The sequence below is a fragment of the Ochotona princeps genome, chromosome 14 (assembly GCF_030435755.1).
Source record: "Ochotona princeps isolate mOchPri1 chromosome 14, mOchPri1.hap1, whole genome shotgun sequence".
NCBI classification, from domain to species: Eukaryota; Metazoa; Chordata; class Mammalia; order Lagomorpha; family Ochotonidae; genus Ochotona; species Ochotona princeps.
In genome coordinates, this window is record NC_080845.1 from 10,083,053 (window position 1) to 10,135,618 (window position 52,566).

The 52,566-nt window shown below is 43.4% G+C and overlaps 1 protein-coding gene across 1 annotated transcript; it reads left to right on the top strand.

Annotated features, from left to right (window-relative positions):
* The first annotated feature begins 20,941 nt into the window (after positions 1–20,941).
* Positions 20,942–49,881, top strand: RAB14 (RAB14, member RAS oncogene family). Its single transcript, XM_004594964.2, has 8 exons — positions 20,942–21,172; positions 33,701–33,759; positions 35,405–35,458; positions 36,598–36,775; positions 43,101–43,167; positions 46,258–46,345; positions 46,678–46,708; positions 47,634–49,881. Exons 2-8 carry the CDS (start codon positions 33,708–33,710, stop codon positions 47,809–47,811), a joined length of 648 nt encoding a protein of 215 aa, XP_004595021.1. The 5' UTR covers positions 20,942–21,172; positions 33,701–33,707; the 3' UTR covers positions 47,812–49,881.
* Positions 49,882–52,566: the final 2,685 nt, after the last annotated feature.

Sequence of the window (52,566 nt, forward strand, 5' to 3'; positions counted from 1 at the left end):
GAACATGACAACTAAATGCTTTTTATAATGCTAGAAGAAAATTAAGAAACTGGAATGAGCTTTGGTGCCTGGGTTAGGATGCTACCTGGGGACTCACGTTTTGCTGTCAGAGTGCCTGCTGTTAAGTGTCAGTTGTACACTCAGTTTCAACTTCTTGCCGGCATGTGCACCAGGAGGCAGTGAGGGGTGGCTCAGGTGGTTAAGTCCCTGCTGCGCATGTGAGAGATCTGGACTGAGTCCCTGGCTTTAGCCTGGCCCAGCACTGACCACTGTGGGCATTTAGAGTAAACCAACAGGTGAAAGCAAACTCTCTCTCTCTCTCTGCTGTCCAAATAAAGAAAAAACTTTTTAAAGGAAGCTTAAGAAGCTATTCACAGAATAATTAAGCCAATGGGAGAAGCTTAAACATGGACTATTCTTAGATATTATTGTACAGATATCTTATATTTTTATGATGTTGACATCATCTTCATATAGAAAAACATCCTAGTTCTTTGGAGATACTTGAGAAAGATTTTAGACATGTGTGTGAATGTATACATATTCATGCCTGCACATGTGCATATATGTACACACTTTTATGCACACAGAAACAAATCAACTGTGGCAAGGTTAGCAAACCTGAATGAAGAACTTACAGGTGTTTGCCATAATGTTCTTTCAACTTACCTATCTGGATTTCTTCAAAACATAAATTCAATGAGAAGATGGAGAAAAATGTAATGTCACTCTCCAAAGAGTAGTATCATAACATTGCATGGGTAATGCATTCAGTACACCGAAGATGCCCAACCAAACATAACTAGTGCAGGGATCCAGTTCTTTGCAAAGCATCAGCTGCTATTCTTTCAACAAATGTGCATTGATTTGCATCTCAGGTTTTGTGCTGGGGCTGGGAGTGGAGAGGAAGGTGCCGCCTTTTTCAGGGCTGGCTCCTGAGGTCATGGAGAAAGACCCATGAGGAGGCAATTACAACATGGGCTACATGCCAGAGATGGAAAAGTGAGACTTGGCAAAAGAAACTGATGGTTTGCAACTGAGTTAAGATCAGGATTTGGGGCCGCTGTCTCTACTGGCTGTGGTGGTGAGGCAGGCAGCATGTGGCACCTGAACTTATGCCTACCCTAATGAACCCCCAGATGGACCAGGTCCTCAGCAGTGGGACCTCACCTCACAGGTCCTAGATGTCCACAGTAAAGCTGGAAGGGATTCAGGTAGGGGATGCTGACCCCAGAATTCCTGAGCTGGGGATGCTAGGTCCAAATGGAACCGCACTCCCTATTGTCCAAACATCGTTTATAATGGGATTTGTTTTATGGCAACTTGAATAAACAGAGAGATACCTATTCCCCTTTTTGCAAAGACAAAACATGGAGTCAGTGTTGTGGTACTATGGGGTATGCTGCTGCCTGATGCCAGCATCCCAAGTGGTTGCCAGTTCAAGTATTAGCTGTTCCACTTCTGATCCTTCTCACTACTAATGCACCTGGGAAAGCAGTGGAAGATGGTTCAAGTTCCTGGGCCCCTGCACTCACTTGGGAGACCTGGAGGAAGCTCATGGCTCCTGGATTTAGCCTGGCTCAGCCCTGGCCATTGTGGCCATTTGGTAAATGAGCTAGCAGATGGAAGATCTCTGTCTCTCTTTCTTTCTCTCTGTAATGCTTCGTTTTCAAATATACAAATAAAATCTTTAAAAAAAAGACTAAACAGAAAGTTTGTTCCCAGAACCAGTCATTTGGGATGGGAGGAGAAATGGCAGGGTGGTCCAATGTGAGCAGCTTTCTCATTCTGTAGGTCTCTGCCTGATGCCAGGAGACCCTCGGGAAGGAGGCCAGACCAGCTTAGCTCCCAGCGGATCTGTCTTTCCCAACACAAGGCACTCAGGCATAAAGTGATGGAACACAGCAAGGCAGTCAAGTGCTCTTGATGGTCAGGTTGAGGATAATCATGTCTGAGGTTGGGCCTCACCTCTTGTTGTAGGGCCTGGGCTACTTGCCACTGCACAGCGAGTTCACCAAAAACAAGAGCTGACGCAAAGATACAAGCACTTCTAGGCAGAAAACAGCCATATTTGCTCTCAAAGGGCTTTTCTCCATGTGCAAATTAGCAAGAGGACTTTCAAAGGAAAAGGGAGGCTGGGAGAGGTTAGTGAAGATGATGGGTTTAGTCAATTGATTAGGTAGGTTCCCAGGGCTGATTGATCATGTTGATGCCAGTTAAGTGGGTTCCTTTGGCCTAAAGTGTTTGGTTGAACGTTATTACCTAGGCAGGGGTGTCTATTAAAACCAGGCCAGACAGTCACAAATGTCTTCCTTATCTGAGTTCAGCCATTCTAGCTGTGTCCCCCTAGTCAGTCCCTAGAATGCCCAAGCAAGCATTATTCATCTGTTGAACTGAACTGACATTCTGTTAGTTCCAAAATCACCAATAAATCAAAACATGAGAAGGAAAGTAGGATATATTTATCAGGGTTAGATCCAGAGCTGTCAGCTGACCCTTATTCAGGCCACAGCCAGGCATCCCTAGAAGGCTCACCCAACCTAGTCTCTCGTTTCTGCTGAGAAGAGCCTGTAGCCTGAAGAGAGAGAGGTATGGGAAGCCACAGAGGGTACCCAGCCACTAGGCTTTCCATGATCAGAATCCTGGCTAAATGCCTTGATACCTCACTGACCTGGGTTGATCATAAGGACCTGGAGATCAGCCCAGAAGCAACAGGGCAGGTTTGACTATTACAGAATCAAGGTCAAGGCTTGCCCAGAGAGGCTGCCCTCAAGACCTGATGCTCTACCATCCCTTCAGTGAACTGAAAAGAAACAAGAAAACAAAACAAAAAAACCCAACCATGATCAGAGAACTTTTGTTAGGCAGAAGAAAACAGACATCCCCCTTGAAATGGAGAAGTTTAGAATAATAAGGCAGAAAGAAGGAATGGCTTATTACGTTAATGTGGCTTTGCTTAGACAGGAGCTGGGCTGAGAGCCTCTCTTGGGTCCCTGCCAGATTTGATATGGAAAAGATTGGAGATGGATTCTGGCATGGGCTTTAAGTCCTCTATATTACCTATAGAGTTCCCCAGCCTTCAGGGCCTGAATCTCACCCTATTTTGGTTTAGTTTTTTTGTTTGTTTGGTTGGTTGGTTTTGCCACCTCAGTAAATGAATCACATTGTGATATACTTAACACTTTCCTGCATGTCAACTCATTGATACTTTTAGAGAACCCTTAGCTGGCTGTGACAATGCTACATCAAACATTGTTCCCAGAAAAATAAATTAAGGACAACAAAACAAGATGAATGCATTCTAGGTAGATACTATTACCCATTCTTTCTTTGTTAGAGAGAGAAGTTGGCACATGATGGAGAACTCTTACAGATATATTAGAAGCAACCTGAGGTTTCCCTTGATTTTATCAGAAAGAAGATCATTGGAAATAGAGTCATTTGCTCATGGTTCAGTTACATTAACGTGTTTGTGTGGAGCAGCTAAAATTAGCCATGGCTCCATTACTGGTACCAACCCAACTTTGCAAGATGCTTTAGACCAGACCCTGCTTTCCTTTCCATTAGCTGAATGACTTTAGGAAATTTCTTTAACCTCTCTGAACTTCTGTTTTCTCTCCTGCAAAACTGGATGCAATCACAAACTCTACTCCCTAGATTCTGGGGAATGTGGCAATACAAAGCATATGATTGGAGGCAAGAAAGGTCAAGATGATAATGATGCCATCAGGAAGGATTTGGAAAATCTCTCTCTTTGCCTTTGGGGGTTGAATGTGCTTTGGGGGACCATGCCTGGAAAATAGGTACAGAGTGAGCAGGACGGAGATCAGCAAAGCTACCTGGGAAAAGGAGTTGATGCCACATGGTACAAGGGGTCAAATGCCTGAGACAGCTGGATCCCATGTTGGAGAATCTGCTTGGAGTCCTGGAACCCCAGCAAGAGGATGAATTTATGATTCCTCAGCCTTTGGAGGGAGTCAACAGCTGAGAACACCAGCTCTTTTGCCAAGATCTCAGTCAATGGTATAGCCAGGATTTCTCCAAGTGCACCTGACTCCCAAGTTTCTCAGCTTGCTCCCAGGCTGTGAAAAGACCAAGGAAACCTTGTATCCAAACCAGATCTGTGTGAGCACACAAGTGGGACGTTGGCCAAGGCCAAGCCTACTGGCCACACGGCAGGTCTGGCGTGGACCTGCTTCGCCCTCTTGTGGTGCACACAAGAAATGCTCAGCTCCACTGTGGGTTTTTTGTTTTGTTTTGTTTTTGTTTTGGATCATCTTTACAAAGTTGATTAGGGAATAAAGGGTCAAGGGCTACAGGAAAGTGGGTAAGGCCATTGTCTCCACATTATTTTTTTTTTCTAGATCTAGGGTAAGGGGAGAGATAAAGGGAGAAGCCCCACCCAGCCTCCCATCCATTCCAGGGTCCCCGACGTAGAGCATGCACCAAGGGCACTGCTCAAGTGGGTTTGATAGTTTAACAGTTCTGAATTGATGCCAATCTCACAATTCCAAGCACGATGTGATCTCTCCAGAATCCACCGGCTGACATAGTCCACCTTAGAGTCTCCGTTAGCCCAGATTTTCACTGCCAACACATGGCCGGGATAGTTGATCCATTTGTTCTGTCCTCTGACCTCTACTGGTTCCAATGGACTGCTATACCTTCCATGTGCACTTGAATTTGCTGTCTACTGTTTCATCTGAGCCTCTGAGGAGGCTCAGCTTTGACACATGCACTCCATGGTCAGACCATGGAGCCTGCACTTCTCATCCTGGTTGGGGTTCTGAGATCAGCAGTTCAGTCGGAGGGATCCTCAAAGAAACTTCATCTGAACTGATTCCGGACCTGATTCTTATGTGTGCATGCCAGTACAGGGTTTGCCACGGCCTGTTGCCCAATCTGCTTATGCATATGTTGGTGGTTGCAACTGCTGGGTCAGTTCTGTTTCCAGCCCTATTTTCCACATGAACGAATGGGTGCTGCAGTCCAGACTGATTCTGCCCACCTCATACTTGGCCCTCATGCAAACTAGGGGGAGCTGCAGCCTAGTCAGGGCAACTCCCAATAACCCCCACCAGGTCCACCCCCTGCCCTGGTTCCAGTGCTTGTCAGTATGTTCAGCAGACTAGTCCAGTCTGTTCCACATCCCGTTCAGCTCTCCTACATGTCAATGGGCATTGAAGCCTAGTTCAACCCAACCAGGCCCACTATCCAGCCGACACACATGCTGGTGGGTGCCATTCTGTCCAGCCACGTCTGCCGCAGTCCTGGTTTTCATGCTGTCCAGTGGGTGTGGTAAACCAAGAGGGATAGGATAGACAAGGGGCAGAAGAGCACGGGATGTGATTTTCCCAGCAGTTTTTGAAAAATCCTAGCAACCATCCTCAAACAGAGAGTGTGAGAATGTGTTGTGACTTCTCAGGGAAGCTCAACAGTCCTGTGTTCAATTGTTATATTTTGTTTCTAATTTCACATATTTACACTGGGTGTAAAATAGTGAATCTACCAGAAGGGGTCCCTTTCCTCCCTACTTCAGGAAGGGGCAAATTAGACGTTAAACCTATAAAACCCATAGTGAATATATAGGCACGAATAAATTTTCCCTTAGACTTGCTTTTCTCCTTAATTTTCAATCCCTGGGGGGAGGAGGGTCTTTGGCAAGACCAAATGATGAGAGAGAGAGAGAGAGAGAGAGAGAGAGAATGAATGAGAGAGATCTTCCATGCATCGGTTCTCACACTAAATGGCCTCAATGGTCGGGTCTGGGTCAGGCCAAAATCAGAAGCCAGGAGTCTCCCCTGTGGGTAGTAGGAGCCAAGTACTTGGGCCATCTTCTGTTGCCTTCCCAGGTGCATTAGCAGGGAGCTGGATGGAAAAAAATGGAGCAGTGGGAACATGAATCAGTGCAGATATGAGGTGCCATTATTACAAACACCAGCTTAACCTATTATGCCATAGCACTAGCACCATAAAGGGAGATTTTTAAACACAAAATTATGCTTATCTGCATTCAAATCTCACTTGTCATGGTATCACAGATATTGTCCTAGGACTTCTAAGATAACTGAAGTCCTCATCTGTACTATGACCATGCGCAGAATCACCCCGGAAGGCTGTGTCCTGGACCTATGGAGGGAGCTCACATCTGGCAGGCAGAGCTGAAGGTGGGAGATAAGGGGCAGGTCAGTGCTGGACCAGAGGGCAATTCTGTATAAACAGTTCTATCCCTTAAAGTAATCTAAGAAACTAGCGAATGGCAGACCAGTCTACGGCAGACCAGTCTTACAGATAAGGCAATGGAGACTTAGAAGATAAAGAGATTTGTCCAAACCTCACAGCTAATAAACTGCAGAAGGGAATCTAAACCTTGAAAAATTAAAAGGCCAAAGTCTGGGCCCAGCACAGTAGCCTAGCAGCTAAAGTCCTCACTTTGCACGCGTTAGGATCCCATATAGGCACTGGTTCTAATCCTGGCAGCCATGTTTTCCATCCACCTCCCTGCTTGTGGCCTGGGAAAGCAGTCGAGGATGGCCCAAAGCCTTGGGACCCTGCACCCTCATGGAAGACCTGTAAGAAGCTCTTGGCTCCTGATTGTCTCAGTTCTGGCTGCTGCTGCCACTTGGGGGTTGAATCATCGGACAGTAGATCTTCCTCTGTGTCTCTCCTCCTCTCTGTATATCAGACTTTCCAATAAAAATAAATAAATCTTTTTTTTTTAAAACAAGGTCAAAGTCTGGTGTTTAGTTCCAGCTTAGAAAACACTTTGCTTGGCAGTTGGGCCGGTCAGGTAGGATCTTGGCTCTGTGTTCTCTGTGTAGCAAAGGCTTAGCGCAGAGAAATGGGTGGTCTCTCTCTGGCCTGCCAGCATGGAGTCCTGGACAGAAACACAGGAAGGGTGCATGGAGGAATTTAGGTAGGCAGGAAGGGACAGGAGCCCAGGTCAAAACCCAGCACCAATCACAGAGTGAGTGTTAGTTGACAACCCAGCCACAGGCCAGATCTCTGAAGTGATCAAATCCAGAGCATTATCAAACTTGAGAGATCTCCCTTAGCCATTGTTTTCATTGTTTCAACTAAAGGCCCCAGTATGATGGCACAGTTAGCCAATCCTCCCCTTGCAAGTGCCGGAATCCCATATGGGCACCAGTTTGTGTCCTGCTGCTCCACTTCTCATCCAGTTCCCAGCTTGTGAACTGGGAAAGCAGTAGAGGACAGCCCAAGGTCTTGGGACCCTAGACCCTTGTGAGAAACACAGAGGAGGCTCCTGGCTCCTGGCTTCAGATTGGCTCAGCTCCAGCCATTGTGGCTATTTGGAGAAAGAACCAGTGAATGAAAGATCTCTCTCTCTGTATCTCTCCTTCTCTCTGTAAATCTTCCTTTCCAATAAAAATAAACAAATCTTTTTAGAAATATGTTTAAACAGAAATCCAGTCCACAGTGTCTTCTTAAATACTAGCTACTGGTGGGGAAGTAGCAGGAAGGTATCTGGGCACAGAGCCTCATCTACTTGAACCACTCCCCCCCCCCGCCCCGAAGACTCCATGACCCTTCATGGCGCCGGGCTGCTGCTCTTTGAGATCAAGAAACCTCTCCACATCACAGAAAGGGGAAATGAGGCCCAGAAAGGGGAGGACACCACCCGCCCTCACCCAGCTGGGTTCCGCTGAGTTATGGCTCAGCCTCAAATTCTGGCTCCCAGCTGTGCTTTGGATAGTTCACCCATTCCATCCCCATCCCCAGCCAGCTGGCAGCACTGACACCTGCACGTCCTCAGCAGCCATACCAGAGTGGGGACTGCAAGAAACACAGAAGCAGTGGACTCATTCAGACATGGGGTGAAAGAAAAATGAACCTCTACAGTTGCAAGCCACTGAGATTTGGGGATCACTGTTACCCAAGAAAACCTAACCTCTCCTCGCCTTTTAGTTTATATTGCCTTTATAGTCAATATCCTGTCCTGAGAAGGACTTGAGATGTCTGACTGTGTCGATCTTGTCTATTTTATGGTGTGTGGGTGTTTGGGATGGCTCAGGGTCTATGAAGAAGGCAAGGCCCGACCCAGATTGCCCTGGACGCCAACCAGCCTTCGAAAGCAGCCATGTCTATTCCCCACTCCTCTCTTCCTCCGGCTCTATCACCAGGTGTGACTATTACTCCTCAGAAATCTTTACAATCTGTTGAATTCTGTGATAGCTGGAATTTTCTTCTTTCCCTGTGGCTATGGAGAAACTGATCCAGGAGCTAATGATTAGCTTTCAGAAACAATAACAGCAGCAGAAGTTTCCCGAGTGTTTGTGCCCCACCAGGCACAATGCTGACAGCTTTTCATGCTTTGTCCTAGAAACCACCCTAGGAACTAAGCACTGCTAGTTCTTCATTTTAGAAACAAGGAAATGGAGAATTACGGACCTGAGACCTTCTGCGAGGAACTTATCCAAAGCCGCTCAGCTACCGAGAGGCGTGGCTGAGACTCCAAGCATCCTAATGAGTAATTTCCTGTCACTTCAGTTGCATTTGTAGGCTTCATCTCACTTGCTTCCTCTGCTATTTCTTTTTTTTTTTCTTATTTTTGTTTTATGATACACTTTAATAGGTACTGGAATTTCCCGTCTCCCGCCCAAAGTTCTGTCCCCTCCCCCATTGACTTCCCCTCTAGTTTTACAATAGGTGTTCTTCATGAACAGTGATAAGTCCATCATGTTGCCATTGAAGTGTTTCCCGACCATGCAGGCATGGACAATGTCAGAGAGTGTGGCATCCTACTGTTGGGACACCTTCAGCCATTTCACTGGGAGTCCACCCTTGTTCTGCTATGCATAGAGACATACTGCTCTGTCTCCACACCTGAACATATCAGTCTCTGCTACATTTCCATTATGCGTCTCCTTAAATACAAAGCCAGTGTACACAGTCCACAATGGGGAGAAAAAGAAAAGTAAACTTGAGTCAACATGAAGTTAATGAATACTCAAAATTAAGGAAAAAACAATGTGTCACTACAATGATGAAAAAGAGAATCAAAAACCTTCATGTAGGAATAGATGCCAGTGCATGACCCATGTGGTGCTAAAAAAAATTACAATAAAAACTAGAACATCATTACTCATGAGATGTAGAAAAAACAGTGTTGAAAGGAACATTAACAATCTCAGGTGTTTACAAGCAATTAGTCTCTTATGGATGATTGATTAATGAATCACATCACAAGAACTTTATTGAGAAAGATACAAAGAACTAAGAAGTGCGAAAAGGTAAAATTCACAGGAAAAACAATCAGATTGGACACCACAAAACTGCAAATTGAAATAAGAAAGCGCTGTTCCCTGAGAGGATGAGCCAAACATCCCTAGCCATGTTAGCACAGAGCATCACCAGGGCACAATCTCCTAAAAATAGAGACGAAAGAGAACCAGTTCCAATTATTTGCTCATTATGCGGGTCATTGCCATGTTTGGCATGGTCAGTAGTAGGGACTGTAGTTTTTGTCGTCTAGATATATTCAGAAATTTCATTGGGAGTCTACCTTTGTTCTGTAGTACAGAAACATTCTGATGATTTTTCTTGATTCCTGGTAGTCTGATCTTACGTGTGTGTATGTGTTTGTTCTCTTTTTTGTTGTTGTTGTGTATTTTTGATGGAAGTTATCTCCTCTGCTATTTCTAAGCACCACTCTTTGCTCACCATGGATGGTTGGGAACTGCTTTTCCCTGCCTGGTTTCAGTGAGGAAGGATCTCTCTCTGAGCACGTATGGTGGCTCCTTTCTCTGCTTTATCCACTCCTAGCAAAACAAAGGACTCATGTGTTTGGTAAACTTGAGAAGATTTGGTCATGCTCAACTTAGCCCTCTCCCTTTTCTTATTTTGCATCTTTTTAGTTTTGTTCTTCAACTTATTCAGAATTCAGGTAAAGCTATGGGATTCATTTAGACTTCCAGGGAGGCCCAAATGGGCCTCCTGAGGAAGTTATATTGGTGGAAATGAGCTCATGATCTACTGCTAACTTTGATCCTTATCTTGGTGACCTCGTGGTTTAACTTTAGCTTCTCTAGGTGTTTACTCTAATGCCTGCCCCCTTGTAAGCAAAGAGGAGTAGAGTGGCACACACGACTAGCTGTTTCTCAACACCCATACTTTTCCTCCCCCATTTGAAATAATTGTCCCTAGAATAAACACTAAATTTCCTAGCATCTCTTACAGGTAGGTGTGGCATCATGGTTCATCAGTGGAGTATGAGCAGAAGTAATGTATGCAATTTGGGGTCATGCACTTAAAATGAAGGAGCTTTGTCATCTGCTAGTTCACTCCCTGAGTGGCCCCAGTGGACACAACTGAGCCAATCCAGAGCTGCTTCTGGGTCTTCCACGCTGGTGCAGAGTCTCAAGGCTTTGGGTCATCATCTACTGCTTTCCAAGGCCACAAGCTGGGAGCTGGAAGGGAATGGAACAGCTAGAACATGAACAGGCACCCATGTGGGATCCTAGCACGTGCAAAGCAAGGATTTCAGTCTCTTAGCCCTTGCTAAGTCATGTGCAGACCCGTGATTTATTTTTTTAAGGCAAATTTACAGAGAGAAGGAGAGACAGAGAAAAAGATCCTCCATTGCTGGTTCACTTCCCAAATGGTCACAATGACCATAGCTGAGCCAATCCAAAGCCAGGAGCCTACTCTGGGTCTTTGTTGTTGTGCAGAGGAATTAGCTGTTTTGATACATGGTCCCAAAACTTTGGGCCATCCTCTGTTGCTCTCCCAGTCCACAGACAGGGAGCTGAACGGGTGCAGCAGCCAAGACACAAATCGGCACCCATATGGAACATTGACACTTGCAGGGGAGGATTAGCCAACTGAGCCCTCATGCCAGGCCCACACTAATGTGTTTACATGAACATTTCAAAGTAGCATTTCAGTCACTAGATTAAATTCCCACCCAATATAAGTTCTTGCACCCATTAGATGGAAGCAGTTTTGTTTTGTTATGTTTTTGGTGGCAGTGTACCAAACAACAAGGATCTTAATACTTGCCACTTGTGTGGTTAATATCATGGTGTCAACATGACTGCATGTGTCGTTTCAACATAACAAGAAATGCCTAGAAACCTGGAAAAGCGTGGTTTTGGGTGTGTTGATGATGTTTTCAAACAAGATTAATGTGTGAGACTGGGAGGACTAGTTGGGAAGACCCAGCCTCCATGTGGGTGGCACCATGAAATGGCTGTGAATCTGGAAAGAACAAATACATAGGACAAGTTGGTCTCTTTCTGAGAGGCCTGCTCCACTCCTCCTGCCTTGGATATTTGCTGCTGGTCTTTCAACTCCAGGACTTCCACAAGTGGCCGTCAGGCTGGTGCTTTGGCTTTTGACCTTAAACTAAGGGTTACACCCTTGGCTGCCCTGGTGCTGAAGCCACTGGACTTGGTCTGAGCTACGCTATCAGCATTCCAGCAGCTCCAACCTGCAGAGAGTCCCTGCTGGGACATCCTGGCTGCTATATTGCATCAACCAGTTCTCCTAACAAATCCTCCTTCATAGACACATATATATACACATCCTATTGATTCTGTATTTCTAGAAAATGCTCATCTAATACCTTCAAGTTGCCACATCAGCACTGGACTGACTACCTCCCTAGACTTTTCAGTGAGAGATAAAGAAATTTCTATCTTGTGAAAGCTACTATCATTTTTTGGTCTCTTAGTTAACAGGATTTCAACCCATGTATCCTAACAGACCAAGGAGGCACTCAAGAATCTGCTTTCCAACTTGGGGAGGGTACACTGGCAGGGACCTAAGTGTGAACTAATTCGCTCTGTGTGGAAGAATAGCTGACTGCCTGGAATACTCCCAATACTGTGCCAGTCTCAGTTGCTCTATATACTACTATCATAGGGATAGAGCTATTACCCCATTTGACTGTTGTTGTGCAGAGGAATTAGCTGTTTTGATCATGGTCATATAGCTAATAAACAGCTATGTAGGGAACAGAGCTAAGATCAATTCGACTCTTAAAAACATGCTCTTTTCTCCAAAGCCTGCCATCCACTCAACGTCTCCTTCTGTCAAAGACCACACTAATGAAGAGATGAAGTCCTGTCCCTGTTGGGAGATCACCCTCCATGGGGCCTCTGTTTCTGCATATCTTATGGGCAGAGGTACTGCCTGCCCTTGATTGTAAGCAGCTTTAGAGAAAGGAGCTAATGTTGCCTTCCAGAGCTGTGGGGCTCAAAGGGGCGAATAGGTCAATAAGTCAACAAGATGGCGACTAACAGTCAGGGTCACTGTAATACACGTGGTGAGCAAGATAATGGCCAAGGGTCAGGTAATTTCAAAGACTGATTGGCCAGGACGATTTCGCGCATCTGCCCCTGGTCTATGGGAAGTGGCTTCTGCAGTCGTTCTGATGACAATTGGCTCCTAGTTCTCCCCACCTGGAATTCCTGGAATTTCTGGTCTGAGGCTGTTCGCTGGTCTATATAAGAATTTGTACTTCCCGAATAAATTGCAACTGCCTAGACAGAACCAAGCTGTGTCTGTGTGTTTCTTGTGCACCGGGAGGCTGGATGGTGGGCAGCAGGGTCACCCCCTCCAGCAACGGGGTACTAGAGGAATCTGGGGGAGACCCCACACAGAGCAAAGACATAAATGCTTTGGTGTTCCCAATGTGGGCAGGTCTCTCCTGCAACACAGCCCAGTGTGCATGCAGGCACTTATTCACATCAACACAGTCAGAGAAAACACAGTCAGAGTTGCGGTATAGCTGTGCTTACAATGCTGGCATCCCATAAAATCAAACCAGTTTGCTGGCTTGAGACCCAGCTGCTCCACTTCTGACCCAGCATCCTGTTACTGTACCTGGGAAAGCAGTGGGTGTGGGGACGGTTCAAATGCTTGGCTCCTGTACCCACATGGGAGACCTGTATGAAGCTCCTGGCTGCTGGCTTTGGCCTGACCCAGCTCTGTTTATTGTGGAATAAACCTACAGATAGGAGATGGGTGTGTGTGTGTGTGTGTGTGTGTGTGTGTGTTTGTCTTCCTCTCTTTGTAAGTCTTTCAAATAAATACATCTTGCAAAAGGAAAAAAAAAAAAAGGAAAAACAGGCACAGTAGGCTGATGCTCATACTGATATCCATGGTATGAATATTCAAGTCCTTTATCTCTGATCCAGAAATGTCCTGTTTTCTTCTTGTATCCATCAAACTGTCACAGGCCACCTTGTTAGCTTGCAAAGAGGGTAAAACCTCTGTTCTTGATAGTACCTGCCATTTTTGTGCCATTTGAGAGTCACCATCAATTTAATACAATTGTGTCAACATGCTTTTGATTTTGTTTTTTAAGATTTATTGTTTATTTGAGAAGCAGAGTTACAGAGTGAGGGAGGAAAAGAGGGAGGGACAGAGGAAGAAGAGAGAGAGAAAGAGACTGAGTTTGCATCTGCTGTTTTACCCCCCAAAATAGCCACAGCAGCTGGGCTGGGCCACATTCAAACCCATAGCTAGGAATTCTATCCAGTTTTCCTACATGAGTACAGGGGCTCAAGGACCTGGACCGTTCACCACCACTTTCCCAAGCTCACCAGCAAGGAGCTGGATCAGAAGTCGAGCAGCTGGTACTCAAACTGACATTCTTATGGGATTATTGGCATTGTAGACAGTGGCCCAACCCACTGAGCCATAACGCCAACTCTTCATACACATTTTCAACCATTACTATTTCTACTAAAGATACAAGATCAAGCAAAACACTGAAGTTCTCTTTCCTTTTCTAGAGAAGTGAATGCCATGGGGTGAGTATGTAATGAAAGAATCTAATCTGTTTTCTCTGTAGATCTCAATTTCCATGGAGATCTTATAATAGGGGGTCACTTTGCTATAAAGGGTATAAACCTGAAGTTCAAAGATCTTTTTTTTTTTCATGTTGCATAGCTTCTGAATAAAAATTACTCATGGTGGTTAGCCAAAGTAATAACTGTCAGATCTAACGCCAAAAGAAAACTAAGATGATAAATTAGTCTCCAGTATGGTGCTTCATTGAGAAATGTCTAAGGATACTCTTTATCTTATGTGATTAAATCTTTTTAAGATTTACTTCTATGCGGGGGGCGGGGGGGTAGAGAGAGAGAGAGAGAGAAAATGTGTGCTCCCATTTGTTGATTTTTTTTTCTACAAATGCCTGTAGTTAGAAAGAAAGGAAGAAATTTACAATGCCATGAAGTTAAATGACATGTTACTAGATATGACAGTCTCCATTACACAACTACTGTACATCCCCTTAAATGAAGTCATGATACAAAATCAACAATAAAAAGAAAAATAGAAATTTACAATGCATGAGTTAAATGACATGTTACTAGATATGACAGTCTCCATTACACAGCTACTATACATCCCCTTAAATGAAGAGCCACAAAACAAAATAAACATCTTTCTATTGTTGATTTTGAATCATGACTTTTCATTTAAGGGGATGTACAGTAGCTGTGAAATGAAGACTAACATCTAGATGTGAGGATGCAGTGTGGTATGCATTTCTACTTCCAGACAAAGATGGACTTACAATGAAACTGTTTACTAATTCTTGACAATAGGATTCTAGACTCTCTGCCATTGTCTATGCCCGCAATGATGGACATATGACTGAGTATGAAGAACTATATGTTAGTAATGATATAGAAGAACTGGGGGGTGGGGGGTGGAGGGAACTGGGGAGGGGATAAGGGAATATGAAATTGTATTATAAAATAATAACAATAATAATAAAATGTATTAAAAAATGAAAAAAAAAAAACCAAAAACAAAAACAAATGCCTGTAGTGGCTGGGGAGCAAAGCCAGGAAGCCATGAACTCAATGCAGGTCTCCATGTGGGTGGAAGCAGCCCAACCACTTCAGCCACACAGTGTGCCTCCCAGGGTCCACATCAACAGGAAGCTGGAATTAGGGGTTTAGCTGGGAGTTGAACCCAGGCACACTGCAATGGAAATCAGTATTCCAACAAGCATCTTAATCTCTAGGCCAAGTGCTTGCCTCCTCATATGACCAACTTTCGAATGTGACTCCCTCATAAACTGTGATTTCTGAGAGTTGTCAGTATAAAGTGTATGACAATGTGAGAGGAGGCATTTTAACAAACACAACATTTTTACAGCTTGTTACATGTACGCATCATCTTCTTTAGTACTGTTAGCTGAAGCAAATCCTTTTTCGTATCCAGAAACCAAAATATCCATGCATCACTTGATTTTGACTTCTCTATCAACCTGCTAAATTCTGAAATATAAGTTACCATTTTTTAAAATTTAGCTAGTGTATTTTAAAAAACTGAACTGAATTACATGTTATTGGGAGCTAATCAACCATACCTCAAAATATATTGGTTTTTATTTTTATTACCATTTCTAAATATTTATTTATTTGTATTAGAAAGGCAGATTTATAGAGAGAAGGTAGATACAGAGAAAGAGAACTCTTCCATCTGTTGGTTTGTTCTCCACATGGCTGAAATAGCCGGAGTTGAGCTGATCCGTAGCCAGGAGCTAGGATCCTTCTTTGGGCTCCCATGTGGGTGCAGGGTCTCAAGGCTTTGGACCACCTTCTAATCTTTCTCAGTCCACAAGCAGGGAGCTAGATGGAAAGTGGAGCAGCCAGGACACAAACTGATGACTATACAAGATCCTGGTGCTTGCAGGTATAGGATTAACCAGTTGAGCCATCATACCAGCCCCAATAAATCAGTCTTTAAAATTAGGTGATACATACATGTGGTAAGAAAATTTACAATATAATTTGTATTCGTTTTGAGGCAGGCTTTTGGTGTGACAGTTAAACTACCACTTGGGACACCCACATCCCATGGCAGAGTGCCTGGGTTTGAGTACTGCCTCCTCTGTGCTTGATTCAGCTTCCTCTGAATACACACCCTGGGAAGCAGCAGGGGATGACACCAGTACTTGGCTCCCTGCACCCACACTGGAGACATGGACTGAGTTCCAGGCTCCTGGCATTGTCCTCATTCAGCCATGGCTGTTGGGAGCATTTTGGGGAATGACCCATTGCATAGCAATCTGCTTGTCAGCATTTCTCTGCTTTTCCAAGAAACAAAATTACACTTAAAATTATATTAGTGCTGCTGAATCTTTACTATTAACTCAGGAATTGAAATACCTAAATTTTAGCATTTGATTCTGGATTAGCAACAACTCCAAAACCACTACACGGGAAGGAATGAGCTGAGAGCTCGAAGGGCAATCCAAGATAAATCCTTAAACCCAAATCCAGAAACGTACAAAGAAAACCAGTAAAATCAAGCCTATGAAACCAATAAGGAAATGAATTGATTTCTCTTGAATAAGCCCAATAGAGAGATATATAAGTGACTTTCATTGTTCAGGCTCTGGAAGAAGATAAAGAATATAATCACATCTGTTTCTACAAAATAGATAAAAAGCACATAAGGAGAAATGAAGCAAGAACAGGTGGCCATGACAACCGTGACTGGGGCATCCCAGGGAGTGGATGACCCTGGGGTATCTCCCATTTTAGCAGACTACCAGCTGCTGTCACTCATACCACATTCCTCTGAGGAGCAATTTTTTGCTATGCTCCAGTCAGCAAGGAGCAAGTCCTAAGAGGGTGTGTGGCAGATACCGGGAAGAGGGTGTGGGGCGGTTTGTTTCTGCTCATCTAGAATGCTCTTCCATTGCCCCCAAATGGCCTTCAGGCCATTTTCCTCCCTTGGTGTGGAAAGCAATGGGTCAAACAGATCAGTGAGTTGGTTGCCCAGACACTCTCTTTCTGCGAGCACCCTCAGTCTTCATTAGTTGTTCTCTGAAAGCATTCCTCCTCTGGCCCTAAAAAAAGTATACGATGGGAAGAAGGAAGGAGTCTCTTTCCCCCACAGTGCATTTCACTATAGGCTGTCTCTTTGGTCTTTCAGAGGTGAGTGGTGCTGGTGTATGTGTCCATGGGGAGAGAGCTGAGATTGGAGGACAAGCAGGGGCATATTGGATTGGCAGTTGGGGCTGACTTTTTGATCAATGAGTTTTCCAATGGTTCACTGGAAGGCAGCTGGTTCCAGATACCGGCAATTCTCTGAATGCAGCAATGGGCTCCTTATGGACTTCTTGTCTTCAGATTTGGTTCCCAGTTATGGCTATGACAGGGCAACAGGAAAAACTCCTATTGCCTAGTTAGTAAATGTGTAGTCATGTGTTTATTTCTTCCTTGATTCTAATTAACTAATGCTAGCATACTGTTTAGTTTTCTGCCTCTTGCTTTATGCACTTAATTTTCAAGAGATGGTTTCCTGTTAGGATTTTTGTATGGGCTTCATTCTTTTTAATGGCTACACAGTGTTTTGGGATATGAGTATACAGTAAGCTACTATAAAGCACTCCATTGTATTTTACTTGTTCCTAGTCTTATGCTATTACAAACAATGCTGCAGTGAATATTCTGTGTACATACATTTGTTTTCTTGCAGATAGCTTTTATACATTTTCTAGAAATCCTGATCAACACTTAGCTCCTACTGTATGTACAGACCTTTTTAATTCTGCTACAGTCAGTCATACAGTCTTTCAAAGCTCTGAAAATTCCAGAACTTATAAGCAGAGTGGACCATTCCTACTATCTTTAATCGAACAGCTTGGGCACTAAGAATTCACTGCATCAAAGTGATGCTTCCACATGGACTTAAGCAGCAGTTAATGACTGACGCTAAAGCTAAGGTGCTAAAACTATCGATACAAGAAGTCTAGATCACTGCCTCAGAATGGGAGCTCGGTCATCTGCGGCTTGGTTTAAGTTCTACCGATGCCAGCCAGGGCTGCCCAGGACCCAGGGCCCTGACTGCCTTCATGAAAGAATGGTGGCAGAGGGTGAATGATGAGTAACAGGTGTTTCAATGAGAGAGTAAAGACTCACATTCCAAAGGCACTCCACACCCCTAGTGAGAGGGGCGGGGCCCATCTCTGAACTGTGTTTAACATTCAATTGGCTGTTTAATGAGGTATAGTCTAATGGGTAGATGTGTTGCTTAACAAGCCAATATATTACAATGAATGTATACTGAGCTGTAGGTCAATCTGGGTGAGCCCTGGTCCCCTAAGCACCTGGTTCTCTCACGAATGAAGGAAAAGAAACACATGCCATGGAGGTCTTTGACGGAAGCCATCCTGGGGGCTCATCTGCGCCCTCTGCCTCTGTTTCACTTGTCCTGCAGATTCTCACCTACATGACATTAGACGTATGTTGCCTTGTTTTTGTTTTGTTTTAGTTCATAAAACATGAATAGAGAGTTGACTTTGTGGGAAAGTGGTGTGGATTAAATGAGAAAATATGTGTGAATTTTAGGACAGTTCCTGCCATACAATAACTGTTCAATAACTATCACCTAAACATAGTCATTTCAACTCAAGCGACAGTTGGATCAACAGAAATGTTTTAGTCACGCTTAATTTTGTCCCTGGACACAAGTAATGACAATGGTGCACAACTTTCTCCTTTACTTACCACAGGCAAAGTTCTTGGTTTCAAAACGTTAAGTGTGGCAGTGACCACCGGCAAAGGCAGGGCCTGGGTGCTTTCGAGATTCGGTTTCAGCTGTAGCCCACTGCCCTGGCCGAGAAAGGCATTGCTGTTGGAGGTGGAACGGATGTGAACGCTGCTTTACAATAGGTGCTGCAGATGGCCCTCGTCTGCAACAGCCTTGCAGTGGCGGTGGCGTCCGTGAAGTCACCAAGGCCTCACGCACCAAGCCCATCACTCTGTGCTTGCCTCTAACCATAGTTGAGTCTAGGTGTGTCAAGCTGGGGGAGGCCCTGTGTGCTGGCCACCAGATCTGCTCCATTAAGCTTGAGGACAACAGGAAACCTGGGGACGGAGAAGGGAAATCCCAGAAAGTGGTTGACTGCAGTTGTGTGGTGGTTAAGAACTCCTGCAAAAAATCTTAGGACAAGGGTGTCATTGAAAAATACTTCAAATGCAAGACATGAACAAATAAAAAACAAACAAACAAAAAAACCAATGTAGCCACAAATTGTACTTACTAAACAAGATGGGAATAGAAGAACAGATCTCCACAGGAGGGTTTTGTTTTTGTTTTTAGCATTTTACAAACTTTATTGAGGTCAGCATGATGGCTCAACAGGCTAATCCTCACCCTAAAGTGCTGACATTCCATATGGGCGCTGGTTTTAGTCCCAGCTGCTCTACTTCTGATCCAGCTCCCTGGGTTGCAGACTGGGAAGGAAGGGGAGCATGGTTCAGGTCCTTGGGCCCTTGTGTCCATGTGGGAAATCCAGGAGAGGCTCCTGGCTCCTTGCTTCAAATCTACTCAGCTCTAGCCGTTGAGTCCATTTCGGGATTGAACCAGTAGAAGCAAGATCTCTCTCTGCTTCTCCTTCTCTCTGTAAATCTGCTTCCCAAATTAAAAAAAAAAAATCTTTTTTTCAAAAGAAAAAAAAAAAACTTTTTATTTGAAAGGGAGAGAGAGAAGAGAGATTTATTAACCATTGCTTCACTCTCCAAAGGCCTGTAGAAGCCAAGATTGCGCCAGGTCAAAACTGGGAATTCAATCTGGGTCTCTCACACGGTTGAGCCTTCACCTGCCACCTCCCAGGGTGTGCAGCAGGAAGCTGGAGTTGGGACCCTAGCTGAGACTTGAGCCCTACCACCCTGACAGGTGATGCAGGCATCTGATGCATTGAACAGCTGCTCCTGGAAGGGATTTCAATTACTTTACATCAGATTATCACATAATAATCACTCCCATTTGAGCTTTTATTATACGCTAGGAATTCTGCATACACTCTTTAACCATCACAAGAATGCATGAGAGACAATCATTCTGTTGAAGACCAAGTAAGATGCTGAGAAATCAAGTGACAAGCCTGTTAGTACCAGGTTGCACAACAGTGATTCACACCCAAATCTTTCTGAAAACAGTATCTGTAAATTCCCATACACTTTCCCAGTGGAGTGTCATTTGCTCAGGGCAGAACTAGCCTATGCAAGTTCTTTAATGCCAAGAGCAAGCTTAAATGTCATTTTGCAGGTAGAGTGAGGTGAGCTTGTGTTATCCATGAGGCAAAGTTGGCATTGTCACTACCGCTCCAGGACGTATTGGGTCGCACACAAGTACAAGGTACTTAGATTAGAAAAAAAGAGTGTACACCCAAGAAAGTTTTACTATTATGCTTATCTCTGCACCGATACAGGCGTAAAATATAAATTAAGTATACATAAATGCATCTGTATCCACTATCAACAAAAGTGCCCAGAATCCAAGAAACTTCGAAGGGAGGTATGGCCAGCTTTCAGGAGCCGTGACATAATAAGCCAGGTTGCAATCTGGGAGGTGGTGGACAAACTGCAATCAATGCCAGTTTCCACTGCCCCGCCAAAGGCACCCTCAAATCAAGGTTAAGTGGGAGAGGTGAACATGGCCCGGTGAGTTAACCGATTCAGCCTCAGGGAGGCCACTGATAAAACGTATTATGTACCTCCCGTGTTCACTAAGAACATGTCGAAAGAATGCAGTAAACAGGTCCTTAACATTGGCAAGTTTGCTGTAAGGTTTCAGTAACGGGAAGTTGTTAGCATTCAAAATAGTTTAAAAAAAAAAAAAAAAGTCTTGGACAGTTACAAGCCAAGTCCTCCAACCAGCAACACCCGACCAGTTCTCCGCCAACCTGCGCAAGTAACTTCCCCAGGAGGCGAGGCCACGCGACTGCGCTTGCGCACAGCCGGTTTCCCCCGCCCCTAGAGGCACGAGGGCCAGTGGGGCGAGCCTCGGTGCCGGCGCAACCAATCTGCAGGGGCAGCGTGAGGAAGGGGCGTGGCTAGCAGCCCAGCTTCAGCCACCTTTTTCCGGGCTCCGCCGCTGCGCGCGCACCTTCCCCCCCCCGCGTCTTTTGTGGTCCGGCCCATTGCGAGGGTGACAGGAAACCCTGTGCAGGGAGCGCCGCCATCTTGGACCAGCCCGAGGAAGATCCTGAGGGAGTCGCTGGTGCCGCTGCCGCCGCCGGCGCGTCTGCACCCCTCGGCCAGCCCGCCTGCCTGTCGGGGCCTCGGCCAACCGCCCCCGCCCCGCCTGCCGCTGCGGCCGCCCTCCTCTTCCTCGTCCTGACGCTCCCCCTCCCGCCCGGAAAGCTGCCCAGCCACCAGCAACCCCCCAGGTAACCCCAGGCCCTTCCGCAGCGTCTGTCCGGACGCGGCCTGCAAGCCCGATCCTCCCGAGGAGCCAGGGTCCCGGGTGGGGGAACGGAGGCGGGCGGGCGGGCGGAGCCCCGGGTCAGGTCCTGTCAGGACAGGACCGAGGTGCGGAGGCGTGCCCAGCCCCGCCGACCACCCGAGGCCTCCGTCAGGGTGGGCAGGGGCGCGTCCCCCGCAGACCGCCCTCCGAGCCCGGCCGCGGCGTCCTCCCGTCGGTCTGTTCCCGTGGGCCGCGGCGAGCCCCGAGGACAAAAGGCAGCACCTCGGGCCAGCGTCGGTGCCCTTGTGGCGGGGGGCTGGGGGTGTGCTTGCCACGCTGTGGTTTTGGGGGGCCGTCCCGTCGGGCCCTGAGCCTACCTTAGCCTGTGGGCGTCGTGACGGAGGGCGTGCACCGGGCGGAGCGCGGATGGGGTGTCCCCACACACACACACACACACACACACACGGCCCTTCGGAGCCTGGTGATCTCGGCGTTAAGAAGCGGAGAAGTTGTGAGGCGGGCTGGGGTTCCAGACACGACCACTTTGGAATACAGCTGCATTTCTTCTCTTGCCCCGGTGGCCCAGGGTGACAGCTGATGGCCCCGCGATAGCCTTCGGGGAGCCCCGGGGTTGTCAGACACCCCCGGAGCACGCCTGGCGGGATTAACCTCGTACCTGGGCAGGTGTACTGGTGGGGTCGGAGCCCTGGTTGAAAGTACCGCCCAGGTTACAGTTACTGTCCCTGCTGCCTTTTGTTTACGCGTGCTTAACCTTAAGCCCAGCGTACAAACCTGTTTCCTCCAAGCCTTTCCAAAAAACATTTTTTTCCCCGTGAGTTCCGTTAAGGCGGTTTTAGTTGGTCATGTCTTGAGGAAAGTAATGGTTCAACGTTTTGGCGTCTTCGGGTTCTCACCGCCACTTCCTAGCTGGTTAAAGTGACCTTGTGCAAGTTACTTCACTGCTTGGGAGGGGGGTGGTTGTACTGCATTTTAAGAGTTGTTTTGAGGATTCAGCGGTATTCAGAGAGAGCTCGTAGACATTGCATGGCGTGTCGATTTTGCCCGTAGAAGTGCCTGGCCGGTGCTGGGTGTTTAATGGATGCTGCCGGACTCTGGCCTGGGGCCGGGGTCTGTATCCTAGCTCTGTGATAGTGTCGCTGTAGCCGTTATCACCTTGCTGACTGGCTTATTTGTATAACATTTTTGGATTAGCGATTATAAAGGAGCTGGTAATAGTAGACATAGCTGTGGTCAGATGTGAAAAAATAGCATTCTAATAGTTACTAAGAAATACTTGAAATTAAATCTACATTTTAAGAAGTTTTTGTATTTTGTGTTAAAATTTATATTTGTTGATAATTTCCACTTGGCACAAAATTTAGTGTTTCACACAGATATTTTTCAGTATCAGTTTTGCAGGATTGTAGTATTAGTGGAGTAAACTTGGTTAAGGCAATAAATTGTCAAAAATAAGACTAGAGAGATATTACATTTAAAAAAAAACCTTTGAATATTTTTATGTAGTTAAAAATGCCAGGCGTGGATGGAAGCAATACTTTATAAATAAAGGCTGGAGGTGCTGTTTTAAAGCAAGCTTTGCATTCTGGACAGCTTTAAACAAATCTTACACACAGTCTTAACATATCCATCAGCCAATGTTAACAGCATTCTTGCTTCATTTTTATAAACCTGTCTTTCCCTGCCAAATTATTTTGAAGCAAGTCTCATCTCTAAACTTTTTACTTGTTACTAACCTTTTTAACTCTAGTAGTAATCACATTTTCTGGGGTGAGGGAGGAAATGCAGGGTTGCGGTTAAATAGTTTTCTTCTATTAACAGGTGCCTACTAGCATAATTAGCTGGAAGATTTTGCTTTCCTCTTGACACATTAGGTAGTCTATTTTTTCTTATCTACATTTTTAGTTTAGTAAAAGTGTGAAGTTAAATGTTTTGACAAAAATGTTTTTTTTAAGTGGCACCCTGAAGTGAGTGGATCATTTTCAGAGATTGTGCTACTGTTGAGGAGAGGAAATTGACTACTCCTCTTAAGTTAGATTATCAGATGGCTTGCTGAAGTTTTGTGTTTTATCTGCCTGGGAAATGAAGTGTCAGTCCATTTTAGTGAGCTTGGGAGCAAGTTAGAATGCTTCTGTTAAGACCGAAAAGACATCATCATTTTGATTGTTATTATAGCCTAGTACTATGGAGTTAAACCACAAAAAAACTGAAAAAGTTCTCTATTATTGGGTGTTGGTTTTTTATTTTGAGGTCAGTCATATGATAGGCTTCATATGATGCTCCTCATGTTGTTAAATGGGGAAATGTGTTAAAAGTTGGATTGTTTTTGTTTCACTATTAAACTGGTTTGTATATTGGAGGTATAGCAACAAAATACTCTAAATGTTTATCAATCCCTTGTTTTCTGTCTTTTGTTAGTTTAGAACATGCTGCGAAATTTCAGAACTTAGACATTTACTTGTGTGTATGTATCATTTTCCTTTTTTGGGGGAAGGTTTATTTTATTTTCATTACAAAGTCAGATATATATAGAGGAGAAGAGACAGAGAAACATCTTCCATCCGATGATTCACTCCCCAAGTGAGCTCAACGGCCGGTGCTGCGCCGATCCGGAGCCAGGAGCCAGGAACTTCTTCTAGGTCTCCCACGCGGGTGCAGGGTCCCAAGGCCTTGGGCCGTCATTGACTGCTTTCCCAGGCCACAAGCAGGGAACTGGGCGGGAAGTGGAGCTGCCGGGCTTCTAATCCCATATGGGCGCCAGTTCTAATACTGACAGCCCCCTGCTTCCCATCCAGCTCCGTGCTTATTGCCTGGAAAAGCAGTCGAGGACGGCCCAAGGCCTTGGGACCCTGCACCCGCTTGGGAGACCTGGAAGAGGCTCCAGGCTCCTGGCTTCAGATTGGATCAGCTCCAACCATTGCGGTCATTGGGGGAGTGAATCATTGGATGAAAGATCTTCCTCTCTGTCTCTCCTCCTTTCTGTGTATCTGCTTTTCTAATAAAAATAAATAATTTTTGAAAATAAATAAATCTTTAAAAATACACTTCTTACCTTTGGCAGTGGTATATTTCATGTTCAGGAGATGAGATTGAGAAATACTTTGTTAAAAGCAATTTAAGCATAGTTCATTTTTAAAAAGCATAGTTCATATTTAAAAGGACTTACTTGAATACAGTTAATGTTAAGTATGCATCTAGTAAACATTTCTTTGGATACCCAGCAAGTTCATGGCTGATTTTTTAAGATTTCTTTGTTTTTATTGGAAAGTCATACTCACAGAGATGAGAAACGGAGAGCTTCCATCCGATGGTTCACTCTCCAAGCAGTCGCAACAGCCGGAGCTGCGCTGATCTGAAGCTGGGAGCCAGGAGCTACTTCTGGGCCTCCCAGGCGGGTGCAGGGTCCCAAGGCTTTGGCCTGTCCTCAACTGCTTTTCCAGGCCACAAGCAGGGAGCTGGATGGGAAGTGGAGCAGCTGGGATTAGAACTAGTGTCCATATGGAATACTGGTACATGTAAGGCGAGGACTTTAGCCACTAGGCAGCTACGTTGGGCCCCATAGCTGATTTTTAATAAAATATTGATTCAGGCATTGAAAAAGCCAAATAACGGAGAGCACAGTCCTCATGCTTTGGGTCACTTGGCCAGTGCCACAGCAGTCAGGGCAGGTCCCGCTGAAACCTGGAGCCGGTAACTCTGTGGCTTGGGCTGTCATCTGCTGCTGTCCCAGGTGCATTTGCAGGAAGCTCGAGTTTTGGGAAGTGGAGCAGCCAAGGCTCAACCAGCTTTCTGGAAGGCGATTCCGGTATCACAGAAGGTGACTCAGAACTGAGTTGTACCTGCATTATGTGTACTGTGCAGCATTATTACCCTTCTGAGTATAGTTTTCTTCCTTCTTAGATTTTTTTTTGTCCTTATCAGTCTTGTGCTGTGTGTGTGCGTGCCTGTATTGTTGGTTTAAAGATTTATTTATTTGAAAGACAGTGACAAGAGAGGGAGAGATGGATCTTGCATCCGCTAGTTCACTTCCCAAATGCTCATCAACATTTGGGGTTAGGTCAAGCCAAAGTTAGAAGCCAGGACTCTGTCCTGAACTCCATGCTGGTCTCTGACTTACCATCTGCTGCTTCTCAGACGCATGAAGTGGACACAGATCGGGAGCAGGGTGGCCAGGGCCTAAATCAGGCACTGTGAGCCGGCTTACCCCACTGCCGTACCACCTGCCCCTGGCGGGGCTCTCCATCTACCTTAGGCAAAGTCATGGTCTCTAGAAACAGACATTGCTCAGGTTCTACTTCTGTCATGTACTAACTTTGCAGTTCTGGCCAAATTTGTGCATTTTTCCAAACTTCAATTATTTTCCATTTTTTTGTGAACATAAAGCTTCAGAGTTGTAAGGATTATGTAAGACAGTAAAGTGGTGCTTTACATTACATGTTTTAACTTTTTTTTTAAATTGATTTTTACATGAAAGGTAGAGCCACAGAGAAGAGAACCACAAGTGATTCTCCATCTGCTAGTTCATTCCCCAAACTATTGCAGCAGCCAGAGCTGAGCTGATCTGAAGTTCGGAGATCCCTTGAAATCTCCCACATGGGGGAACCCAAGGACCTGAGTCATGTTCTGCAGTTCTCCCAGGCCACAAGCTGAGAGCCAGATTGGAAGCAGTGCAGCCTGGATATAAATCTAAATTGGCACACATATGGGATACTGGCACCACAGACAGAGGCCTTATCTACTACACCATCTGATCACATTGCATCCTCTAACTGTAATTATTTAATATTTGTTCGGCATGTCGTATTAGAAGTCATTGAGATGTCTTGTGTTTTAAAGCACTGCTATAGACCTTCATGGTGCATCTTGTAACCAGGAACGGGGAGGTGGGAGGATGGTAGTGGTTAAGAGGAGTCTGTGGGCCCGGCGCCGTGGCCTAGTGGCCAAAGTCCTCGCCTTAACATTCCGGGATCCCATATGGGTGCCAGTTCTAATCCCAACAGCCCCACTTCCCATCCAGCTCCCTGCTTGTGGCCTGGGAAAGCAGTCGAGGATGGGAGTGGGCCTTGGGACCCTGCACCTGCATGGGAGACCTGAAAGAAGTTCCTGGATCCTGGCTTAGGATTGGTGCAGCACCGGCATTGCGGTCACTTGGGGAGTGAATCATTGGATGGAAGATCTTCCTCTCTGTATATCTGACTTTCCAATAAAAATAAATAAATCTTAAAAAAAAAAAATAGGAGTCTTTGTAGTACTGATGTGTCCATTTAAGCTGTGTGACTTTAGCATGTTACTTACGGATTGAGTGAATTTCCTCCTTTGTAAAATGGAGCTAATAATAGCTATTGTGAAAATAATGGTAAGATTTAATGAAATTGCAGGTATTTAACACCTTTTCTTACGTGTTAAGTACCCAGCAGATAATAACTATAACCGTTGTTTTATTAGTTTATAAGTTGGTCATCCTGTATTCAGTGCCAGTTGTTTGAAATACAGTACTCCTTTAAAATTTTTTTTCTTGTTAATAATATTGTTTATGATAGTTGAGGTACATGCCCTAATCTTAACTCTGACTAGGTTGGGGAGGGTCAGGTTAAAGGAAGGGTTGGGTAGGACATATGTTCTAGGGTTTTTTTTTTTTTTTTTCCCCCTGTTGTGTCTGCAGAGGAGAGAGGGAGAAGCGATTCCTTGCAGTCAAACTACATTGGCACCTGGGCATGGGGACTAGTCATTTGATGATTCTTAGAGATCCCATATGGGGAAGAATGTTCTGAGGGTGTTAGTTGAGTGGTTTTGATAGTTCTGAGAAGTTGTTGACTTTGTTGTTCAGGGCTAAGAAAAATCTTTGGTTGACAAAGTCCACATTAGACAAAGTCCACATTAGTGCATTCACAGACATAGGATCATGCAAAGTTTGGCCAGAATTGTCCAAACCTGTTCTGCTTTCCCTCTTCTGATGAGACGGTCGACATCCCCTGCTGGCCTAAATGAGCTGGCCATCATGTCCCACGTGTGTATCTGGGCATGCTGTCCACTACACACTCATCATCTGACTCCAGGGTTAAACTATGTCCTGTGATTTTCCCTGTGATCTGGGTCTGAGTCTAGCAGTCCAGTCAGGGAGTTCCCTAAGAAACATTTCTTGGGGTGACCTCAGACTTGACTCTTGTCTGTACCAGCCAGGGCAGGGTCAGGTGCAGTCTGTTACCTGCACCAGCTAATGCACGTATTGGTGGATGTAATTGCTTGGTCAGTTCCACCCAAGCCTCGCATCTCATGTGAACTGAAAGGTGCTACTGCCCAACTCACCGTACATCCAGTTCTCATGCACAACAGTGGGTGTCATGGCATGGTTAGAATGACTCTCAATTACCCCCGGGCCTCCCCCCAGCCCTGGATTTTGTGCTTGGCAGCCTCTGCTGCAGCCCAACCTGTATCCCATCTGGCTCTCATGTACACCCTGAGTGCTGTGGCTTAGCTCAGCCCGCCCACTCCTCTGACCTGGCCCTCATGTATGTCAATAGATGCTACCATCTTGTCCAGCCTCGCCCACCCTCAGCCCTGGTTCTTGCATTCACCATCGGTATGTACAGCCAAGCAGGAGAGTGTCCAGAGCTGCCCTAGGCATGTTCCTAGCCCTGGATCTTGCATGCATCAGGGGGTATTGTGGTCTAGCCTGCATCCAGTCCCAGCACTTTTCAGCTGGTGCTGTGGCCTAGCTTGCCCGCACCCATTCTGGCTCTCCTGCACATCAGTAGTTGTAGCAGCCTAGCCCAGCCTGGCCCAGCCCCAGTCCCAATTCTCACTCTTACTAGTAGAAGCAGTAGCTCAACAAGGGAATCCTCTAAGTTCCGCTACCAGGTATACTCCCAGCCCTGGGCCCAGTTTGAGATGGCCACCTCCCATGTCTTGGTATTTGCCAGCAGGTACTATAGCCTGACTCCGCCCGGCCTGATCCCACTCCCAGCTCTCACTAGGGGGTGCAGCATCCTAGCCCAACTTGGCCTACTCCCAGCTCTGCTGTGAGCGGGCAGGTGTTGTGGCAGGGTGCCTAGTTTGTACCCTGACCTGGTTCTCACTTGTGTTAGTGTGTTCTGTGGATTGATTCTGTCCTTCCTGCCCTCAGACCCAGCTCACACATATGTCAACGTGTGCTATGGCCCAGTCTGGTTAACCTACTCCCATCCCCGGCTCTTATACTAACCAGCAGGAGCTGTGTCTAACAGAGAATTTCCCCAGTTTCTCCTAGCAGGCCTGCTACCAGCAACAGATCTCATGTGTGTCAGTGGGTGCTGCTACCCAGACTGACATGGCTGACCCCCAGTCCTGGCACTCACTGGTGGGTGCTATAGCCTAGCCCAGCCTGGTCCACTCCCAGACTCAGCTCTGATGTGACCTGGCAGGTTCTGTGACCTAGGCTGGCCTGGCCCACCCCCATTCTGGGTCTTGTGATCATCAGTGGATGCTGGAGACTAGCCCAGTCTGGCCTTCCCCATACCCAGCCCACATGCATGCCGGCAGGTACTGCAGCCTTCCTTGCCCAGCCTGGTCTGCCCACAGGCCCAGCTGTCATGTTCACCAGTGGGAGCTGCAGTGCAGCAGGTGGTCTTCAGAGTTCCCCTACTAGGCCAATTCCCAGCCCCGAGTCTTGCACATGCTGGTGGGTGCTTCGAACCAGCCTGTTAAAGTCCACCCACAATCTTAAGTTATTGCTGGCTGCTGTTGCAATCTAGCCTTCGCTGGGCCTAGTCCGGCCTGCTCCACTCCCATCTCGTGTGCTCTCCATTGGGAGCTACAACTCAGTAGAGGAGTTATTCAAGTTCCTTTACCAGGCCTGCTTCTAGCCCCAGATCTCACACATGTCAGCAGGTGCAGCAGCTCTGGTTGTCATGGTCTGCCCTCTGTTCCAGCCCTTGCATGTGTCGGCGGATGCTGCAGTCCCACAGGGGCAAGCCCACAGTTATACAGGATCTGCCCCCAGATCTGGCTCTCTCATCTTCTGGTGGGTTCTGCAGCCTAGCTTGACATTCACGGACGCCAGGCATTCCCCACAGCCCTAGCTTTTGCAAGTGCCAGTAGGTGGCTGATGATGCTATTTAGCCGAGCCAGGTTCCCATGTGGGCAGGTGCTTTGGCTTGACCCAGACATGCCCTCTAGTTTCGCTGCTCTGTATCACTCTGTCTCAGCTTCCTCACATGCCTGCAAGTGCAGGGACCCAGTCTGGAAGTCCTCAGAAGTGATGCCTTTCTCATCAAACATGCCCTCAGTTGTTTCCACTCCAGTACTCTGTCCTCCTTCCCCGGGCAGTTTGCAGTTCCCCTGCCTGGGTGCTGGGGTGGCATGTCCTGGCCTAGAGTTCCCCACCATCCTCACTTATATTAAAAAAACAAAAAACAAAAAACCAACAACAACAAACAACTGTGCTGGCATACTGGCATAGTTAACACAAATTTGGCATTAATCACTGCTTTTCTCCCAACAGTGTAACACTTGGTACAATGTAACCTAGGCAGTTGCATTGATACAGCTGAGAATGAAATACAGTACACTTCACTCTTTTTTAATCAGGCATTAAAGAAGATAATATCTGCATATGCACTTTATCCAAGTGTTTTTTTGTAAAGTATACAAGAAGACACATTTTAATTGCACTGATAGCTGTACATAAGTTACAGAATATTACCAAGACTTCTTTTTTTCCATTTTATCATTTTAAAGACTTAGTTATTTTTTATTTGGAAGGCAGACTTACAGAGAGCTATTCCATTTACTGGTTCATTTTCCAAATTGTTGTTATGGCCAGATCTGGGCAGGTCTGAAGCCAGGAGCTTCCTCTGAGTCTCCTGAGTGGGTGAAGGGTTCCAAGGACTTGAACCATCCTCTGCTTTCCGAGGTATGTAAGCAGGGAGTTGGATTGGAAGTGGAGTTGCCAGAGCTGGAACTGGTGACCATACGGGATGCTGACACTGCAGGCAGTAGCTTGGCCTATATGCTACTGCACAGGCCTCCCCTTTTTTTCTTAATTACTAATTATGATGTTGAATGGACTTGCGTTTTGAATGTTTGAACTATGCTAATATGTCTTGTTCCCCTTGTTTTTGACCTTCAGTTTGTGAAACTAAGCTAGTTAAAAATAAATTCCTCAGCTTAACAGTGGTTAAAGACATGAATTTGAGAAATCCTTTTTAAAAATAGTATTAAAAACTGGCCCACTGATTGTAGTTCTCAAAATATATGATTTTGCTGGCACTATGGCTCAGCTGGCTAGTTCTCTACCTACAGGTGTCACAGTCCTGTGTGCATGCGGGTTCGTATCCCAGCTACTCCTCTCACACCCATTTTATGAAGATTTATTCATTTTTATTGGAAAGTCTGATATACAGAGGAGGAGAGAGAGAGGAAGAACTTCCGTCCGATGATTCACTCCCCAAGTGTCCACAGTGGTGGGAGCTGAGCTGATCCGAAGCCAGGAGCCAGTAGCTTCTTCCCTATATATACAGGGAGGGGGAGAAACACAGAGGAAGATCTCTTGTCCCCTGATTCGCTCCCCCAGTGGCCGCACAGCTGGAATTGAGTCGATCCGAAGCCAGGAGCCTGGAGCCGCTTCCTGGTCTCCCAAGTGAGTGCAAGATCCCAAGGCTTTGGGCCATCCTCGACTGCTTTCCCAGGCCACAGGCAGGGAGCTGGATGGAAAACATGGCTGCTGGGATTAGAACCGGTGCGCATATGGGATTCTGGCGCTTGCAAGGCGAGGACTTTAGCAACTAGGCCACCACGCCTGGACCAAAAAAATTTTTTAAGGTTGGAATTAAGTCTTCAGGGCCCAGCGCCGTGGCCTAGCGGCTAAAGTCCTCGCCTTGAACATGCCGGGATCCCATATGGGCGCCGGTTCTAATCCCAGCAGCTCCACTTCCCATCCAGCTCCCTGCTTGTGGCCTGGGAAAGCAGTCGAGGATGGCCCAATGCTTTGGGATCCTGCACCCGCGTGGGAGACCTGGAAGAGGTTCCAGGTTCCCGGCATCGGATCGGCGTGCACCGGCCGTTGCGGCTCACTTGGGGAGTGAATCATCGGACGGAAGATCTTCCTCTCTGTCTGTTCTCCTCTCTGTATATCTGACTTTGTAATAAAAATAAATAAATAAATCTTAAAAAAAAGAATTAAGTCTTCAAATGTGTCTGAATGCATATTTTAGGTTAAGCTGAAAACTGCATTGAAAAGAAATGTTAGAAGTTATTCTCAGTGTTAGTACTCGCCTGTTTTAATGAAATAATTCACTTCTTGTTGCTCTAGCACCTAGCACAAGGTCTGACAATTGAATAAATTGAAGTTTTTCTTAAGAGATACTTGTTTGCAAAGATGTGGAGAGAGCGTATGCTTTCATCCACTAGTTCTTTATCCCATATGGGTGGCAGGGATCCAGCTACTTGGGCGATCATCTACTGCCTTTCCATGCATATTAGCAGGAAGCAAGATCAGATGAGAAGCTTCCAAATGGATGCTAGCCTTGTTGAGCGTCCTAATCCACAAACATAGGCCCTGCGTGTTTTTTAAGTTACTAAAAGTAGGAGAGAAATTAAAATGAGCTATGATTAATTGTTTTAATTGGAAAGGCAGATATGCAAAGAGAAGGAGATACAGAGATATATCTTCCATCTACTGGTTGACTCTCCAAGTGACTGTAACAGCCATCGCTAAGTTGATCTGGAGCCAGGAGCTTCTTCCAGGTCTCCCACATGGGCACAGGGTCCCAAGGCTTTGAGGTCATCCTCGTCTGCTTTCCCAGCCCACAAGCAGGAAGCTGGATGGGATGTGGAGCAGCGGGACACAAACCAGCGCCTGTATGGAATCTCGGTGCATGCAAAGCGAGGATTTAGCTACTAGTCTATTGCACTGGGCCCTGAAATGTGATCCTTTGAAATACTCTTTAACTCATGAGTATTCATATTTAACAAAAGAGTACAATTAAGACATTTATTTATTTGAAAGACATGGTTATAGATGTAGAAGTGAACTTCTCATCTGCTGATTTCCTCCCCAGAGGGCCTCAGCAGCCAGGGTTGGGGCAGACCAAATGGGTGCCAAGGACATAGGCACTCGGGTCATCCTCTGCTGCTTTCCCAGACACGTCAGTGGAGAACTGGAGTGAAGTGGAGTAGCTGCCAGTCAGACAGGTGCTCATTTGTTGTAGGTGGTAGCTAAGCAGCTGTGCTACAGCAAGTACTGTTTTATGGCATTACTTCTCAGTTCTGGAACAGTACGTAATACGCACTTCACACATTGTTGATCTGAAAGCCTTGTATTAGGTTGAGCCATATGAAATTGCTCATTTTAAATTTTTTAAAAATTGTAGGATGAACATTTATAGGATTCAGTATATTTTTTTTTCAAAGATACTCTGTATTGAAATAGATACAGAGAGAAGAGGAAGGAGGTAGAGATCTGCCATCTGCTGGCTCACTCCCCAAGTGGTTACAGAGCTGGGCTGGGACCCCCATCCAAGTCTTACACACGAGTGGCAGGGGCCCAGAGATCCACATGATCATCTTCTGCTTTCCCAGCTACATTAGCAGGAAGCTGAATTGAAAGTGAAGCAGCTGGAACCCAATCTGTATAGACAGTGGCTTAATCCTTTGTGCCACAAAACTAGCTCCAATTCATCTGCTTTTTATATTAATTTGCTTTTGCAGTTGTGTGATTTTTTTTTCAGTTCTCTTATTGATTTATGATAAAAACATTATTCTGGATGTCGGTTTGGTGGCTCAGCGTGCTAATCCTTCACCTGTAGTGCCAGCATCCCATATGAGTACCAGTTCTAGTCCCAGCTGCTCCACATCTGATCCAGCTCTCAACTTATGGACTGGCAAAGCATCCATCAGAGGATGGCACAATTCCTTGGGCCCCTGTGCCCACATGGGAGACCCAGAGGAAGCTCCTGACTTTAATTGTTTCAGCTCCAGCTGTTTGCAGTCATTTGGGCAGTGAACCAGTGGTTGGAGGATCTCTGTCTCGCCTCTATGTAAATCTGCCTTTGAAATAAAAACAAATCTTTAAAAATGTTGTTTTGTGTTTGTCAGTTCAGGTTGCTTTATTTAATAACTCACTTGATCAATTGATAGGGGAGAGAGGAGCTTAAGAGGGAAAGGGGACTATTTTATAACAATACTTTCTTTACACTTACAAAAATTTTCTTGTTTGAAGTCTTCTCAAGTGACATTTCTTGCTAGGTGTTTCCTAACATGCAGCATGGAGATGTTTTGGTATTTGTGGTTTCTCATACTTCTGTAGCTAAAGCATTACAGTGTTAAAACAACTTTCATCCAAGATAGTGTGTTTAATTGACCAATTTGGGAAATGCAGTTTTACTTTGACTTACTGTAATCAACATTTTGTATTCTGTGTGCTTTATTGTATGTATGTTTAAAGGATAATAATGATCAGTTTGGATAACTTGTGTATACTTTCCTTTTGAAGTAACACAGTTTTCTTTATTTTTAGTGCCACCATGGCAACTGCACCATACAACTACTCTTACATCTTTAAATATATTATTATTGGTAAGTTTCTCATATTCTTGTTCGCCATGAAGGTTAATGCACAAAGTATCTGTATGCTAAATGACCACTCCAAGTGGAATAGATTCTTGTTCCATGGAAAGCTAAAAACCCCCTCTCCTTCCCATTAAAAGTGTTTCTGTTGCATTTTGACCCTAATCTGGGTAATTTTCTGGTTCAGTTTTGTTTATCTTGTGATGTTAGTGATTTTTCAGGGTTATCTGAATGCTTGTTATTACCAGGAGTGAGTGCTGAAGCATTCCAAAAGTTCCATGAAAGTGCTTGAAACTCCCTGGGTTCCCAAAATGGTAGAGAACATTAATCATTAATTCAGAATAAGTTACGTAATGTACATTAAGGCTAACATTGATATTTTCTCCTTATGTTTCTTCTTTTTATACCCCCCTCCCTCACCTACCTGCCTTCAACATTTATTTGAAAGAGTAGATAGCCAGGAGCTTCATCTGGGCCTCTCTGCTGGATGACAGGGCCGAAACATCTGGTCTGTTGGTTTTCCTAGGCAATTAGCAGGAAGCTGAGCTAGAAGTGGAGCAGCTAGACAGTAACTGGGACCCATATGGGATGCTGGCTTCACAGGTGGTAGCTTCACTCACCATTCCACTATGCTGGCTCCTCTGAAGTTTCAAGATTTTGCTTTAATTGAAAGACTTTTTGCCTATCTTTCTTTTCTCCTCTCTCTTTCGTTTTCTCTCTCTCTCTTTATGAACTAATTTTTTTTGAAAGGACCAGATAGAGAGATGGAGAGAGGTCTTTGATGCTGGCTCATTCCCCACAGTGGCTGCGGCAGTTAGGACAGAAGCCTAGAACTCCATCTTGGACTCCCGTGAGGGTGGCAGGAACTTGGGGCATCTTCCAGCTTTCAAAGGTGTGATACCAGGGAGCTGAATCAGAAGTGGAGCTTCCAGGACCTGGCAGGACTGACCTGGTGCCTTTATGGTATGCCAGCATTGCAAGTTACAGCACCACAGCACCAGACCCAAGAGGAAAGCACTTTATGCTGTGTGTTCATGCTTAGTTCTAATAGAGTTCAAAGTTTATCCGTTTTTCATTTAATTCTTCACATTAGGTCACTTTTCTGTAATGTGGATCATAACTCATCCATCACCAACGGTTAAAATTGCTGTTAGATATTAAGAGATGACATCTTTTCTGAGTAATTTGCAAGTTTTTAAAATGTAATTTTGTAAGAGATTTTCAAAAGTGAGATACAATAGGAGACCTATTAAATCAAGCTTGATTTAATTTCTTATTTCTGTGTGTGTTACGTGCCCTATTTGTCACTGTTGAGAATCTTGCTTTATGTGCATGGGTTAAGGGGGGAAAACATATAGAACTTAAAACTACTTTATGTAAAAAATGTTGTTTTGTTAAAAGATTCTCAACTGGTGGCTTTATTAATAATTTGCAAGGAAATACTATTACTTGCTGAAGGTTGGGATATTCAATTGATATATTTCAGTAAAAAATGACTTCCAAATGTTTTTAGCCCATTGTAAACTAGGCTAATAGTTTTAAGTGTTCCAGAAACTTCTGATATAATACATAGTAAGGGTTATAGCAGTTACTGCATATGATAGTACGAAACTGAGAAATGTAATTGCCACCTGAAAATTTTTGTTTTGAACAGGGGACATGGGAGTAGGAAAATCTTGCTTGCTTCACCAATTTACAGAAAAAAAATGTAAGTTCAATATGTGAGATAAACCAGTAGAATCTTCACTTTAAAAAAAATGTCATTTTAGTGTACCACATGCATTTAAGTATAACCTTTCCCTCTGTTTTGCACTTTTAGATACAGTGATTTTTAAATAGATGCAGATAAAATGAATATGTTGGAAATGTTGATTTTTATATATAATCTGATTCACCTTTTCAGACTTCTTGAAAAGATGTAAAATTCATATAAATGCATTAGAATAGTATCAAATTGAAGTCTTATTTCTGATTTGCTGTAGAAATTGATCTGTTAAGAGAAATTTGCTGTATACATCATTTGTTTAGCTTTAAAATACTTGCATGATAGGGAAAAGGAGCAGTTTGTTGTAATTACTAAATACAGTTGAAATTACTTCTGTATCATTTTTGTGGTGCTTAGTATACTATAAAGGTTTGATGTAGGCTGCAATGAAATGTTCAGAAACCTGTGTGTTTTTATCAGAGATTAGTGTAGGTTTGAAATGTTAGATCCAGTGATAAGGACTAATAAGTCCTGTTATCTTAGGAATGGAGGAAGTATATAATTAATAAGTATATTAAATGTGATGATTTTCTTTGAGATACTGACAGTATTTTCCAGGATAGAAGCTTGAATTGCAACTCCTAGAGTCCTAAGCTGATTGATGATTTGTTACAGTTAAAGAGAGTCAGAAGACTGAAAACTGTAATGTTGGTATTGTGAAGGGTTCATTCAAGTCTTTACTGCACTGAACAGATGCTGTTAGTTCAGGGGCCAGCAGACCACGGCCAGTGTGCCAGATCCAGTCACTGGCTGTTTTGTAAATATTTTTGCTGGAACACAGCCATATCTGTGTTAGTATTGTGTGGGTGCTTGCATACTTCAGTGGTAGAGCTGAGCAGTTGTGACTTTTAGCCTATAAAACTTAAACTATTTAATGTTTGTTTCTTTACAAAAGTTTGCCATCCGCTATTCTAGTCCAGTCACATTTCTCTGACTTTTTTTTTCCCCTCCCAGTGTTAGGTTTAGTTTATTTATAGCCTACAGGTATTAGTAAGTCACTTGATTACTCATTGGGTTTTTCCTCACTAATCTTAATTTGAAGTTTTCTGAAAGTTGGGCTCTATTTTTTCCCTCCCTGACAGTTATGGCTGATTGTCCTCACACAATTGGTGTTGAATTTGGTACAAGAATAATTGAAGTTAGTGGCCAAAAAATCAAACTGCAGATCTGGGATACTGCAGGACAGGAGCGGTTTAGGGCTGTTACACGAAGCTACTACAGAGGAGCTGCAGGCGCACTTATGGTGTATGATATCACTAGGTAAGAGATTATACATTTTCACCCTTTCTTCTTGGAGAAGAACTCCATGTTGGGCAATGTGTAGTTTTTTATTTTTAAGTGTATAATTGTAGTAGAGCTTATTTAAGGGTTATGTAATTTCTTTAAGACGCCTTGCAAAATCTTGATGTAACATATTACTTTCCTGAAAGTTGGTAGAAAAATTAGGAGATGGTGGTGTGGTGGACCTTAGAGAAGATTACAGTTTGGAAAACAGCAGCAGATGGATTTAATTAAGGAGAAAAAGCTTTACTTGAAGTTTTGTTCCTTTCACTTCTGTGGCAACAACTCTGGAGGAGTTGCCGCACTCAGTAGTGTCAATGGAAGCTTGCGTTTTCTCGGGAAGTTCAGTGTACAGTCCTGCTGATCCCGCACGACACATGCTAGAAGTCCTTATGCTTACATTTGAATGTGTTTAAGTTTTAACTTGCTTGGATTCTATTTTTGTCCTGAAGTGGATTTCAGTGCTCAAAAATACTAGTTGCAGCACTGTTAAATTTATTTCAAAAGCTGTTTCTGGAAACTTAGAACATTTGACATAAAATAACAAAACTAGGTTCTAAAGATTGGACTTCACAGTGTGTGGTGACATATACCACTTCGTTAAATGATGTGCTGTTTGTCCTGAGTTAGAAAATGAACTGGATCACTGTTCACATAGCTGCAAGGCACTAAACGTGCATGATTTTGTCTTTTGGGGGAGTAGAATGGGTAAGTGGGGCCTAGTGATAAACTTGCAAGTGTATTCTTTTGGAAATGTGTATTTTATGTTTTCTTTTTAATTGTTTGAGAAGTCAGTAGAGAGCAAGCTCCCATCTACCTGCTGGTTCCTGCCGCAGATGCCTGCAGTGGCCACAAATGGACCAAGGTTCCCATGTGACTGGCAGCTAAGTGACTACTTGAGCATCACCTGCTGCTCCCCCAGGGTACACATTAGCAGGAAGCTGGAACCAGGTGCTCCAGCACGGGATGTAGGTGTTTCATCAGCGTGATGACTGCTCATCAGCTGTTCACTCCTTTACTCTGCACGAGTCCCAGGGCTCATCAGCATACCAAGATCCTGAGAAATTCTGTGGGCATGAGTTCATTTTACTGAGGAACATGTTTTGGGAAATGTTGGCTTGGAATAAATGGCAGTTGCTAACTATAATGATAGTGCTTATTAGAGTTTCAGTGACTATTAGATTTGTTGATTTTTAGGACAAAAAAGGTGAAACAAGCCTAATGTTCTTCACTGTAGCCAAGCAGTCAGTAGTAACATGACTACTGAATGGTAAATACAGATATCACATAATGAAAAAACATGCATTACTAAGATATAATATGGTGTTCTGTGCTTAGAATGTAGTTTGTTCTTGCTTTTAAACATACTTTTTCAGTCAAATCATCAAAAGTACTTTCAGCTAGAACCAACCAAAATGTCCACCAATTGATGGATAAACATCATGTGGTATATCTATACAGTGAAATATTATTTGACTATAAATGAAATAAAAGGGGTGAATATGTGGCCTAGCCATTAAGACTGGTTAGGATGCTTGGCATCTCATTCAAAATACCTGAATTCAGCCCTTACCTTTGGGCTGTCTGGTTTCAGCTTTCTACCTAATTAGATCCATACCCTGGGAGTCAGTAGTGTTGGCTAAGGTGATTAGATTGCTGGCCAACCCCATGGGAGACCTGCATTGTGGGCATTTTGGAGGGTGAGAACCGGCATTTGAGTATTAGTTGCTCTCTGTCTTAAGGCCCCTCTTGGGATGTCTGCCTTCTGTGTTAGAATGCCTGGGGCTGAGTCTCAGCTTGCAGTCCAGCTTTCTGATAATTCACACCCTGGAATGCAGCAGAAAATAGCTGAAATTTCTTGGGTCCCAGTTCCTTAGTAAGAAGATGCAGATGAGTTCCAGGCTCCTGGCTTTGGCCTGGCCAAGAACTGCCTATTAAAGGCATTAATAAATTAAATCAGCAAATGGAAGGTCTCTGTCTGCCTTTAAAATAAATAAACAGCAATCAAAAAATCCAGAATCTCATCAAGCTTTGTATGTCGTTGGATTAAAAAATAAATAAATAAATAAATAAAAAGTTATGGTATGTACTGTAATGTGGGTGAAGCTTGAGAACACACTGAAAAAAGCCGGACACAGATGACATATTTGTGATTCTACTTAAATATCCAGAACCAGAGAATCCATAGAGATAATGTATTGTCATATGTGACATAATGGATATGGGAATTACAAAAATATTCTAGAATTAGTAGAGATTAGTCCACAACTTTGCAAGTAGTCTGAGAACAAAATTGCATATTTTTGAAAGTGAAGGCTTTATGGTATGTTCACTGTAGCAGTAAAATTATTGCTGAAGAAAGGCTCCAAGCTTTAGGTGTTTTCTGGACACTAGCAATGCTTCATAGTGGCATTGATGTTGCAATTATGACACCAGGGTTTTTTTTTCCTGTTAATCTCTGAAAATCACAGATTTAAAAATACTTTTCGTCTTTGACATTAATTCTAATTGTTATAGATACCTCTGCTAAATTAACAGCACGACCCATATGACAGTAGTTTTGCTTCATCAGTTTCACATGTTAGAATTATTAAGATAATGTTATAGTTATTTTTTAGTCACTTAATTATTGCATAATTGAATTAGTGAATTTTAGATAGGTAACAACAATTCCAGAATCCTTGGCAAAAGTTAGGGTGTATGTTAATATTGGTTTATATGATGCTGAAAGTCTGTCTACAAAGGATATGTTTATTATAGTGATGGCAGTCTATAATTTACTCTGTATGTCAACTTTGAGATTTTAAAATTCATAGAAATCATTATAAGTGACTGAATTTATTTAAAAGGTTCCTGTGTTAGATGAAATGCAGCTTTTGTGTAAAAAAAGGATATATCAGAAGCATAAATCATGAACAGTGACAAAGTTGTGTTTTTTAAAAGATTTATTTATTAGATTTATTTTTATTGCAAAGTCAGCTATACAGAGAGGAGGAGAGACAGAGAGAAATACCTTCCATCCGATGATTCATTCCCCAAGTTACTGCCATCGCCAGTGCTGCACTGATCTGAAGCCAGGAGCCCAGATCCTCCTCCGGGTCTCCCACATGGGTGCAGGGTCCCAAGGCTTTGGGCAGTCCTCGACTGCCTTCCCAGGCCACAAGCAGGGAGCTGGATGGAAAGCAGGGCTGCCGGGATTAGAACCGGCACATATGGGATCCAAGCTCGTTCAAGGCGAGGCATTTAGCCGCTAGGTCATGACGCTAGGCCCTAAGTTGTATTTTTTAAAAATGATGTTTGGCCATTTGTTCCTCAGAAAAATTTTGAACATTGGAAAAAGGTGATATTTTGATATATTGATGTATTTTCTTCATTGAAGTGACGTTTTGCAAGATGATATTACCACAAAATAACTTGAGAAAATAATTCCACTTCTACTGGGAAAGGATTAAATAGTTGGAATACTGAGTTTTATGTGCTCACTGCCAACTGGAAATCATGGAATGTATTCACAAAGCTAGATTAGAAACACTTAGAGGACAATTTTGTATATGTAAAATGAGTTCTGGATCTGGCTTACACATCTGTTAATCTTTATGAGCTCACATGTAAAAGAAATAAAATGGATTCATGTTCTGTGGGTGTAAATCAGGAACTTCACAAAGTTCGTATTTGCTGGTTAACTCCCAGATGCCCACAATGGCCAAGGTTGGACCAGGGCTTAAAACTAGGTGGGAACAGGGTGGGTTTCCCATATTGGTGGCTGGGACTTAGTTGAGCCATCACCACGGCCCCTTGTCACCTCCCACCCCCATTTCTGTATTAGCAGGAATCGTAAGAGCTGGAACCAAATAGTAAACATCTGATAGGAGGCAGAGATATCTTAACCATTATGCCAAATGCCTGCCTCCAGTTTTTTTTTTTTTTTAAGATTTATTTATTTTATTACAAAGTCAGATATACAGAGAGGAGGAGAGACAGAGAGGAAGATCTTCCATCCGATGATTCACTCCCCAAGTGAGCCGCAGCGGCCGGTGCACGCCAATCCAAAGCCAGGAACCTGGAACCTCTTCCGGGTCTCCCACGCGGGTACAGGGTCCCAAAGCATTGGGCCGTCCTCGACTGCTGTCCTAGGCCACAAGCAGGGAGCTGGATGGGAAGTGGAGCTGCCGGGATTAGAACCGGCGCCCATATGGGATCCCGGCATGTTCAAGGCAAGGACTTTAACCGCTAGGCCACGGCGCAGGGCCCTCCAATTTTTTTTTAAGGTTTGTTTATTCTTATTGGAAAGGCAGATGTACAGAGGAGAGACAGAAAGAACTTCCATCCTCTGATTCACTCCCCAAGTGGCCAGAGTGGCTGGAGCTGAGCTGATCCAAAGCCAAGAGCCAGGAGCTTCTTCTGGATCTCCCACACTGGTACAGGGTCCCAAGCCTTGTGCCGTCCTCCACCGCTTTCCCAGGCCACAAGCAGGGAGCTGGATAGGAAGTAGAACAGCTGGGACACAAACCTGTGCCCACATGGGGATCCTAGCACATGCAAGGTGAGGATATTAGCCACTAGGCTACCGCACTGGGACCCAGAAATATATATATATATATTATGATTGATTTATTTTTATTGGAAAGGCAGATTTACAGAGAGAAAGATCCTCTGTCTGCTGGTCCATTCCCTATATGACCACAGTGGCAGAGATGAGCTGATCTGAAGCCAGCCAGGAGCCAGGAACTTCTTCCAGGTCTCCCACATGGGCACAGGGTCCCAAGCTTTGGGTCATCCTGTACTGCCTTTCCAGGCCACGAGCAGGGAGCTGGATGGAAAGTGTGACAAGCTAGAAATATTTTTAACTTCAAAAATTATCATATTATCACCATAACTTTGGCAGATTTTACTCTGTAACATTGTGCTTTACTGATACTTCTTGACTTATGAAATAGTAAGTCAAAATGCATTTAATACTCTGATAAATTACTGTGAAAATGGAAAATGTAACTTGAACCATGTTAATTCAGGGACATTTGTATTTATTTACTTTCCTAGGGACCACTGGGTTATGCAAACAGGCCTGTAAATTTCACTCGTTCATTTACTTTGAGCAAAGCTCCCATAGATTTTTAAACTCTTACTGGAAGAAAGTAGAGAAATAGTGCCGTCTAACCCTGAATGGTTTAGCTGTCTGGCAAATGGGAGTACAGAGTTAGGTAAATTTCCTTACTGATATGTAGGGACTTGAATTTCCAGTCACATGTAGGTATTAATTACCCTGCTAAAAGCAGTTTTCATGCTGTTTAATAATTAGCTTACTCTTTAAAAAAATTATTTATTTATTTGAAAGGCAGAGTATGCGGAGGGAGGAGGCAGAGAGAGAGACTGAGAGAGAACACGCGCCCATGCTCCCATCTGCTGGTTCATTCTCCAAATGGCCACAACAAATTAAATTGGGCTAATCCAAAGCCAAGAGCCTGGAGCCTCCCCCAGTTTTCCAACGCAGGGGTCCAAGGCGTTGGGTCATCTTTTGCTGCCTTCCCGGACATGTTAGCAGGGAGCTAGATCAAAAGTGGGCAGCTGGTACTTGAACTGGCACCCTTACGGGATGTAGATGTTGCGTGCACTGGCTCCATTATTACTAAGTAAAGGTGGAATTATTAGTGCATTTGGCTGTCTTGGATTTTAGTTGAAAATAAAAATTAAAAGACAAGTGCAGAAAGGTTTTCCATTGACTATGTTGTTGGCAGGGCATTTTAGTACTACTAGGGCTCCATTTTTTATGGAAAATATGAATGCCTTAAATTTTTTTTTTTTTAATTTGACTAGCAGTTGAGGTCAGAACTTGATATTGGTTGCTTGTCTTATTCCCTGCTTGCTTATCTATTTATTGACATGCGTTTAAATGTCAACATACTCTGACATATCATAGTTGTTAGATATTGAGTTATTTATTTCAAATCATGGGTTTGACTTGACTTTTGAAAAGTATATGGTTATTTTTTTGTGTGTGTGTGTTTTGTCTTCTCTCTTTTTTTTTTAATTATTTATTATTTAACTTCAGTAATTACATTGTATTATGTGACACAGTTTCATAGGTACTTGGGTTCTCCCCACCCCTCCCCAAACCCTCCCACCATGGTGGATTCCTCCACCTTGTTTATATGGTTATATTTCATCACTGTTCTCTGAGTAGCTAGTCAAAGCAAAAGTACTTTTAGAATATTAATGTATATATCTTAACTATTTAGAGTTCCTTTTTATGTTAAAATGGTAATTGTATGTGGAAGTCATAAATTTAAATTCTAATTTTTTGCAGAAGAAGTACATATAATCACTTAAGCAGCTGGTTGACAGATGCAAGGAATCTCACCAATCCAAATACTGTAAGTTAAAAGACATCCTACTCAGAAAATTTAAGGTCTAAGGTAATTCAAACAGGAAGCTATTGACTAGTCAGAGTTTGTGTTTGGGTACCAAGAAGGAGCACATCTTTACTGTATTCTAATTGAAAACATCTTAATTTATGTTTTTCATATTATTCTAGGTTTTATATTTTTTTGGGTTTTGTTTATGGTTTTTAAAGAAATGAAAGTTGTGGTGTGAGATAGCATATCAAGTGGAAGCTGTGAAATTTAGTTGTAGTTCTGTGCATAGATGATGTGCGTTCTTGGTTCCTCAGAGGTTATAATCTAGCAACCAACCAATCAACAGGTATGCAGTTAATTATGCTGCGAAGAAAGAATTCCAGGAACAGTGTGAGGACAGGCACTGAGTGGTGACTGACACTGGGCTTCTCAAGTATCCGGCTTGCCTCTCACTTCGCGCCTGGCAGGAGGCTGGTTCAGTGACGTGTGTCATCAGTGATGAGGGTGACTTTTACAGGCACATACAGTTTAATCATTTCGAAAATTAGTTAATGTATCTCTGCTACTTAGGGACTGTTGTGGAACTTTGACATTGTTACTGCTGTAAATGCACCTAACAGATTATAGATAAATGTTATAGATGAATGTTCTTAACAGCTTTATTTGCGAAAGTCAAGAAGTGGAAACCCAACTTGGCCAAGGACAACTGAATGATTTAAACATTCTGGGTATCCTTGCTGGGGAATATGTAGCCATACATAGGGATGAATTAGTGTACATGTGAATGCTATGTGACTCTCAAGGGCATTGCGCTGCATACAAAAAGCCAATATCAAAGGCTAGAGTGTGTGTTTCCATTTGTGGAACACTTTCAGTATGATAGCTTTATAGTTAACAGATGGAGATGAGTGGTTGCCAGGGGTTGGTGATAGGGATGGGAGGGTTTGAGTGGTGTAACCATAGTTAAGAGTGACACCAGGTGATTCCCTGGTTTTGAAGGAACAGCTCAGTATTGCAATTGTGACAGCACAAATCCATACCTGTGATAAAACTGGTTGAACTACACATACCTGCGAGCACATGGATGTGAGTGTGTGAAAACTATAAAGTCTGAGAAAGAGCTGTAGGTCATACTCATGTCTGTTTCCTGTTTGAGAGTGTGTAATTTGACTGTTTCCCAAGGTACCTGCTTTTTCCTAAGAACTTCACAGAGCTTCCTTTAACTTTCGTGTACTGTCACTGTATGGATGATTTCAAAGTGAATAGAGGTATATATTTTGCCTTGGATTTGAACTAATTATGTGAAGTCCCCATATGCTACCCCTAGTTTTTCTCTCCCTGGATACACACAAAGACTTTTGTTAGCACTTGACACAACCTCAGTCGTGCCTAGGGAGGCTGTGGGATAGCACAACATGTCTCTGTAGGCCACAAGTGAAAGGGGTTTAGATTTCTACCAACTGGAAAATTTCCTCTTACCACCCACTGAAGTATAGGCCTTGGGGACATGACTCTGCCATATTTCAGCTGCAGTTTCCTCACCAGTAGTCTAATGGTTTTTAAAACTTTCTAAAAAAACAGAAAAACACAACTTTCTGAGGTTCCTATACCTTTTGAGAATTTGATGAAAGCCATTAGTCTTCTTGCCCAGGGAATGTTCATGTTTATAAAGCGCTTTACATTTAATTTCAGGACAATCATAGACCTCTTGGAGCTTGTCTGTAGACTCTGATAATCTTAGATAATACAGGATTTGAGCAATTTTTGGCCTGAGGACCACATTTGGCCTCGACTGCTTTTTAGTGTCTTGCTTAACTGAGGATGGTTTTTATGTTCTTACAAAGTAAAAAGTAAAAAAATACAACAAAGAAGAATATGCAGCAGGAACTCTGGGGTCACAACCTGAGAAATAAACTGTCCACGCAGCTCATCAGGACTGCCTCAGTTCTTTGTACTGATGACTGTGATTCTCTGGTTCTACCTGCTGATTAATTGCTGATAGTTAGCAGGGCCTTGAAAAGTTCATGGAATGGGCCCAGCGCCGTGGCCTAGCAGCTAAAGTCCTCACCTTGAACATGCCGGGATCCCATATGGGCGCCGGTTCTAATCCCGGCAGCTCCTCTTCCCATCCAGCTCCCTGCTTGTGGCTTGGGAAAGCAGTTGAGGACGGCCCAAACCTTTGGGACCCTGCACCCGCGTGGGAGACCTGGAAGAGGTTCCTGGCATCGGATCGGCGCGCACCGGCCCGTTGCGGCTCACTTGGGGGAGTGAAACATCGGATGGAAGATCTTCCTCTCTGTCTCTCCTACTCTCTGTATATCCGGCTTTCCAATAATAATAATAAAATAAAATAAAAAAAAGAAAAGTTCATGGAATAAACTATGTACAGATTTCAAAAATTTTTTGCAATAAAGTATTTAACTTTTTTTTTTGAGATTTTATTTATTTGAAAGGCAGAGTTACAAAGAGATAGATCTTCTATCTAGTGGTTCACTCCTCAAGTGGTTGCAATAACCAACGCAAGGCCAGGCTGAAGCCAGGAGCTTCATCTGGGTCTCCCACATGGGGTCAGGGGCCTAAAGATTTGGGCCATCCTCCCAAAGCCTTGGGACCCTGCACCCCCGTGGGAGACCTGAAAGAAACTCCTGGCTTTGAATCAGCGCAGCTTTGGCTGTTGTGGTCACTTGGGGAGTGAATCATTGGATGGAAGCTCTTCCTCTCTGTCTCTCCTCCTCTCTGTATATCTGAATTCGCAATAAAATTAAATAAATCTTAAAAAAAAAAAAGACTTGAGCCATCCTCCACGGTTTTCCTGGGTTCATTAGGCAAGGAGCTGGATCAGAAGTGGAGCGGCTGAGACTCTTAACAGGAATCCACATGGATGCTGGCGCCACAATTGGCAGCTTAAACTGTTATGCCACAGTGCTAACCCTTAACTTCTTTTAAATTTATTTCCCCATGAATTTGTTGAAGTACCCTCATGCTTCATTTCCTTTTTTAAAAAGGCCCAAGTGGTTTTCTGTTCACAGTTTTATATTTCACAGTTTGAATGGTTGACTTAAATGATTGCTTTTGTTTTAAGATATTTTTCTTTTGATCACAAATTAGGTAATAATTCTCATAGGAAATAAAGCAGATTTGGAAGCACAGAGAGATGTTACATATGAAGAAGCCAAACAGTTTGCTGAAGAAAACGGTGGGTTCTTTTAAGACTTAATGATCACACTTGGGAGAATTGCTAAGGAAAGGTGGGATTTTTGTTATTGAAGACTGATGGTTTTCAAAAAATGCAAACTGCTAAAAAAAACCCTCCAGAATGAGGAAATGTGTTTCTGTGAGATTCTTGTTAAGAATATGAATACTATTAATGACAGATAACAATGCTGTCCATGTTAAACTTCCTTTTCCATAAAATAATGTGATGGCTGAACAAGCTACTAGGCAACTTCTGTTCAGATGTTAACTGAAGAGAATGCAATTGCAAGTGAGTTTGAAATGTCCTCATTATAATCTGAATTTTATTTTTAGGGTTATTGTTCCTTGAAGCAAGTGCAAAAACGTAAGTATCGCTGAAATTCAAATGTTTTCAGTTATGTTCAAGTTTAATACAAAACCAAATTTATGAGAAGCATATAATGTATTTGTACATTTAACATATAATACATAAAAGCTGCAGCAGGAAAAATCCTAAACAAACATTTCTTCTGTCTCATGTTTCAGAATAACAGTTTTCCACTGTCCTTGCAAGGTTGTACCTTGGTTATGCCATTGGGAAACCCAGGTTAATAAATGAAACCATGTTCACATTTCAGAAGTGCGTAGTCATCTCAGACCCAAGCTTGGCTAGTCTGTTGGTGTTACTGTACCTCAGAGATCCTGTGAAAAGGCACAGCTTACAGAAATACTCAGTGTCTAAGCAGAAGTGTAATGAGGGTTCTTCCATGTCCCAATCATAGATTGTCATTTATTAAGCCCCCAAATCCTGCAGGAGTAGTAAGGGGTTCTCCTGTTTTTGTTAGTATTGGTACTGTGATGTTATTTCTAAGCCAGCTGAAGTGTTAACAACGTTAGCACAAATATGTCACCATCACATAAAACAACACAGTTCATGTTTGGCTGATCATATCAATCAAATCTTAGAATGCTGTTCAGCATGTTTGAGATTTCATTTCTCTTTGGAGTCTCTGCTGCAGAAATGGCCCATCTCAACTGTCATGTCATTTATTAACAATCTTAGTTACTTGTTGTTTTAGTGATTGGAGCACATCTGATAGATAGGGGTTTGTGCAGAAAGCTCTTAGAATAATGTTTACACTCTTTCCATAGAATACATCCCCATGTTCTCTTAGCTCAGTCCTCCCATTAGATGACAGTGGCTAAGTTGAAGACACCATGGCACTTGAATAAAGATAAAGATCAGTGTATAATGTCTTAATTCAGTAGGAAGTGGTGGTTCTTGAATAAAGTTGTCACTTGCCTCTTAGGGGAGAAAATGTAGAAGATGCTTTCCTTGAGGCTGCCAAGAAAATCTACCAGAACATTCAGGATGGAAGCCTGGATCTGAATGCCGCCGAGTCCGGTGTGCAGCACAAACCCTCCGCGCCGCAGGGAGGCCGGCTAACCAGTGAACCCCAGCCCCAGAGAGAAGGCTGTGGCTGCTAGTGACCTCTCGGCTCTGGCCCTCATTTGACCTTTCACCTCTGTCTGTTGGAAGCAGTGCTTTTTACTGCCTCCTTGTCTTCTGTACATCTTACTGGGTTTAATTAAAAACAAAACTCTGTTGTAAAAACAGTTTAACACAATACTAAACTGCTAAACAACTAGATGTAATCAGGTTATCAAAGGCAAGTAGAGTAATAAATCTCTCCTGCATGGTGAATCTAGACTTTTTTCCCCTTGATTGTCCTTGTGATAGCTGTCACCAGTATATGATTTAAACTGAGCACTGATGCTGGACTTCATGATTTTTGCCCTCCCTTTCCGGCAAGGCTTCATTCGTATGGTTTAATTTGGTATCTTATGCCTTTCCACATCTTTTAACTGTTCAAGTATGTTTGGTGTAACCTACAAGTTTATCGCTGTGAAATGACTTCTGATGGTAGAGCAAGGGGTTCTATAACCGCATTTTTGTTGGATAAATTCCCTGTTGTGGGTGGCATTTTTCTTGACAAGGTTTGCTTCTGTCTTAGCCTTGCACAGGGAAAAATATCTGTTTATCTTTTGTGCTTAATTAATAGCTTTATTTTTTTTTTTACATTATTTTATCCTTTCTTTTTAACAGAAAGTAAATATGTATAAAATTTGAAGGAACCGAACTAACAATACATTCTTTGTATATTATTTTAATGAAGAAAATAAATTGATTACTGGCGTTGGAACAGTATAAAATACCAGTTTGTACAGTATGACCTACATGTGACCATGTTTCTCCCTCCATTTCACATCAGAGTAGACATGTCTGCAGTTCACAGGTAATACTGGCTCCACCCCTTGGTGCTGGCAGTGTTGGGGACATTATGCTGGAAAGAGCTCCCAGCTTCAAAGGATGAACACTAGCCAACTCTGTTCCATCTCTGCACTGTGGCTTACCTGCTGATTTTCCTAACTATTCTTGTGCAATTGACAATGTGCTAACCTGCTTTTCTCTTTTTGTAAACATTTTGCATTACAGGCTGCATTCTTGCCTTACTGTATAGAAAAAGAAAAAAGGCTGGGTTTATTATTGCACATTTTAAGCTTTTATATCTTCTCTTCTTGGAATGGTCAGATTCTGAACCGGACAGGCAGAACCACAAATCTGCTGTTAAGGGATTTTAATTGTGCATTTTTAACACTACAGTGAACTAATTTGATATCCCTTGTGTTCTTAGTATGAGGGGCTATTGTATGACATGTTGGCATAAATTGTTTTGTGAAAGAGCAGGTGTTTCTGATGGTGTTTCAGTGTTTGTGCTGATGCCGAGTGTACCTTGTTACTTTGCACTAGTCAGCCTGGCTACTGAAAAGAATCCTGTATGGCAAGAGAAACAATCTGAATTCTTTAGACAACAAATATGATTTACTGAGCTCTTCACCTCTAATTGCTTTCTAGTTGAGTTTATGGTTCAGTGGCTGGTAATTGAGAAGTTATTTGAAGCAGAATAGGTAAACCTCTACGTATTATATAAAATGCACTCAGCTTACCTACTGTGTTTAAAATACACATTTTAAATCCCTCTTGACAGACACTAGCGTACATCTTTCTGGGTTGTAAACATGTGATAGTACCAGAGTCTTGTATAGTCATTGTTAAATAAAACCCAAACTGGAATGTGCAGAAAATAGGGTTTGGTTAATTTGTGGACTCATTTTTATTTCTGTCTTTGTTTAATTTTCAAAGTAAGATTGCTGGAGTATAGATTCGTACATTCTGTTAAAGACTTTCTGTGCCCCACTTCGCTTACACTGTTGGATCACAAGGGATTCTCCCAGGGACCATGACCTACTAGTGAGTATGTATTTACAAAAGCAAAACCAACAACCCGCCCCGTTACGGGATGAGAGGTAGCGATCACAAGGGACAGACTTCCGCTTGTCCCGGTGCAATATCCAGATTTCCGAAGTTAGTTACAGTGGGTCTTGTTTATGTGATGGAAGGAATTATTCAGACTGCTGTACCCTTCATTTGATGTAACGAAATGCTATTAATCTAAATATTTGTAAATAAAGTACCTGTATCTAGATTAAATTAAATTTGGTTGCATTATTTTCTGAACTATAATAGGATTTATTTTTTTCTGGTTAGTTATTTGGTGTAAGTTGCAGTTTCGATTGCAGAGCTGTAATGACTGGTGTGTAGACGTATATGTATGTAGCACACAGAGCCACCCCGCCGAGTAGCTGAGCCAGTTTGATCTTCCTGTTTGCATCAGTCTTTGTGGCGTGTTCCTTGTCCGGTTCAAGATCAGCACATGCGTTGTCTGGTGGTCTGGTGGTGTTCTCCCTTGACTGTACTTGAGGCCAAATTCATTTTGTGCATGTGTAAACTTGGGTGCTCATAAAATAGAGGAGCAGATTGTCATATTGTAACATCTCTGTGCCTGATGTGGGCAAGTACACTTTGGAGACAATGTGAAAGTTTTAATTCTTAATCCACGAGAGCTTCCTGCTTGTTCAGGTTGCCTGCTTCTCTGGGTTACTTGTTAGTCCTCGCATCTATGGGGAGGCTCTCCCATTGGTAATTGGTGCTCAGTACCACTTATGCATCAGACATTCCAGTACAATGTTCACGTATCTTTCATGGATAATAAAGTGTTTGATGAGGTATCCTTGATTTTTATTTTTTGTTGATGTTTTACATGTAACACTTGTTCAAAATAGTAAGATTTCTTGGGGAAAAATGTCTACTAAACCCAGATATTTGGCTTCATATAACTTCTCTACTTCAGTTAGACCCTGGTTTTGGCTTGTATCTACTGTAAAGTGATAAATGGTACAGTTTACAGGGGAGATATTTCAGTGTTATTCAACATGGGCCCAGAGAACTCTGTCCCTAAAGATGTCAGTAATTGTGAATAGGCCAAGGTTTTTAGCATTTAGATAAGATTTGAGAAATTAAAAGAATGCAAACACAGAAGACATGTCCCTTTCCCACTGTTTTTTTAAAATAGATGTCTTCTAGAACTTGTATGTCACTTGTGTTACCTTTGTAATAATCATGTTTATGCCATTTCTTAATGGTCTAGTTCTCACCGTTTACTCTTCAGAAGTACAAAGTTCCGACACTAACGTACTGCGCTGTTATGTATTGCACCACGGTGTAACACGTGTTAGGACTCAAAAGCTGTCTACTAGAAAACAGTTCTTGGCAGTCTTTTAAAACCAGTCTATTGCATGTTTGCCCATTGATAATCCATACAACTGTGACTGAACTTGCTTTTTTTTTTTAAATCTTGAATGGTGGGGGGCTGGCACCATGGTGTAGGTTGAGCCTCTGTGTTGCTGGCATCCCATATGGGTATTGGTTCACATCCCAGCTATTCCACTTCCAGTTCAGCTCTTTATAGTCTGGGACAGCAGCAGAGGATGGCACAAGTCTGAGCCCCTGCACCCACATGGGGCACCCAGAAGCTGCTCCTGGCTTCAGATTTTCTGAACTCCAGCTATTACAGCCATTTGGGGGGGGGGGGTGAACCAGTGGGTAGACCATCTGTATCTACTTTATGTACCTTCAAATAAAAATAATAATAAAAGTCTTGAGTGTCAGCACCCATTTGCTGGTTCACTCCCTAAATGCTGGTAATGGGCAGAGCTGGATGAGGCCAGGCTGAAGCTGGTATTCAGTCCATATTCCTATGTAGGTGGCAGGAATCCAGTCACTTCAGCCATCACTTCTGCCTCCTAGGTCCGCATTAATAGGAAGCTGGACTCAGGAGCCAGGCACAGGCATTGAACATGGACATTGTTTTCATTGTTTCGTAAAGGGAGATTGACAGAAGGAGAAACCGAGAACATCTTCCATTCGCTGGTTCACTCCCCAAATGGCTGCAGTGGTCAGAGTTGAGCAGATTAGGAACTTCTTCCAGGTCTTCCATGTGGGTGTAGGGGCCTAAAGATTTGGGCACAAGCAAGGAACTGAATTGGAAGCGGAGCAGCTGGGGACACGAACTGGTGCACCTATGGGATGCTGGCACCACAGGTTGCAGGATTAGCCTTTCGAGCCATGGCACCGGCCCCAGTGTGGATACTCTGACATGGTAAGTGGGTGTCTTAACTGCTATGTTTCTATTGCTTTTTAAAAAACCATGTATCATGGTGTTATGCCAATAATTATAGATCAATGATTTAAATCCTGAAAATAGTTTGCATTTTCATTGGATCAGAGTAGAGAGTTTTATTTTTCACCAAGAATTGGTTGGCTGAGGAAATCGTGAGCGTGATCGTATCATCATAGATATTTCCAAATGGTATATTAGTTGATAACTATACCTTATTTCATATCCCAGGTAAATATGGACACATTTTAAAGGTTGACATTTCCTTGGATCTTTAGTAAAAAATGATGACTTTATTTGTAGATTGGTGAAATGACAACTCAGATGATAGAACTAAGTTGAATGTGTATCTTTTATTTTTACATGAAACAGATTTTAGGCTAAATCCAAAAATAACTTTGTATACATGAAGAGGGGCTGAGGTACATTATCATAACTAGATTCACTAGTTTTTAGACTGAAATGCAGTTAAAATCTGTGCTGCTTTTATAAAAATATTCTAATAATTAAAACACTGTAGGACCCTGGTTTAGAATGTATACAGTGAAATCCAAATGTACAGGTAATTCACACAAATATTGGCATTAATGGTACAAACAGCAAACCAGAGCGGTATCAGCATCTTCACTCCCATGGTCGCAATAAAAAAGTCAAGTAACGTTTC

Coding starts and splice junctions, on each gene's coding strand:
- RAB14 (XM_004594964.2), top strand. CDS start 33,708: ATGGCAACTGCACCATACAACTACTCTTACATCTTTAAATATATTATT. Junction 35,459..36,597: donor CCAATTTACAGAAAAAAAAT/GTAAGTTCAATA, acceptor CCTCCCTGACAG/TTATGGCTGATTGTCCTCAC. Junction 36,776..43,100: donor ATGGTGTATGATATCACTAG/GTAAGAGATTAT, acceptor AATTTTTTGCAG/AAGAAGTACATATAATCACT.